General features: G+C 33.2%; 2 pseudogenes; one reads left to right on the top strand and one right to left on the bottom strand.

Moving 5' to 3' along the window:
* Positions 1-17,266: 17,266 nt before the first annotated feature.
* Positions 17,267-58,431, top strand: LOC143385935 (ephrin type-A receptor 6-like; annotated as a pseudogene).
* Positions 58,432-68,232: 9,801 nt separating this feature from the next.
* LOC143385972 (protein ARK2N pseudogene) lies at positions 68,233-69,329 on the bottom strand (annotated as a pseudogene).
* Positions 69,330-72,089: the final 2,760 nt, after the last annotated feature.

Genomic DNA, 72,089 nt, shown 5'->3' with positions numbered 1-72,089 from the left:
TTGAATTCTTTGAATTTTATTGAATCTAACAGTGAAATAAGTCTGAAAACATTAACGATAAATGTTGAGAACTAATGGAAAAACTAATGGAAACTACAGTAAATTATAGGAGGTGTTAACTTTTCCGTGCTGTGTCAAAATACCCCATAAGAACAATTTAGAGAACAAAATGTTTAGTTTTGCTCACAGTTCAGAGATTTAGTCCATGGAAGGCTGACTATTGTTCAGGCCCCAAGATGAGGCAAAACATTATGGGAGAAGGATGTGGTGAAGGATCACTGCTCTATTCCTGGTGATCAGAAAGATGAAAGGGCCACAGGGAAGAAGCACCATTCCAGGGCCTACTCCTGGTGATACATCTCCTCTAGCCACATCCCACCTGCCTACAATTACTATTCAGTTAGTCCATTCAAACTGGGATAGACCGATTAGATTACTGGTCTCATAATCCAATTGATTTTCTCTGAATACTCCTGCAGGATACAGGATCTTTGGGTGGACACCTCATATTCAAACCATGACATGCCTAATTAGACATACTTTCAAACTGATCTAAAACACCATAAGTGAAAATAACAAGAAAACTTAAGTCATGGTAAATTTATAATTATAGTCCTGCTAAGAATTCCTTTTGTGTATTTGCACAAAACAAAATTGATAAGATGAAAATTAACTACTAAATAAAATTCATTAAAATGATCCATTTTTATAAAATTTTCTCTTAGTTTTATGTCATTTTGATAGGCTTAAATTTATAATATATTTTATCTAGAAATAAAAGGCATGTGATTTACATTTCTTTTTTGCCATTGGATTTTTTTTTTCAGGGGTTGGGGCGGTGGCATCTGGGATTGAACTCAGGGGCACTCAACCACATCCCCAGCCCGATTTTATATTTTATTTAGAGACAGGATCTCACTGAGTTACTTAGTACCTTGATATTGCTGAATCTAGCTTTGAACACAGGATCTTTCTGTCTTAGCCTACTGAGCTGCTGAGATTACAGGTGTGTACCATCGCACTTGGCCTATACTAAATTCTTGAATTGCACAAAAGAGTTTTTACCCTACTGTCATCAATGCTGATGTAAATTCTGTTCAAATATTCCAACTGTATTTCACATTTTCTGTTATATAACATTAACTAACTGCTACATAATCCTAAATAACAAATGAGAAAAAAGTTCTACATTATTGTAAATTTTTTTTATAAAATATCAAATATTTGTTTTATAACTATGTGTAAATTCATAACCCATTTAGTAAATTGTAAACAATGTATAGTACTTTTCATGTTATGATCACATTCAATACATTATAAACATAAAATGAATGTAAAAGATAATAATGTGAGATGTAGAAATTTCAGTCCATTAAATCAACCAAGTCTACATAGAAAATCAGCCTAAAGACAAAGGAACATACCTAAATTATATTAGGATGATAAGTAGTTATCTGTTAAATTATCTGTAGTAATATCTTAATCTATAATTATTAAATATCAAACAGTGGATTCTTAAAAACCTTAACATTCTTAACATTCAAGAATGTAAACATCATAAAAAGTATCATCACTTTTTCATATTCCTTTTTATTCTGGGTCCAAGTTTACCTGAACTATCAAGAATTTGGGGTTTGTTGTTTTTTTCTTTTGTTTTTTGGTTGTGGATTGAGCCCAGGGTGCTTCACCGCTGAGTTACATCCCCAGCTCTTTGTGTTTTTTTTTAATTTAATTTTATATATATATATATAAAATTTTTTTAGACAAGTTCTCACTAAATTGCTAAATTTCTGAGACTGGTCTTGAACTTGCACTCTTCCTGCTTCAGGCTCTGGAGTCACTGGGATCACATGCATGCACTACTGCACACAGCTTCAAGAGTTTAAAATTCAGGAAATGCTTCAGAAGAAAGTCAAAGATAACTCCCTCCAGGAGACTCCATGGTACCTTATTAGGCAAGCTTTCTCTTTTTCACTGCAGTTTCCTTTCCTTGTTTCTAAAGAAACAAAGCTCACAAATTCAGGAACTTCAAACACAATATTTATGAATTATTTCAAAATGTTTGCAAATTATATATAAAAATAAACTCTGCCACTTTTAATAAAAAATAAAATGATTTTGAATGACTGATACCTTATAAGAATCTCTGCATTACTTCTAATCAACTCTGATCATTTGCTATATGCTCCATTTATCACTGGCTTGATAAACTTATCTTCTATCTCTTCACACTTTTTACCCATTCTGAATTTTACAATATAACAGATGCAAAAATAAAATACTTGCAACATCAGCTGACACAACCTGAAGTTAAGCATAAGGACAATAAAAGTAATCTTTTAAAAAATGAGAAAACAACTTTAATTTGGTACATTCTCTCTTCAAAGTAAATTAATAAAAAACAATTTCCTAAATGTAGAATGTATGTTTTATGGCTTAAGATCAGTGCTATATTCTTTAAGAATTAGGGGGTTCAGACCTCACCTATATGAGGTCTTTATACTTGAGAATCAATTTTACATCATCCTTGTCATGAAGGACAAAGGTGAGACTTCTGCAGTGGAGGGGAGAAATAAAGATGTCCACATACTTTGGCCTTTTTCAATGTTTTAATCACTCAAATCACTCAATACAATTTCACTCTGTAGGTTCTTAATTAATAAAATGACAATCATTTATGCTAGGCACTGCAATAGACATAATATGTCCAAAGCAAATGATTCTAAGTTAATTCTAAGTACTGCAAACCCACTTAGTCATGAAACTTATTACATACATTCCCTCTGCATGCTAGGTTCAAGTGCCAGATGGAGTCTCAAGTCTTAGGCAGGAAGTCCAGCAGATAGATGCACACTCACTCAGACTACTCAGATCAGGAACTGATGGAGATTTCTCCTGGTGTAGAGTTGACAGCCAGTTGAGGAGACTGTCATAATGAGAAGTCTCCATTCTCACCAGGATCAAGAGACTGCTATAGAGTTTGAGAACTATGAGGATAATTCAAAGGATCAGGCAGATGATGAGAAGAGTTGGGATGTCAGTCCAGATTCTCATCAGGTTCTCAAGCATGTGTGCATTAAGTATAGGCTGGTTCTAATGTATGTTCGTTTGCTCCATCATTTATACTAATTTTGGGGGCTTCTACTCACCCTTTAGGTCCCTATCAGCTGTTACCAGGGTTCTTACTGATGTCTTAAATTTTAGAGTCAGAACATATGATTTGTTGATTTCCGCCCTGATCTTACACCTCTGACTCTTACCAGGGCCAAGGCAAATAACATGTGACTTCACACTTACTCATCAGGATTGTGGAAAGTGACTTCATTATCAGGCTATTCCTGATTGATATATTGGAGGAATCTGTAGGCTATGCCTGGTGGGACTGCAGGTTTATTTTAAAGTGTTGCTTAGGTTAAGGCCATCCTTACAGTTAGGCTAAGGCCATCTTTACCATCCCTCAGCTTTAGCATTTAATTTAGATTTAAGTTTAAATGCCTATGTCATATAAGGAACATTTCTAGGCTCAGAAGACACAGTCATAAGCAAAAGAAAAAAAAAACAACATCTCAGACATTTCTATCCCTAAATGAAACTGAAGGAACTTATCAATAGGATATTCAAACCAAGAGGATTATTTCAGGAGATGAGAGAGTGGCTCAACAACACATCTTTTGATAACAGTATAGAGAAATTATTCAGTTGTAGAATTTTTATACATTGAAATGATGATAATAGAATGCATATACCTCAGACCAATAAAGAGGAGGAAATAAACCTATGAAAAACTACATATTGGAAGCCCAGAGGAAAAGGATAAGTTATCTGCAAAATGCAAATTCGACACAATCAGAATATATAAAGAACTCCAATAAATCAACCAGAAAGTCAATCAGACATCACAGTAGAAACAAATATGGAAGTTTTAAGAGATACCTCACAGGAAATGATATTATAATAAGGGTGAATTCATGTATGTAAGTGATATTATTAGTCTTCAAGAAAATGTCAATTAAAATGTAAGTCTAAACACTAGAATATGAAAAATGAAATAATAAGATGAAAAATACTAAATATGAGAACATATTCACAATTCTGAATGCTGTTCTATTCTTCAAGTGTAATGACCATTTTGTATAATGTATGTTGTTATACATTTGTATAAGCATTATTATGGAAAGTTATTTGATGGTATTTCACTTGAAAAAGCATTTCCAAATTGAATATGGACATACAATGGACATATACCAACATTTACAGTGTTGCTGTTGATTACACAGCCAAATTTTTACTTACTCAAATGCCTGTTATATTAATTAAGGTTTTCCAGAGAGTCAGAACCAATAGGGTATTCATATATGTAGAGAGAGATGTATGGGAGGTGGTTTATTAGAGGAATGTCCCATGTGATTGTGGAAGCTGAGTCCTAAATATGCTGAATAGGCTTCCCTGGTGAAACAGAAACTGGTAATGTGGATACAGGGGGATCTCTGATGTGAGTCCCAGAATCTTCTAACATTCAAGTGCGGAAAAAGAAGAGCTTCTGGGTTTTTACATTGCTCAGCCACACTTCTGCCCCAAATTTATTAGATACCAGTAGGCCCCCAGACCTCCAGTTTTGAATACCTAAAATTTCTCCAGACATTACAGAACAACTCCTTGAGTTATACAATTATGCCCAGTTGAGAACCACTGTGCTATACTGAAATGATACAAATTATACTCTAAGCCAGTTATCGATAGACTGAAAGAGAACTATTGTGTAGTGTTAAAATATTTAATTCACATTTGTTCTTCTATAAATATTTATTAAGTACCTATAAATGTCAGACATCAGGGATACAATGGATAATAAACAGACTAAGTTCTTGTTGTCATGGAACTCACACTCTAATGTGGATCAACAAACAATAAAATATAAATAATGCATGGATAACAGCAAAAAAGTAAAGTAAAACATGGCAGGAGAATGGATTATGATGTGGTAAAGTACTATTTTATATAAAATGCTCAGAGAAAAGATTTCTGCAGTAAGTTAATATTTGAAAATGATACTCGAAGAAAATCATGGGTAGTACAAAGTATTCAGAACAAAGGGAAAGTCTATCCTTGCACATGGTACAGAGGGAAAAAGTATGCACCACCCAAGAACAGCAAAGAGGAGAGTGGGACTGGAGTGGAGTCATCGGGATTTTAGTAGAAGATGAAGCAGCATGGCTGGCTTATCAAAGGACTTGGATTGATTCCATACAATGATTCTGAATACACATGTGGCAAAAAAAGAAAGAACAAAAATACATAACACTACAATTATCAGAGTCCCAAATAGAAAATCCATACCAACATTTAGGGAATTTAATGTCCCTCTCTCTGCATTTAAAATTCCATGTGCACAATCTTTCTGGAGTAAAGACATAGAAGAGTCAAACAAAATAAATCATGACTAACTTGATATAAGAGACCTCTAAGTTTACTCTTTACCCCTTTGTGCTTCAAATCTTGGTGAATAGCACAATCTAATTCAGATTGTTGCCAGATGTGGAAAGCTAGCTTTTGCTCTGTCATTCCCCCACTCCACATCTTCCTCAATCGATGCATGGCTGTCTTCTGTCTATCTCCAGAACTGGCTTATGAGGTTTTCCCTCCTGTTCACCTGGTTTGCAAAACCCTATCAAATTCTGACCATCATTTGCCTCCAACATGATTTTTAGAGAACACAAATTGTTCACTTTAGATTTGTGCTTCACACTCCAGAAATAAACTGCTCAAAACATAAGCATAATTGTGCAACTTCCCTACTTAAATCTTTTCCCCCAGAAACAGGAGAAAGTCCAGACTTACAGGGGCTTCCTTTCCTCCTCATGCTTTATTAACTTTAAACATTTTTTTTTCTTATTTGCCCTAAAAAATTTGCAAAAGAATTCTCCAACACACTTTAATTTAAATCAATTTTCTTATTACTTCCTCATCCTACCTTTCTGAATTTCTTTTTTTCCCAAATTTGAGGAATTATTCTCCATTTATAAAATTGATTATTTGATGTTGGTTTTTCATACTACATTGAAAATGACATGCCTTTAGGGGCATTTTCTATTTTGTTTATTCCATGCAATCAGCACAGTATTGAATGACCAACTGAGACTCCAGGATATTTAGTGTTCTATGTCTCTTTTCTCACTGTGCTCACACTAACTGCTCCAAACACCATACCATTCTTATATCCACTAAATTTTCCATGTATTTCACATGCTTGTGTTTTTCTCAGAAGTCTCACTCTGCTTTCCTTTATATGCCCTTACTGCTTATGTGATTACCCTTCCAAACACTAATAAATTTTTCAGGAATCAATTAAAAATTATTTCTTTAATTAAATTATTCTGAATCTCCTGGTGTCTATATTTTTCACATTCACTATGAACTGGTCATACTTGTATCTGCAAATTGTGTCATTCAGAGTTTAGTCTGGGCATAGAATCAATAACAGTTATTTTAGCAAAGATGTTTCAATGTAAAGATTTATTTACTATGTTTTGAAGAAATTAAAAGACAAAGAGATACAAGAAGGTATTTCCTTGAGTAGGCAATAGCAGGATACTGCTAAATTCCTAAGGCTGAAAGAACAAAAGAGTGAAATTTTTAAATCTTAAGAAACTTTGAAAAGGAGTCATTCAAATCAAAATGTCTAAAAGATGCCTCTGCATTGGGTTCTATGGTTCGAGCTTCATGGATGTTGTAGAAACAGCTGCTAATGGAACAGAGTGCGACTCTCAAGATAAACAAGTTTGATAAGGTGATGCTCAGAAGTACAGACAACAACAACAAAAAAGATGGTACATCTCTCTCTTCTTTCTCTTAAAACCATCTAGTCTCTGTGTATTACCTCTCCTGACTCAACAGGAAGCTCTGTAGTGAAGGGGAATGTTATTTGCAAAATCTAAGTGTTAAAAAGACACATACAACAGCTTGGTGCCTGGGACACAGCCCTATGTATTGTAGTGTAGTGAAGTATTTTTGAAAGCTTTTCTTTACTAATTCAACCAGTATTTATGGTTAGCTCACACTATGCCAGGTGAAATGGTAAGTACTACAAAAGAAAGATGAATAGTTATTACAGGATTGTTGACCTCATGGTGCTTATACACTGAGTTTTCTATTTCTCTGAATTCTGTATAATTTTAGAGTTTCCATCTTTAAAATATAGACCATATTGTGTTAAAAATAAATTACTTTAAATATACAGAATATATTACAACAGGGTCCCATGACAGGGGTCCTTGTTAATTTTTAACAGTACTTCACAAAACAGAAAATGATTTTTTCTCCCCTATACAGAGGAGAGTCAGCTTGTGTACCAAGAGCCAGCAAACCACACCCAAATCTTGTCCATCTACTGTTATTCTACATAAAATTTTATGGGAACACAGTAATATGTTTTGCTATGAACTAAGTATTGCTGCTTTCAAGCTCCCTGGCAGAAGTGATTGTGACACAGACAAATTGATCCACAAAGTCTAAAGTATTTATTATTTGACCCTTTACAGAAATAGTTTGGTAATCTCTGAAACATAAAATTAAAATTTAGTACTAGCACTTAGGAGGATATCTTATAGGCAGAATGTTTTCTTTTTTTATGGATGTTTATAAAAGTCTACTATAAAAATTAACCAGATGAAATTGATTAATTTACTTTTCAATTGGAAATGCATTTTTACATAAACACTCAATTTACCCAGAATATTAAAACATTCAATTTCCTAGCTAAATGTAAAATGTTTCCAAGCAGTTTTTCAAGGACACTTAAGGGAGGTATAATTCTAAAACAGACTAATGTAAGTTTGCTTCCTAGAGATTTTTGTTTGTTTTGCTTTCTTTTTTTTTCCCAATTCTCTACACTATTTGGAAAAAATGTATCTTTTTAAGCTCACTAGGTAGGAGATATATGTTTTCCCCAAGGGTAGTAAAACTTAGCAGTATTTGACAGAACATTTTTCACTGGAGACACAACATATAAAATTGTACTTTTATTACCTCTTATGTGCCTTTTACTTCTAAAAGGGCAATTTCTTCTTTGTTTTTTAGCACATTGATAATTAATTCATCATAACATACTGCAGTAAAATTACATAGCAAACATTAAGTAGAATTTCATTCACATAGAACAAAAACTTCTGCATATACCTTCTAATATATATATATATATATGAATTGAAATACATATATTTCATTTGCCATGGTATGTTTTTGGCCTAGGTAAAAGAATTTAAATAGGTTGCAAGATTTACCCAAAATTATAAATAAAAGTGAATTTAAACATAAAATAAAATCACAATCTATGTTTCCTCTTACTGTATACCTACCTGTCTTTTATATATCTGGAGCCAAAATATCACTCACTGAAAAATGTCTCTATCTGTTTTTTTTTTTAATTCTTTTTTTGTTTGTTTGTTTGTTTTAGAGAGAGAGAGGAGAGAGAGAGAGAGAGAGAGAGAGAGAGAGAGAGAGAAATTTTTAATATTTATTTTTTAGTTATCGGCAGACACAACATCTTTGTTTGTATGTGGTGCTGAGAATCGAACCCGGGCCGCACGCATGCCAGGCGAGCGCGCTACCACTTGAGCCACATCCCCAGCCCCCAGCCCCATATCTGGTTTTAATTATTCTTAAAATTCTGAATTATTTTGAAGCTTTGCAACTACTTTTTTATATTAAATGTATTTAAGATACTGCAGAATTATTTTATTTTAAGACTTGTCCTCATAGCCTTCTTTTTACTCATATTATTTCACAAAATCATAATCTATTGATTTTTTCTCTTATTTACTCTTTTTTTTTAGAAACAGTCACATTTTTCTCTGTCCCTGAAAGAAATACATTTTCTCTCACAAGTTGTATGAAATAGAAATACATATCATCTTTGCCCTTTCAAACAAGAAAAGGGCAAAATCCTACAAAGCATTTTTTTTCTAATTGCATGGATTTTTCTTTATTTTCCTCTATCAGAAAAGAGTGCAATAAGCTAACCTCCCATAAAGCTAAATTTCTTTTTTGACATTTACTAAATCAACTCTTTTAGACCTCTTGGTCATTATATAATTTACTTTCACTCACTCAAAAAAAAAAAAAGTGAGCATTTGCAAGCCTTTAGGCACAGTTTAGACTGTTTGGGATCTCTGTAGCTGAAAAGGTGTAATCTTTGCCTTCAAAGCATTTTCAGAGACAGACTGACAACATGACATATAGAATAGACGGAAATATGATTTTATTTTGTAGACAATAAGAAACTAAAAACTAATTTTGAGCAAAACATCAATATAATCTAAGACATTACCAGAGTAAAATATGCAATGATGGCTAAAAATGTACCCATAAAACAGAGAATTGAGAGGTAGTGTCTACCTGTCAAATTTAGAAGACAACATGAGAGATAAAGTGGAAAGAATAAGAATTATTGCCAGACTATAGGTGTGTTCCTATCTTGTTTCTAACAGCAAGAGAGTGATACTATTACTAACTGGTAAATTTTATGGAGCATTAAATATAAGGTGAAGTTTAAGTTAGGATACTCACTACTGATAATTTATGAGAGTCTGTGTTCACACTGGGAGAAGTCACTTTTGTGCATGCAGTTTCCCAGGGATCATTTATGAGAAATGAAGAAGAGTATCTATGATGATATGCTGGAGAACATACAAATTTATGAGATGTCAGAGAAAAAAATGTCCTATAACAGAGAGTTACAAGTAGTCTCTTCTATACAGGAGGGAGTATGAAATACAAGCAGGTGACAGTTTTATTAGGAGAATGACTAATTAAATATAGAGTGATAGAAGGGCCACCTGATGTCTTATAATGATTAAAAATAAACAAATAAGAAACTGATAGTATATACTTTGGAGGAGAATGTGGAGCAACAGGAATTTTTATCAATTGCTGGTGGGAATGAAAATTAACAAAGTCATTTTGGAAAATATGAGTGTTCCTTGTTCTTTATATATTTTTTTAATTAAACTTAGTCAAGTAGTCCAGTAATTAACATTCAGTATTTAGATAAGTGATTTGAAACATATCTATAATATTCTTTAAAATTTCTGTAATGCTATTTTTAATTTTAAAACACCAAATTTCACTTTATTTTATACTTCTCTGAGATAACCATGATACAGATACGGAAATTAAATTAAAACATGTATAAAATGCTCTATTTTTTACTGGAAATACAGTAATCATTTTGGCATAATATACATAAACTTTAACTTTTTTTGTATTTGAAGAAAACATTCATTGTTAAACAAAAAAATCATAAATATGTATTATATTACAGTTTTCAACTGTGTGACAAATGTAATATAATAAATACAAACATAACAAATCAAGAGTAATACAATTTTATTAGCTATTTGAGGGTTATTTGAAACAAACTCATTCTTTTTCCTGAAAACCAATTTTTATTATTTCATGCCTAGATAGATTGTTGCCTTCCTGAATCTCTTCAAAGATTTTTATTATTCTCTCTTTTGTGAAAGTACTTCTTTGTGTGTGTGTGTGTGTGTGTTGTACAGATTTATTTTATTTATTTTTGCATTACAATTCTTAATACACCATTATACCATAATTTATCATATCTCTGATTATATATAAGGCATGTTGACATCAAATTCACATCTTTATACATGTATTTTGTATAATGATGAGGGTCTCCTTTCACCATCCATACTATTCCCCTTCTTCCTCCCTTTCCCTCCCACCCCTATTCCCTATGTAGAGGTAATCTTCCTCCCTTGCTCTCCCTCCCAACCCCATCTTGAGTCACCCCACTTATATCAGAGAAGATATTCGGCATTTGTTTTTTGGGGATTGGCTAACTTCACTTAGCATAACCTTCTCTAATATGCAAGTACTTCTAAAAAACAAAATATTGTCTTTAAAAAAGTACTACAATTCTCAGTCAACATCAATCTGTTACCATTTCTCTATCATATCTAGGTGTTTGCAGTAGTTCAAATTAGCCATAAGTCAAATCCAGTCATGAATCTTATGCAAATATTTTGTAGTGCCTTATGAATGTATTCTCATTAAGTTAAAAATCTCAATCATTTGTGTTAAATTTTTACAATTTAACACTAGAACACATAATTTGAAATTAAATTTTCAGTCATTTTTTGATCTTTCTCCATTTCAAATACTTAATTCTGTTTTCAGATCCTAAACTATAATTGCTAAGTCTCCTCTTATTTGTTTTCTTTAGAAATCAAGTTCAGGAAAGGTGATAGTTCACAAGATTCTGGTAAATCTGAAGAACAATGATAATCTTAAGAGAATTGGGGAATACAGGTAAGTTTACTTTTCACAGATATTAGCATTAATCGGAAAGTTAAATTAATTGTAGGTAGAGATTAAATTGAAAATTGGAGTGACCAAAACTAGTTATTAATTATATTCCTTTTGTCATCCTCATTCTATAATGAGGAAAATTATTTGTTCAGAATTTTGGGGTTTAAGATACATGGTGTTTTTACACAAAGAGTTAAATTCAAGGAAATCATGTAGAAAGAAACGGAGTTTATTCTTCATTAGTTTAATACTAAAATGAGCAAAATCCATCAAACACTTCATCAATTCTTGAATCTACTGTCTCACTTTACCCAGAGAAGAAATTGTCCACATACAACTTCTGTCATAGAAAGTTAGCTTCTGCTATTTTCACAAACTCATAGTCCATCCTCTAAATACTTAATTCTGGATTTTAACCATAGGTTTAAGAATCATATAAATGAAATCACTGAAAATAAAACCTCAAAGGTGTATTTGTGACATTTGTTTCTAAAATAGACAAATTCCTTAGGATTCTGAGACAGAAAATATTATACATCCTTGAATGAATATATCTTTCTCCCCTGACCTCATCCCCTTAATAGATTACAGAATGTAATATCACTGGATTATATGAACCAAAGAGCTCATCCCCACAACTATCATTACATTTTCCGTATGCAGCATGACAAGTTTCACCAGTTCTTTGGAGATAGCCAGTGGAAACATCCCTTATGGAGAGAAGTCTCCTTACAAAACATGCTATGAATAGGTTCAAACAGCTTTAATAATTTGCCTGATGAGTTTGTGCCTACCACTAAGAGACTAGAACATATCATTCTAGACAGTACTGTAGGAATATATATTATTTCTATGGCAGAACCATATGGCCAAGAATAAAGTCAAAACAAGGTAAATACATTTTAAGTCTATTACACTTTAAAGCAGCTGAAATTCTGTACTAACATCTGCTAATTTTCTGCTTTGAAAGTCTTTTAATTTTTAATTTTTTATTAGTACACTATGGTTATATATAGTATTAAGGTTCATTTTTAGATAATGATACATACATGTAATATAATTTGCTCTATTCAATCCCAAGTACTTTTTTCTTTTCATCCATCCTCTTTCCCCCTTTACCCTTTCCTGTGTTCTACTTGTCTTCCTTCTATTTATTTATGGTTTTTTTAAAATTATTGATTTACAGATATATGTAAATGTGAAAGTCCCTGTGGCATCTTCACATGTGTACATAGCAGAGTTTGTTCAAGTTTATTTCACAGTTCTTCTCTTTTCCCATCCTGCCTCAATCCCCCTGTATCCCTTTCCTCTACTCCACTGATCTGCCTTCTGCCTTTTCTTTTCATGAGACCCACATTTACCCCCCATATTTTACGCTAGTTTCTGCATATGAAAGAAAACATTTGAACCTTGACTTTGTGACTCTGGCTTATTTTATTTGGCATGATATTCTGATATTCTCTAATTACATCAATTTACCAAAAATAATCATAATTTCATTCTTCATTATGACTGAGTGCAACTTCATTGTGTATATATGCCACATTTTTTTTTTTATCTACTCAGCTATTGGCAGGCATCCAGGCTGGTTCCACAACTTGGCTATTGTGAATTGAACTGTTATAAACATTGATGTGCCTATTTAACTACAGTATGCTGATTTAGTTCTTTTGGATAAATACTAAGGAGTGGGGTAGGTGGGTCATAAGATGGTTCCATTTCTAGTCTTTTGGGGAATCGCCATATTGTTTTCCCAAGTGCTTGTAATAATTTGCAGTCCCACCAGCAATGTGTGAGTGTATCTGTTTCTCCACAGCCTCACCAGCGTTTATTATTACTTGATTATAGTCATTCTAATTGGAGTGAGATGAAATCTCAAAATAGTTTTGATTTGCATTTCCCTTCTAAATGCAAAAATATCAGGGCTGGGATGTGGCTCAAGCAGTAGTGGGTTCGCCTGGCATGCATGTGGCCAGGGTTTGATCCTTAGCACCACATACAAACAAAGATGTTGTGTCTGCCAAGAACTAAAAAATAAATATTAAAAAATTCTCTCTCTTTTTTTAGGATTTTGAGTTGAAGTATTAGATCATTTATTTGTTGTTTTTTTCTTTTTCTAAGGAATGAACTCCAAGCAATAAATTTTCCCCTTAGAACTGCTTTCAATGTGTCCCATAGATTCCGATATGTTATGTCTGCAAAAGAAGTAGAAGACAAGAAATAATTAAAATCAGAGCTGAAATTAATGAAATCGAAACAAAAGAAACAATTAAAAAAATTGACAAAACTAAAAGTTGGTTCTTTGAAAAAATAAATAAAATCGACAGACCCTTAGCCACGCTAACGAAGAGAAGAAGAGAGAGAACTCAAATTACCAGCATACGGGATGAAAAAGGCAATATCACAACAGACACTTCAGAAATACAGAAGATTATCAGAAACTATTTTGAATCCTTATACTCCAATAAAATAGAAGATAGTGAAGGCATCGATAAATTTCTTAAGTCATATGATTTGCTCAGATTGAGTCAGGAGGATATTGACAACCTAAACAGACCAATATCAATTGAGGAAATAGAAGATACCATCAAAAGACTACCAACTAAGAAAAGCCCAGGACCGGATGGGTATACAGCAGAGTTTTACAAAACCTTTAAAGAGGAACTAATACCAATACTTTTCAAGCTATTTCAGGAAATAGAAAAAGAGGGAGAACTACCAAATTCATTCTATGAGGCCAACATCACCCTGATTCCTAAACCAGACAAAGACACTTCAAAGAAAGAAAACTACAGACCAATATCTCTAATGAACCTAGATGCAAAAACCCTCAATAAACTTCTGGCGAACCGGATACAAAAACATATCAAAAAAATTGTGCACCATGATCAGGTAGGATTTATCCCTGGGATGCAAGGCTGGTTCAATATACGGAAATCAATAAATGTTATTCACCACATCAATAGGCTTAAAAATAAGAACCATATGATCATCTCGATAGATGCGGAAAAAGCATTCGACAAAGTACAGCATCCCTTTATGTTCAAAACTCTAGAAAAAATAGGGATAACAGGAACATACCTCAATATTGTAAAAGCAATCTATGCCAAGCCTCAGGCTAGCATCATTCTGAATGGAGAAAAACTGAAGGCATTCCCTCTAAAATCTGGAACAAGACAGGGATGCCCTCTCTCACCACTTCTGTTCAACATAGTTCTCGAATCACTGGCCAGAGCAATTAGACAGACGAAAGAAATTAAAGGCATAAAAATAGGAAAAGAAGAACTCAAATTATCACTATTTGCAGATGACATGATTCTATACCTAGCAGACCCAAAAGGGTCTACAAAGAAACTATTAGAGCTAATAAATGAATTCAGCAAAGTGGCAGGCTATAAAATCAACACGCATAAATCAAAGGCATTCCTGTATATCAGCGACAAATCCTCTGAAATGGAAATGAGGACAACCACCCCATTCACAATATCCTCAAAAAAAAAAAAATACTTGGGAATCAACCTAACAAAAGAGGTGAAAGACTTATACAATGAAAACTACAGAACCCTAAAGAGAGAAATAGAAGAAGATCTTAGAAGATGGAAAAATATACCCTGTTCATGGATAGGTAGAAGTAACATCATCAAAATGGCGATATTACCAAAAGTTCTCTATAGGTTTAATGCAATGCCAATCAAAATCCCAACGGCATTTCTTGTAGAAATAGAGAAAGCAATCATGAAATTCATATGGAAAAATAAAAGACCCAGAATAGCAAAAACAATGCTAAGCAGGAAGTGTGAATCAGGCGGTATAGCTATACCAGACTTCAAACTATACTACAGAGCAATAGTAACAAAAACAGCATGGTACTGGTACCAAAACAGGCGGGTGGACCAATGGTACAGAATAGAGGACACAGAAACCAATCCACAAAACTACAACTATCTTATATTTGATAAAGGGGCTAAAAGCATGCAATGGAAGAAGGATAGCATCTTCAACAAATGGTGTTGGGAAAACTGGAAATCCATTTGCAACAAAATGAAACTGAATCCCTTTCTCTCGCCATGCACAAAAGTTAACTCAAAGTGGATCAAGGAACTTGATATCAAATCAGAGACATGGCGTCTGATAGAAGAAAAAGTTGGCTATGATCTACATACTGTGGGGTCGGGCTCCAAATTCCTCAATAGGACACCCATAGCACAACAGTTAATAACTAGAATCAACAAATGGGACTTACTCAAACTAAAAAAGTTTTTTCTCAGCAAAAGAAACAATAAGAGAGGTAAATAGGGAGCCTACGTCCTGGGAACAAATCTTTACTCCTCACACTTCAGACAGAGCCCTAATATCCAGAATATACAAAGAACTAAAAAAATTAGACAATGAGATAATGAATAACCCAATCAACAAATGGGCCAAGGACCTGAACAGAAATTTCTCAGAGGAGGACATACAATCAATCAACAAGTATATGAAAAAATGCTCACCATCTCTAGCAGTCAGAGAAATGCAAATCAAAACCACCCTAAGATACCATCTCACTCCAGTAAGATTGGCAGCCATTAGGAAGTCAAACAGCAACAAGTGCTGGCGAGGATGTGGGGAAAAGGGTACTCTTGTACATTGCTGGTGGGACTGCAAATTGGTGCGGCCAATTTGGAAAGCAGTATGGAGATTTCTTGGAAAGCTCGGAATGAAACCACCATTTGATCCAGCTATTCCCCTACTCTGTCTATTCCCTAAAGACCTAAAAAGAGCACACTATAGGGACACTGCTACATCCATGTTCATAGCAGCACAATTCACAATAGCAAGACTGTGGAACCAACCTAGATGCCCTTCAATAGACGAATGGATAAAAAAAATGTGGCATTTATACACAATGGAGTATTACTCTGCATTAAGAAATGACAAAATCATAGAATTTGGAGGGAAATGGATGGCATTAGAGCAGATTATGCTAAGTGAAGCTAGCCAATCCCTTAAAAACAAATGCCAAATGTCTTCTTTGATATAAGGAGAGTAGCTAAGAACAGAGTAGGGACAAAGAGCATGAGAAGAAGATTAACATTAAACAGGGATGAGAGGTTGAGGGAAAGGGAGAGAGAAGGGAAATTGCATGTAAATGGAAGGATACCCTCAGGGGTATACAAAATTACATACAAGAGGAAGTGAGGGGAAAGGAGGAAAAATATAAGGGGGAGAAATGAATTACAGTAGAGGGGGTAGAGAGAGAAGAGGGGAGGGGAGGGGGGAGGGGGGATAGTAGAGGATAGGAAAGGCAGCAGAATACAACAGACACCAGAATGGCAATATGTAAATCAATTGTTGTGCAAATGATGTGATTCTGCAATCTGTATATGGGGTAAAAATGGGAGCGCATATCCCACTTGAATCAAAGTGTGAAATATGATATATCAAGAACTATGTAATGTTTTGAACAACCTACAATAAAAATTAATTAAAAAAAATTCTCTCTCTCTCAAAAAAAAAATTAAAATAAAATAAATAAATAAATGCAAAAATATCTTTAAGTTCGCCCTTTTTTTGGTGTTACAATTTTCTTTATTGATTCTGAATGTTAAAAACAAAATTTTTTACATGCCTTAATCACAAATTAAATTCTTACATTTTTGCTTACTCCCATCACTCAGTTAATAAGTTGATTATTATTGTATTCAAATTATGGAAAATATTCTCTAAATGAGGATATCTCATTTATAGGTTAAACTTTTCCTTTCAAATTTGCCTTCCTACCTCAATTTCAAGTAATACTTTTGTCTGAAATTTCATGTCCCCTCGCCAGCAAGGAAGACACGACACAGGATTCTTCTTTCAGCAGTTTATTCAGGACCCTTGAAGCATGGCATAAAAACTCTCTCTCCCAGTCTGCACTACCTTAAATCCCTCGCCCAGCCAACGCACTTGTGCCATGTGGGAAAAACTGATTGGTACACGAAAGCGGAAACAAGTCAGAGCTCAGCTCTACAGCCTTACAAGGAGTTGTTTACTTCAACAACTCCAACTGCCAAGAAAGCGGAAGAAGGAGACTGACACCATTTTTAGGGTGTGGTCGCTGGCTCCCTACATGAAATATTCAGTTCTTGGTATAAAGTTAGTGTTGGTGATAGTAATGATGATGATGATGGTGATGATGGTGATGATCATGATGATGGTACAGCCAATGATGGAGGCAATGGTAATAATACTGTGGATGAGTATGTGTTTTACAGAGATTCACAAACAATCCCAGATATTTGGAATTATAATTCCTCATTTGTTCAACTCCCATAATGTTACTACTCTGATTCCTTATGTTTCTATGTTCTAACTTCCATATTTTAAACTTTCTTACTTCTCATTTTTACTTAACTCTTCCAACTTTACTTAGCATCTTTTAATATATTTTCAAGTATAAAATATGAAAAAATGTGATCTAAAAACTTTGTTTTTTATTTTTGTTTTGGTACCAGGGATGGGGATTGAACTCAGGGGCAGTCAACCTATTTTGTATTTTATTTAGAGACAGGGTCTCACTGAGTTGCTTTGTACCTTGCTTTTGCTGAAGCTGGCTTTGAACTCATGATCCTTCTCTAAGTCTCCTGAGCTGCTGGGATTACAGGTACAATCACAAAAACATGAAAAAAAAATTAACCCAAAATATCATAAAAAGTGTTTATCTTGAAAAGACATATTTGTTCATCTAAAAATGTTAACAGATTCCTATTTTTCTGATTCTTTATCAATTTGGAATGATGAATTAAAGAACATATTTTTAAAATGTATTTTTTAAATAATGCCAAATTTACCCAATATATAATTACATAATTATATAATATAATATTATATAATTATATAATAATTATATAATTACTATTCAGATACCAAATATGCTTATAATTAATGTATCTCTTTAAGTGAACTCTCATAGTCATTAAAATAAGATGTGATAAAATATGAGTGAATAAAGGAAGGTCTAATCAAGATAATGTGGTTTATTCCTGATTCTGATGCTAACCGCATTATAGCAACAGCTTTTCTCTATTTCTCCTCTATGGACATGTATACATAACAATTAACAGATGTTTAGGGAAATATTTAAACAGTTCATATTGGCAAGAACACTAGGTTACAACAAAAAAGCATTGTTCTTATTCTAGAAATAACATAGCTGTTCAATATTTTCCAATCCTGTGGAGAACATTTTTAAACCTTGTAGTTGATGTCAGGCTCCTGTGTGCCTTCCTTGTTAACTCTAGACCTATCCATTTAATATGAGAAAGAACAAGTCATTGTCAGTTTACAAAAAGGCTCTGTGTTAGATCTGTGATTGGAAATTTGACACTCAAACAAATACAAAGTTTTATTTTGTTCTAAAAAATTTCCCCTGAAATTATATTAGATGTTCACTAAGTATAATACTGTGATATTAAAATTATGTCTTACAAGTGGGTCAATGTTTAAGAAAATGATTCTTATAAATAGAATATATAATATATTAATAGAAGCATATTTCAGATTAGAGAACATAGGTAGAAACCACCTCAGTTCCACTAAGGAGCCAGACACCTGGCTGAGTAAAAGACATGAGGATTGATTTTGTGGGACGTTAGAGGAAAAAATCAGGTGCAGATTCTGCAGCCTAGTTCTTACAATAAATCAGGCTTGATAATTTAGACTTAGAATAAAAGAAAATGTACACTACAGATAATTGTCCCAGGTAACAGTATAAATACTCATTCTAAAACTGGAATAATAATAAGAGCTCTGACCTAATCTTTCTTTTTTTATACTAAATTATTTATTTATTCTAATTTTTTATATATGATGGCAGAATGTAATTCATTTCATATTGCACATAGACCAAAATTTTTCAAGTCACTGGTTGTACACTAAGTATTTTCACACCATTCCTGTCTACAAACATGTACTTAGGGTAATGATGTCCATCTCAGTCCACTGTCTTTCCTACCTCCATTCCCCCTCTGTTTCCCTCCTTCCCCTTTTTCCTATCTAAGTTTCTCTATTCCTTCCATGCTCCCCCTGCAAATCCCACTATAAATCAGCATGCACATATAAAATAAAACATTTGGCCTTTGGTTTTCTGGGATTGGCTTACTTCACTTAGCACTATTTTCTCTAACTCCATCCATTTACCTGCAAATGCCATGATTTTATTCTCTTTTAATGTTGAGTAATATTCCATTATGTATATACCAAAGTTTCCCTATCCATTCATCTACTGAAGTGCATCTAGGTTGGCTGCACAATTTAGCTTTTGTGAATTGTGCTGCTATAAACATAGAGGTGGCTGTGTCCCTGTAGTATGCTTTTTTAAGTCCTCTGTGTATAAACTGAGGAGTAGGATAACTGGGTCAAAATGTGGTTTCATCCCAAGTTTTCCAAGGATTCTCTATACTGCTTTCCAGATTGGCTGCACCAATTTGCAGTCTCACCAGTGTGTCTTTTTCCCCACATCCTCACCAACACTTGCATTGTTGGTTACATTCTTCATAGCTGCCGTTCTGCCTGGAGTGAGATGATAATCTGGAGTGAGATGATGATTTGCATTTCTTTAATAAATATGAAGCCAGAATTAGACAGGCAGTCAGTAAACATAAGTAAATCTCTCGAGTCAAGTTGGGTCAAGGAGGCCAATCTTGAGTGAGTCTGAGAAGTTGGAGACTGTCCCCTGAGGGATCTTATCAAGAACCTACCCCTGCTCCAACCTGTTGCCATGGTAACATGTTCCAGAAATTTTCCCTCCCTACAGGGAGCTATAAGGTTGTTAATGTGTTCTTGTCTACTCCACCCTGCCTTCCCCCTTCAGCACACCTATTACCCACCTTTTGGCCCTCCCATCAAGTATTCCTCAGCCTAGTCAGGTCTGCAGGAAGGAGAAAGATAAGCGGGGGAAAGCAGTAGAACAAAGGAAGCCTAGGATATATAAAAAGGGCAGAACACCTAGCCTCTTGGGATACCAGAATACCAGCTATGGCCCCCTTCTTCCTCACTGGAGAAGTCTCTGTTACCCATTTTTAAATGAACCCTACTTCATACGCTTTCCTTGGCGGGCTTCTCTAATGTTCAAACTTCAACATGTGGGGAAGCAGGACTCATCACTGATAACTGATAACTGGAGGAATCAGCTAGAGATGTTGAACATTTTTTCATATATTTGTTGATTGATTGCATATCCTGTTCTAAGAAGGGTCTATCTAGTTTCTTGGCCCATTTATTGATAGGGTTATTTGGTTTTTTTTGGTGTTAAGGTTTTTGATTGCTTTATATATCCTAGAGATTAGTGCTCTGTTTGATGTGCTTGTGGTAAAGATTTGCTCCCATTCTGTAGGTTCTATATTCACTTCAATGATTGTTTCTTTTGCTAAGAAGAAACTTTTTAGTTGAATCCATCCCATTTATTGATTCTTGGTTTTAATTCTAGCACTATAGGAGTCTTATTAAGGAAGTTGGGGACTAATCAGACATGATGGAAATTGGGGCCTACTTCTTCTTCTAATAGACACAGTGTCTCTGTTTTAATTCCTAGGTCCTTGATCCACTTTGAGTTGAGTTTTGTACATGGTGAGAGATAGGGGTTTAATTTAATTTTGTTATATATGGATTTTCAGTTTTCCCAATACCATTTATTGAAGAGGCTATCTTTTCTTAAACTATGTTTTTGGTGCCTTTGTATAATATAATATAGCTGTAATTATGTGGGTTAGTCTCTGTGTCCTCTATTCTGTACCATTAGTCTACAAGTCTATTTTGGTGCCAATACCAAGTTGTTTTTGTTACTATTGATCTGTAGTATAGTTTAAGGTCTGGAATAGTAATCCCACCATCTTCTCTCTTCTTGTTAAGGATTGCTTTGGCTATTATGGATCTCTTATTTTTTCCAGGTGAATTTCATGTTTGCTTTTTCTTTTTCTATGAGAAATGTCATTGGGATTTTGATTGGCATTGCATTGAATCTGTATAGTGCTTCTGGTAGTATAGTCATTTTGACAACATTGATTCTGCCTATCTAAGAACAAGGTAGATCTTTCCAACTTCAAAGGTCTTCTTTAATTTCTTTCTTTAGAGTTCTGTAGTTTTTATTGTAGAGGTCTTTCACTTCTTTAATTAAGTTGATTCTCAAGTATTTTATTTATTTTATTTTATTGAGGCTATTGTAAATAAGGTGGTTTTCCAAGTTTCTATTTCTGAGGATTTGTCATTGATGTACATAAATGCATTTGATTTATGGATATTGATTTTATATTCTGCTACTTTGCTGAATTCATTTATTAGTTCTAGAAGATTTCTGGTGGAAATTTTTGGGTCTTCTAGGTATAGAATTATATCATCAGAAAATAGTGATAATTTGAATTCTTCTTTCCCTATCTGTATCCCTTTAATTTTTTTCATCTGTCTGATTGTGCTAGCTAGAGTTTGAAGAACTATGTAAATAGAAATGGTGAAAGAGGGCATGCCTGTCTTGTTCCAGTTTTTAGAGGGAATGCTTTCAATTTTTCTCCATATAGAATAATGTTTTGAACATGAAGGGGTGCTGTATTTTGTCAAATGCTTTCTCTACATCTATTCCAAACACATTCTATGAGGCCAATATTACCCTGATTCCAAAACCAGACAAAGACACATCAAAGAAAGAAAACTTCAGACCAATATTTCTAATGAATATAGATGCAAGAATTCTCAATAAAATTCTGGCAAATCAAATACAAAATTATGTCAAAAAGATAGTCAACATGACCAAGAAGTGTTCATCCCAGGGATGCAAAGTTGGTTCAACATATGGAAATCAATAAATAATGTAATCTTATTGTAGTATTAACCTGCACTGGCCTAATGATTAGTGATCCTGAACTTTTTTTCACAAATAAATTCAACATTTGTATGACTTCTTTTGAGATATTTCTGTTCAGATTCTATGTTCATTTTTTAAATTGAGGTATTAGCTATCTTTTTACTCAGTTGAGTCCCTTATGTATTGTGTATATTAACTCTAAAGGACCTAATATCATCATGGATGGCATGCAAGTATTTTCTCCCACTCTGTGGGTTGGTTGACTTTCCATCTTTTAATTTTTGTTCCAGCAGAAACTTTTAGTTTTATATATTCTCATTTCTCTATTTTTGGTTTTGTTGTCTGTGCTTTGGAGGTCCTACGTGATATATTATTTCTCAGGTCAAAATTTTAGAGAATTTTCCTGTTTTCTTTTAGTAGTTTTTCAATTTCTGATAAGAATGACAAATATCAAAAGAGTTAATTTGTTAACTAACATTGTGGAGGATGCAGACAAAAGGGAATCCTGTACACTATAGGTGGGAAGATAAATTAATATACCTTCTGTATAAAACATTATGGGGGTGCCTCAAAAAGCTAAAAATAGAGCTGAATGATTCAATAAATACACAATAGGCAAGATAGGGCGTCAGTCTAAGAGACCAACAACAGATAAATTCATAAAGAAATGTTGTGTAAATACATGTTGTAATACTATTCAGCCTTTAAAAAGAAAGAATTATTTTGTATGTGACAACACAAATGAACCTGGAGGACTTTATGTGACATAAAATAAGTCAGGCACACACACACACACACAAAAAAAAAAAACACTACATAATCTCACTTATATATAAAATTTTTTTTTAAATGTTGAATTTGCCAGGCATAGCTGTACATGCCTGTAATGCCAGTGACTCAGGAAGCTGAGGTAGGAGGATGGTGAGTTCAAAGCCAGGCTTAGCAAAAGCAAGGCACTAAGCAATTCAGTGAGACCCCTTCTTTAAGTAAAATACAAAATAGGGTTAGGGATGTGACTCAGTTGTTGAGTGCCCCTGGGTTCAATCACTAATACTAAAAATTTTTTTAAAAATGTTTAATTCATACAAATATAGAGATACAAAGTAGAATTGTTCTTACCATATCTGAAGAAAAAGGAATCAATGGAATGGAATAGTTGTTAGTCAAGGGATAGGACGTTTCAGTTAGGTGGAATAAGATTTTTTGATCTATTGGTGATTACTTTCAATGAGAGTCTAAATATATTTCAAAACACCTAAGAACAAATTTCAAATATCTCACTATCAAAAAAATAAATAAAATAAAATAACCAGAAATAGTGGTGCACACCTATAATTCCAGTAACTTTGGAGGATGAGGCAGAGGATCCTTGGTTCAAAGTCAACTTGGACAACTTAGTGAGACTCATCTCAGAAATTAAAAACAAGAAATAAAAAGGACTGAGAATGTAGTTTTCTTAGTTGATGTAAGGCTCTGGAGCCAAAACCCAGCATTGTAAAAATTAAAGAATAAAATAAGTAAATTAAATGATGGATTAGTTGATTAGCTTGATTTAATCATTCTACATTTCTGCATATGTCAAAAGATAGAATCACCCCTCATAAATATATACAATTATGTTATATCATGTGAAAATTACATTAATTGGAAGATCTGTGAAAGAGTTCTTACAATTTGCCATTTTTTTTGTTCCATTAACTTTATATATATATTGTATTATTTAACTTTCACTAAACACTTAGTTTGAGAAGGATGAGTTGTAAGAACAACTTCTGATATTTTGTGATTTAGACTACAACAATTAATTTGTTTTCATATAACACTGCAGATCAATCAGGCTGAAATGCACAGAGTTATTCAAGAAATCAGTCTCTATCATCTTTAACTGATGGTTTCTGAAATCATTGTTATCATTTTCATTCCACTTAGTCAAAAAGGAAAGGAATATGGTCCAGGACTTGAAGTGGCATATAGCATTTCCATTATACCCCATTGAGTTTTATCCCAATTCAGTTACCAAAGAGATGGAAAGAACAGGAAGACAGGATCATGGTGTGCATTAAGGTACTGGGTGGTTCAAGAAGAGCCTAGAGACAATAATTGTTGAGAGACACAGCCGAAGGGGCCCCAGCAAACTTCCAGCTACCAGCTGATGATTGGCTCACAGCAGCCCCAGCAAACTTCTAGCTGCCAACTGATTGGCTCCTCTGTGGTGATGCTCATTGGGCTGTTTCCTCACCCTTTCAGACCATGGAGCTGCTCATTGGGGGACTTTTTTTGGCTCCGCCCATGTGACCCAGCCAATCAGCCTCAAGAGGAGGAGGAGTGTGGGAGGTTGAGAGGCTTGTGGGAAGCCACAGGTGGCAGTTGGGCTCTGAAGGTTTTTCCTGAGGAGCTGTTTGTTTGGCGTGTGTGGTTCTAAAAATTAAGTTCATTTCTTTTGACAAGTGGCTCCTGAATTGTGCTCAGCCAGACTGTGGCATTTGGTGGGCTGCATGGGAACAACTGAGGGTAAGTGATAAGGTAAACTGCTTGCCCCTGAGGGCAGGGCGAGAGGATGGGTAGCCATTTTAAGATTAATCTTTTGCTTTGCTTCACTTTTGTTTTAAGTTGCATGTCCCTGGAGATGTGTAAGATAGAAGAAAAACCGCTCACATCTGAGGAACAGATGGGGAGAAAGGACAGATGGACATTTTAGGAGGCTATTATAATGATTTTTTGTTGTTCCAATTTTGTTTCACTCTGTTTCAGTTTTGTTAGGCGTAATCTTGTTGGGTTGTATTATAGTAGAAATATGGGATCAGAAATTAGTAAAAAACAAACTGAAAGAGTGTTAAGTAAATTGTTGGAGGAAGGAGGCATCCCAGTAAAATCAATAGCAGTCAGGGCATACGTTGATACAATACAAAAATGTAGCCCACGGCTTTTAAAGGAGGAGTTGTTAAATATATCACAATGGAACCATCATGGTGAAGATTTAAAAAGAATAGAAAAGAAAAGCCCAGGACCTCCGCCTGTTGGCACATTGACATTGTGGGCATTGGTGTCTTGTTTGCTTAGTCCAAAGCCTTCAGTTCAGACAAAGGTAGAGGAGGAGAAGACATATTGATTCAAGTAAAAGAGAAGGTCTCTCAAGTTAGTCAGAAAGAGGAAAAGATTCAAGTAAAAGAGAAGGTCTTTCGAGCTAGTCAGATAGAGGAAGAAAGCTTAGAGCAGAAAAAGCCATCAGGGGAAAAGTTACAACAGGAGACTGCTACTAATACCTTTCTATCACCAGAGGGCATAAGTGTCCAACCAACAGCACCACCTCCATATGCTGGGAGGCTCCCAACCCCCACAGTTGATAGTTGGAATCCTGAGACAGGATCTCAAATATTAACATGCCCTGTATTTGAGGCAGGAGGACAGCGAATTCACCATGCTTTAAATTTCAAAACAGTGAAGCAGCTAAAAGAGGCTGTAACAATCTATGGTCCTCAAGCATCCTTCACTGTAAGCATGGTCAAATCCATTAACAACTTGAACATGATGCCAGCAGATTGGGGTAATATGTGTAAAGCTGTGCTAAATGGAGGACAATACCTGTTATGGAAGGTTGCCAATGAGGAATTTTGCAAGGAGACAGCTAGGCGAAATGTAGCAGCTGGTTATCCTCAGAGAAATCTAGATATGTTGTTAGGAAAGGGACCTAATGAGGATAAGCAGCAACAAATTGCATATGATCCTAGTGTATATGCACAAATTGCTGCAGATGCAGTTAAGGCATGGAAGACTTTACAAGGACATGGAGGTTTACAAGGTCAATTATCTAAGGTAATACAAGGAGCTAATGAACCTTATGCTGAATTTGTAGATAGGCTTATTTAAACAGCTACCAGAATTTTGGGGAATACAGAACAAGCAATGCCATTACTAAAACAACTGGCTTATGAGCAAACGAATCATTGGTGCAGAGAAGTCATTAGACCATGGAAACATGAAGATTTAAACACATATATTAAATTATGTAGAGACATTAATGAACAAGAGCAAGTTGTGGCAACTGCAGTAAAACAGGCTTTAGATGCCAGGCCAAGAACATGCTACAATTGTGAACAAACAGGACATTTTAAAAGGAATTGCCCTATAGGAGGAGGGTTTAACAAAACTAGGTATCAAAGGAATAGAATACCGGGTATTTGCCCACAATGCCGTATAGGGAGACATTGGGCTAATGAACGCCGTTCTCAAACCACCATAGAGGGTACTTCCATTATCAAAAAATGAACAAGGACCAGGTGTTTATCCATGATATCATGGAGAAAGGCATCGGGCTCCCTGACCAAAAAATGGACAGGGGGGGCCCAATACTCTGGGGCCCCAAACCACAAATATATGGAGCACTGGAGGAACCCAGCAACCCCATCAGGGTAGTGCCCAGGACACATTGTCCATCAGATTCCTCATCAGACAAACCAGAGGGAGCGCAGGGATGGACATTTGCGCCTCCGCCAGAGCAGTACTAACTCCAGAGATGGGAGTTCAAATCATTCCCACAGGGGTAAAATGACCTCTTCGCCAAGGAACAGTAGGCTTATTATTGGGACGCAGCTCTTCTACTCTAAAAGGACTTATGATAAGTCCTGTGGTAATTGATCCTGATTATGAAGGTGAAATAAAATTTATAGCCAGTTCTCCAAAGGGTATATCAGTAATTTCACCAGGAGAGAGAATAGCACAGTTACTAATAATACCCAGCCTACATGATAAATTTTCCAGTCGTACTGTAGAAAGAGGTTCCAGGGGATTAGGCTTCACAGGTGTAGATTGGGCTATGCTTTCTTTAAATTTAGATTCTCGCCCCATGCTAAAACTAAATATTCAAGGACATGAATTTAATGGGCTACTGGATACAGGTGCAGACCTTAGCATCATCTCTCGTCAAGAATGGCCAAAACATTGGCCATTACAACAAGCCACTCAAACGCTTCGAGGCCTAGGGGTGGCGACTAATCCCCATAGAAGTGCAATGGTATTAGATTGGAAGGATTCTGAAGGATGTGAAGGAACTATACAGCCATATGTATTGGATCATCTTCCCGTAAATTTATGGGGATGAGATGTCCTAGATCAATTAGGTTTTACATTAACAAATAACATCAACCATAATGCACCCACTATTATGACTAGACAAGGTTTTAGGAAAGGAAAAAGATTAGAAAAACAAGAACAAGGTATAACAGCACCAATACAAATAGATCAAGGAACGGACAGACAAGGGTTGGATTTTCAGAAAGGTCCACTGAGACAATAAAAATTACTTGGAAATCAGAAAGACCAGTATGGGTTTCTCAGTGGCCCCTGACTAAAGAAAAGATACAAGCAGCCCATGACCTGGTCCAAATCAATTAGTGGAAGGACATATACAACCTACTGTATCTCCCCATAATACTCCCATTTTTGTCATCAAAAAGAAATCTGGTAAATGGAGATTATTGCAAGATTTAAGAGCTATTAATAATGAGATGGTTATTATAGGACCTGCTCAATAGGGGATTCCTCAATTGTCTGCTTTTCCAAAAACTTGGTATGTTTTAGTTATAGATATTAAAGATTGTTTTTTTTTTTTCAATTCTAATTCATCCTAAGGATAGTCCACGTTTTGCATTTACTATCCCTTCACTGAATCATGAAGGTCCTGATCAGCGATATGAATGGAAAGTACTCCCTCAAGGGATGGCTAACAGCCCAACTATGTGTCAAATTTATGTTAACAAAACAATCCAGCCACTTAGAAATCAAAATCCTGAACTACAAATATTTCACTATATGGATGATGTATTATTAGCACACAAAGATAAAAACACATTGCTAGAATGTTATGCCACACTTACAAACTTATTAAAAAAATATAATCTAGAGATAGCAACACATAAAGTACAATTAAATTTTCCAATTAATTATTTAGGAGTTCTATTATCCTCAACCGTGGTTCATCCACCAAAAATTCAAATACGAGTAGATCAACTCAAATCACTTAATGACTTTCAAAAGTTATTAGGAGACACAAATTGGATAAGGCCTTATCTAGGTATACCAACAGGAGAGCTAGGACCTTTATTTGATATTCTAAAAGGTCCATCAGATCCAAATTCACCCCGCATGTTAACACCTGAAACAAGAAAGGCATTAAAAATCATTGAAACATATATGGAAAATATGCATTTAGATAGAATTGATATAAGTTTGCCTTTATTATTTATTTTCTACCAAGAAAAAATATTCCTACAGGAGTATTTTGGCAAGAAGTTCCATTATTATGGATACATTTATCTTATTCTCCTAACACTATTCTTATTAGGTATCCTGAGGCTGTAGAACAATTAATACTCAAAGGAATAAAAGCAGCAAAGGGAGTGTTTGGAATTTCTCCCAATAAAATTATTACTACATATACTATGAATCAAATTGATGAGTTAGCTAATGAGTTAAATACTTGGGCAATAATCATGTGCAAATCTAATGTTTCATTTGATAACTACTTACCATCTAAATCTTTATTGTCTTTTTGGTCATTGCATCCTGTAATTTTTCCAAAAATGACAAGAAAGACACCTATTATGGATGCTCCAAATATATTCACTGATGGGTCAAATAATGGTACAGCAGCAATAGTTACATCTGATCAAACTTTTACATTTTTAGTACCCAAACAATCAGCTCAATAGGTAGAGCTTAATGCAGTATTACAAGCTTTTGTGATGTCTAAAGATTCTGTATTTAATTTATTTTCTGATAGTCAGTATATAGTTAATGCTATAATATCCCTTGAAGATGCTGGTAGGATTTCCCCTTCCTCTACTGTTTTCTCTTTGCTTTCTACTATACAAAGTCTAATTTGGGACAGAAAAGATCCATTCTTTATAGGACATATCAGGGCACATACAGGATTGCCTGGAGCCCTTACTTTGGGCAATGATTTAGCAGATAAAACTACACATGACATACATATTTTCTGTACACTAAAAGAAGCTACAAATTTTCATAAAAAGTTCCATGTCAATGCTAATACTTTACAAAAGCATTTTAAAATAACTAAGGAGCAAGCTAGACAAATAATAAAACAATGTCAAAATTGTATGACCTTTTGACCACAAGTTAATTTTATTGTCAATCCTAGAGGACTGATACCTAACCATATTTGGCAGATGGACGTCACACACTTGCCAGAATTTGGAAAATTAAAATATTTGCATGTTACAGTTGATACTTCTTCTGGATTTTTGATGGGCTCCCTTCATGCTGGAGGAAAAACTAAAGAATTATAGCTCATTGCTTACAAAATTTTGTCACTGTGGGCGTTCCAAAACAGTGAAAAACAGATAATGCCCCTGGTTATACTTGTACCTCTTTTAAACAATTTGGCTCATCATTTGGCATTACTCATATAACAGGAATCCCATACAATCCACAGGGACAAGGCATAGTTGAAAGAGCTCATCAAACTATTAAAATGTACTTATTAAAGCAAAAAGAGGGAATTGGGAAGGGGTATATATTCCCCAAAGATAAACTTAAAATAACCCTTTTTACTCTAAACTTTTTAAATTTGGATTAATCAGCACTTAGTGCTACGGAAAGGCATATGTGTCCAAAAATGTCCATAAGTCTAAGGTACTTTGGAAGAATATTCTAATAGGACAATGGAAAGGTCCTGCCCAATGATTGTCTGGGGTCAGGGGTCTGTTTGTGTGTTTCCACAGGGAGAACAGCAGCCAATTTGGATTCCAGAGAGATTAACTAAAGCGATTTCTACAGACCAAAAATAAGATGATTTGGCTCAAATCCATAACAGCTGATATCCAGAACTCCAGTTTGGCTACCCTTACATCTACGACAGAACCAGGATGCTTTTTTCAATATCTATTTTATTATTGCCCTTTCCCACATCATGAAGTTCTATTTTGTTTTTTGAGCTCATACAGACCTAGGTTAATGTTTTGCTGATCAGTTCTATTTTTTGACTATAGAGTTTTTAAACATTGCTATGGAGATTTCACCTGTAAAAAGTTATAAGGCCTTTACTATTATGTTATGTGTTGTATGTATTATACTATGTGTACACACTTGTGTTTTGTGTTATATGTTTGAATGTACGTATGTCCATATATCATATATAATGAGCGCTCATGAAAAAATGGATCCAAATTTTTTTTCACGTGATTTAAATGGTTTAATTTAAATTGGGTAAACAGCTGCTGAGGATTGTTTTAATATATGAACAAAAAAGGAGGTTAACAGATCTGTTTGTTTACTTTCACCTTTCCTTTTCATTATATTTAATAATTCTGTTGAAGATAAGGTACATTGTTAAGAAAATTGTTTTCTAAAAAAAAATTGTTTTCTTTTAGTGCCTTCTGGAATGTTATATAATTTTTTCTTTAGCCATTATTGCCAGAATTCCTATCTTCATCCCAGTGCTGGTGAAGACAAAGATAAAACCAATCTACAGCTTCTGCAATAGCCATCACTGAATTGCTTGCAGAACTTGCCTGGACTATGTATCACTTGTATGCATTGTGAACTCACTTGTATGCATTGTGAACTATCTGTTGGTGCAGCGACTTGTGGTAGTGTTGGGGTGTTTATGCTGATGGTGATGCTCATTGGGCTGTTTCCCCGCCCTTTGAGACCATGGAGCTGCTCATTGGGGGACTTTTTTTGGCTCCGCCCATGTGACCCAGCCAATCAGCCTCAAGAGGAGGAGGAGTGTGGGAGGTTGAGAGGCTTGTGGGAAGCCAGTGGTGGCAGTTGGGCTCTGAAGGTTTTTCCTGAGGAGCTGTTTGTTTGGCATGTGTGGTTCTAAAAATAAAGTTTGTTTCTTTTGACAAGTGGCTCCTGAATTGTGCCCAGCCAGACTGTGAAAAATAATGAAGACTAGATCATTCAGGGTGTTACTAAGCATGTTAGGAGATCTTACCAATCAAATTAATGGATTTTTAATTTTAAGAACAATGAACAATGGAATTTTAATAAAAGATGATATCCAAATTTTTACATTTTTAAATATTGCTCCAACTTTCTTTAAAACAAATGTTTTCTTTTAGAACAATTTTAAATTTATAGAAAAATTAAACATAAAATAGAGGTTCTGTATATCCCAAACCCAGTTTTCCCTATTATGAACTTGTAACATTAAGATAGTATGTTGATAAAAATTAATGAAGTCCAAATTATCAAATTTTTCATGTTTGTACTTGCTCAATCCATAAATCATATATACATAGATTTTTGTCCTATGTTATCTTCTAGATATAATCTTGAAGAATAAAATCAGATATTTCAGTTAAAATAGAGTAATGTCTTATAATAGTTTTGTGATTTTGAAAAGAGAAAAGTGAACATATTTGATATATGTCCATCTGCTGACAAACTATTATTGTGTATCTGTTCATTACCCAAGATAATTAAGCACTAATATAAGCAGGCACTTAATTACTTGTAATCATAGAGTAACATGACAGAAGATGAATACATGAAATTTATCAGAGTTTCCAAAATTACTATGTTAATTTTGCTTTTCACTGAATAAAATGTAGGTGCCTGGAGGCCTAAAGGACAGCAACCTTTTCTTGGAAAGCTTCGATTCATGATTCCAGAACAGATTGGAAAATGTAGCTGATCCTTCTCAATAACTTAGAGAGAATTTGTGATTTTTATTGATGAACTTTTGGAATTGTGGTTATTATTTACTATTCTTTTCTAGAATTGCTTCCCTAGAACTATTTTTACTATTGACAAATACATTAATTTTGTGACTTCCATATTATAAAGGTTTTGAGACAAGAGCCAAACAAGATAAGAAAGAAGAGGAAAAGTACTAACTGTGAGAAAATGTATTATTGCTAACATGGGTCTCTCATTTACTAGTAAATTTAATACATTATAGGAAAACTGTTGGAGGCTTTCAAATTTGACATTTTTATGTCTAATGAACAAATACTTACCATTATTTTAATTAGTATTCATCAGACATGTGATGTTCATTATTTTGAAAAATTTATGCTCAGAGATAACATTAAACATTTAATTATAAACAATGAAGAGAAAATAAGCAGGAATATAATGAGATCAAAATAACTTAGGAGAAAATTAATATGGAAGATTAGTAAAAAGAACATTAAAGCAGGGAGATGGTTCAGCATCAGCTTAAATAATATAGAGAAACATCCTCCAATGTTATACATAGCAGGAGATGTTCAGGAAATTCATCCAATTTTGTTACCTATTTTTTTAAGCCTCTAAGACACACATACACACACGCACACACACAAATATATATATATATATAAAACACAACAGTAATCTGAAAGGTAAATTGACATAATTATCCAAATAATTATTGATTAAAATTTATGCTTCTCATAGCACCAGTTGATCATGGGGTTTTTTTCAACATTTCTTTTCTTTTTTCTTCCTTGGGTTAATTTTACACATCCCCCTTCCCCAACACTGATTAGCATTATTTATGTTTTCACAATAAATGCACAGTACTAACTATTATCTATTATGTATGAAAAATAAAGAAAAATAATTAAAATAAGAAAAATATATGCTTCTTTCATTCCACTCACATTGTGTAGTGTCAAATTTCAAAAATTTTCAGTTCAATAGGAAAATAATTTTCTCAGTTAACTTTCATTCAAATATGTTTATTAAAAAAGATTTGACTTTTAAACTTACTAGCAAAATGTCTATATGTTTTATTTTTTATTTTTGAAAAGTGGCAAATTAATGAGAAAATGACTTTAGGAGTGTATAACTCTAATCAATCATATAATAATTATTTGTCTTATTATGGCAACTTGAAAAAGAGTTTTGTTTTTGTCAAACATCCTAATATGTTCATTAATAGCTTTCCAAGATTCAAACACAGGAGTAAAAAGAGGGAAAATCATGTGTATATATATATATATATATATATATATATATATATATATATATATATATATATATATATAAAACTTGATTCTTTGGGATTGAAGTTGTGTTTCAGTTGTAAAGCACTTGCCTAGCACATATGAGACAATAGTTTGGATCGTCAGAACTACATAAAAAATTAATAAATAAAATAAAGGTAATTTTGTCCATTTACAACTAAAAAAAATTCAAACTCAATTCTAAGAAATAATTTTAAAAGTAAAGCACAGGATTAGAGATCAATGGTGAAGAGACACTTTCTATACTAATTTTAGAGAGATTTACTGGAAATTAATCTGTTTTCACAAAAAAAAAAAACTTCAAAATAAAGTACCAATGTTAAACAGTTTTAAACAGATTATTTGCTACCACAATCACAAAACCTGAAAAAAAAATGTTAACATGGAAAATTTTATTTAGGGGTTCACCATTTTAGAAGTTGTAGTTCATAAATGGAAGCTGGTTCCATTTATCTGAGCTTAAGATGAGGCAGAATATATTCAATTTTTTATATTGTTCAATCTCTGTCCTGGGTAGCACTATTGCCATCCATTTTTATGTTCTTGTTCTACAATTGCCTTCCGTATTCTCTGGATATTTTCCTTGATTCTGTCCCCTGATGCTCGTCATTCACACACTCATTCATTGGTGAGTTCCTACTATATGTTATACATTGTTCTGTATGCTAGTGAGGGCAGATACAGGCCTGGGGCACTAGACTAGAAGGGTCACAGGGAAAGGAAGAATTCTCAAAGCCTCTTGTGTGGATTTGTCTCTGTCTTCTATTCTGTACCATTGGTCTTCTTGTCTATTCTGATGTCAATATCATGCTGTTTTTATTACTAGAGCTCTGTCACATAATTTAAGGTCTTGTATTGTGATGTCTCCTGCTTCATTTTTTTCTCAATAAAGATTGCTTTAGCTATTCTGGGCTTCTTATTGTTTCAAGTGAATTTAATGACAATTTTTTTTTCCATTTCTATGAAGAACATCATTGAAATTAGACAAAGGTGCCAAAAACACACACTGAAGAAAAGATAACATCTTCAACAACAGGTGATGGGAAACTGAAGTTAACCCTTATCTCTCACCCTGCACTAAAATCAACTCTATGTGGATCAAAGACATAGGAATTTGATCAGAAGCCCTGAACATTCTAGAAGAAATTGTAGGCCGTACACTTCAACATATTGGCTTAGAGACTGATTTCCTCAGAAAGGCTTGCAAAGCATACAAAAATAAATAAATAAATAAATAAATAAATAAATAAATAAATAATCAATCAATAAATGGGATGGCATCAAACTAAAAATTTTCTTCACAGCAAAGGAAACAATTAAGGTTATGAGGAGAGAGCCTACAGATTCAGAGAAAATCTTTACCAACTGCACCGCATATAGGCCATTAATTTCTAGAATATACAAAGAACTCAAAAAGCTTAACACTGAAAAGACAAATAACACAATCAATAAATGGGCAAAGGAACTGAGCAGACCCTTCTCAACAAATGGTCAACTAATATATAAAAAATAAAAATGACCAACAAATATATTTTAAAAAGTTAAACATCTATATATCAATTAGAGAAATGCAAATTTAAACTACACTGAGATTTTTATCTCCAGTCAGAATGACCACAATCAAGAACACAAATAACAAAAAATGTTGGCAAGCATATGGGGAAAAGATAATGATCATATATTGTTGGTGGGGCTACAAAATAGTGCAACCACTCTGGAAAGCAGAGTGAATATTCCTCAAAAAACTTGAAATTGAACCACCATTTATCCCAGTTATCCCACTCCTCAGCATATATCCAAAGGGCTTGCACTCAGAATAATACAGTGACTTAGTTACATCAATGTTTACAGCAGCACAATCCAAACTTACTAACCTATGGAACCAGCCTTGATGCCCATCAACAAATAAATGGGTAAAGAAGTCGTGGTATATATTCACAATGGAGTAGTAGTACTCAACCAGAATGACTCAGAAGAATGACTTCATGACTTTTGACAATAAATGTATTGAACAGGAAACTATCATGTTAAGCGAAATATGGCAATCCCCCAAAATCAAATGTTTTCACTGATATGTAGAAGCTAAACTGCAATGAAGCCCAGGAGGGGAAAAGGAGAAGTTCAGAAAATGAGACAAAGGGGAACAAAAATGAGAGAGAGGGAATAGGAAAAAGAAACATAGTAGAATACATCTGACATAATTTTCCTATGTATTCACCCTCAAGAATGGGGTCCTCGTCAGAATAAGATATATTCCATGCTTGTATCAATTTTATCAAAACGTATTCTACTATCATGTATAACTAAGAAGAACCAATTAAAGAAAAAAACAAACTCCTAGTGTGTTCTCTGGATGGATAAAGTCTCAGTTTCCATACCTTCATTTGCTTTTCCAGCATATTCCTTAATAATTATTAAATCTTTCTACTTGGATATTTTTGTAAATACCATGACATCAACATGCTTAAAAAAAAAACAAAACATGTAGACATGTAGAATAAATAACCATGTGTTTAAAATTAACTAAATACTCCTTTGGCCAGGCTGGCACTGCCTCAAATAAAAACATCATTACTGACCTTGTCAAAGAATATGATACCTGAGGAATTAATGTATACTCTATTTTGGCTCAATCTCATCTTTAAATTAATAGTTGTGTTAATTGTTAAAACAATATCTTTTTTTTTTTTTTTTGCTTTTTTGTAGTCATCATTATGACCCAATTTAGTCTCCTGTTGCTTCCTACCTGAACTACCAAATACTATTTTGGCTGAAAACTGTGAACCTCATCTCTCTCCAATCCTCTCCATTCTCTGTGTAAAGCCAAACAAATTTCTAGAACACAAATTTATTAAAGTTATCATATTCAGTAAAAATTTTAAAAGTTTCAAGTACTATCTCTGATAGATACTTGAAATTCATATATGATAACTTTGAATTTCCTTTTGCTTATATGAAAGTATTTCTTAAAGTGTGGTCCATAGAAACTGGGAACCTCAAAGACACTTTCAAGAGGGTCTCTAAGGTAAAAAATGTGTTCATAATAATATTAGAAGGTATCTTCTTTTTCCACTCTGCTAACATTTACACTGATAGTGGAAAACCAATGATGGATTGAACTGCATGCTCCTTGGCACAATTAAAGCCAATGCCACCAAGGTGTTTTAAGAATCATTATAGTGTTACACCCTTAGTTATTTTGAAAAAGTGGCAGCTTCATTGACTCACTTAAGAACATCCTTGATAAAGGAAAAAAATTCTCATTTTATTAAATCTTGACCCTTTGAAGATCATTTATTCTGCATGAAAAAAAATGGAATTAAACATAAAGAAATGCTTCTGCATTCCAAGTGACAATTGTCTGGAGAAAAACACAGGTGATTACTTGCAGTTTGAGCTGAACTCACTACTTTTTCGCTGGGCACATTTTTTATTTGAAAAAGTGACAGAGAACTAAACTATTCAGACCTGGGATATTTGGCAGGCTTTTTCTCATAAACAAACAGACACTCCAAGGAAAACAAAAGACAGTAACAATTACTAATATTAAAATATGTACATTTAATTGAAAATTCAAATTTTGGAAAATTTGCATCTTTCACACCTTTTCAATAATTAAAAACTATAGAGCAAAAGTTAGTGATTTTATTAGTGATGATAATTTTTTATTTTACATTAAAATATATGAATACATAGAAAATATGCCTATTTCAGTCAAATATCATTAAATAAAAGTTTTAACAGTTTATCAGTTTTAAATTCTACTATGAAAACTATCCACCTAAATTATGCAACTAAACTAATTCTCTTCAGGATCATGAGTCTTTTTGAAAGTTTAAGGAGTTGGTGAGATAAAAATGCTTTTATCTATAGGATCAAGTCCAGGTTCTTATAATAGTATTGCTATTGCTTCTTTCCCTGTACATTTCAAGAGTGCCTCCCATACAGTAAATACACTCATCTCTACCAAAATGACTCATCCCTTGGTGCCTCCTTGTCTTCTTTCACCTTCCTCCTCCTGCACATGAATTCCCCTAGTTGCTTCACCAGAGGCTTCTTCATCTTCTAGCTATACTACAAGAAATCCAAACGCATGTCTTTAAGTGTTACCTTGTTCCTGTTGTATCCTGCACCGTATTCAACTATGGAATAAGTACTTTTTCATACATTCCCTCTATACCCAGTTTCCAATGGCTTTTATTCATTTTTCTTTTGTCTGTATCTATTAGTGAAATGTGAGCCATTGAAAATGAAGTTTGTCACATTTTACTCAGTTTTTTGGTTTTTTGTTTGCTTGTTTTTAACCACTGCTTGGGTATTTGTCACATAACTGTTGAAAGGAAACTACTGAGATTTATTGGTAAATCCTTTCCAGAGCTGAGACAGTGCATCAACATTTCTTTAAAAAATAAAAAGAATAATATTACATGGAAGATGGAGGCACCATTCCAAGGCTAAAGTAGCTATAACTTTATTTTGTGATTGGTGATATGTGATTTCTTGATATTTATGCTTGTGAGTGTTCATGTGCAATATGTTGAAGTTTCTTATCTATGGCACTATTAATTCTAGAGTTGTGTTGTTTGTTCCTTATTTCTAAATGCTATTGAAATCAATAAATTACACAAATCTTCATTATGTGCACCCTATTTTCTACTTATTAATTCTCTCATAGAGAGAATTCTCGCTTTTGATTGAAGTTACACACAATACTATCTTTTATAAGATGCAATTGTACCTCACACTGAACTGGAGATCTACTTATGTAGAGACCTACATTACCTATAAAAGAACTTTAATATGTATGTATGAGTCAGATAATTTTGCAGCTTTGAGTAAAGGATCTGACCAGAACAACTGTATAAGTTTATTTGAGGGCTCATGGTTTCAGAGCTCTTTGTCTACAGAAGGTTAGCTTCATTATTCACGGCTTGAGGTGAGGCAGAACATCATGGTGGAAGAATATGGCAGAGGGATGCAGTTCACATGAAATCAGGAAACAGAGAGAGAATACACTCTCCAGATAAAAAATATATACTCCATATCCACACCCCCAGTGAACCAATTCCTCTAGACACAACCCATTTGTCTCCAGTGACCATCCAGTTAATCCCATCAGGGATTAATTCACTGACTGGGTTAAGCCTATAACCCAATCATTTCTTCTATGAACTTCTTGCATTGTCTCTCATGTGAGCTTTTGGGGGACACCACATCTAAACTATAACAACTCATGTGTACAAGATCATTTATCAATGATCTAGAAAATTCATAATTTTAAGTATCTGGTGGCTGATGTAGTGGAGTACATGATAGAACTTTCCAGCTGCAAAGATTATAACTTTTGTTATTAGAAAATGTATCATGGCTTTTTTTTTTTTAGTTTTTCTAACATTCATGTACCACACTCCTATGGAAGTCCTCTTGATTTTTCTCTGGTGATTGTTCGTTCCTCACTCTTAGTTTTTGAGGTGCTGTTGGAGTTGGCTTACATCCAAATTACTAGACCCCATGACACAGACCTGGTTCAAGAGAGCACCACATGGTCTACAGCAGTAATTCAGGGTTAGTCAAGAAGAACCCTCAAGATTTCAAGCCAAGTAAAGAAGAACATTACAAAAACTATTTCTTGAAATATTAGGATAAACTTGCACTCAAGTTGTAAAAATAATAGGATAAATTCCTGAAGTTGTTGATGGCTATTTAAATAAGAGTGCCTGGGTGAAAATTATGCCAAAGAGGTAAGCCAAGCCATGAGATGAAGACAAATTTATTCCTAATGAATTATCTCAACCTCTACATACAATTGTTTAAGCCAAAATAATCCTAAAACTTCCTGTTTGCATGAGTAAGTTAATCATGCTATTTCTTAAAGGTAGTTTAATTGGGTTTTTATTCTTTACTGTATATTTAACAGATACAGTAAAATTAACTATTCTTTAAGGTTAATATTGACAAAAATATATCATAAAACTGACAGATGAATTTATAATATATATCATGACCTCATTAAGAATACCAGTGATTACATTGTAGACAAACACCATAACTGGAGCAATACAATTTAATTTCCAAAACAGACATGCTAAATTTATTAACCTATTTTCTCCCCCAGTAACTTCATGTGCAATTCAGAAACCAATATAATGTCAGTTAATTGAAATACAAATTACAATTAAATTATAATGTAATTCCTAATTATTTTTAGTGTGTTCTTTTTATATTGAGAAGAGAAAGCAATTTTAGCACAGTGTATCATTAGCTGCTAAATTTTCTAAATAATGAATAAAAAGACTCTTGTAAAAATAATATAATAATGATAATGTATATCTTTGTTAGTCTCTAGTTTGCTGATCTCTAAGTACAAGTAGCAAATGCAGTATTTTCTAGAATTTTGTTATAAATTATACTAAAAAGATGTAATATAGAAACCTAAATCTATATTTGTTCCTATAATTCTCTTTCATTTTATCATATATAAAACCTTAAGTTTTTATTTTAATCACTAACTGCACAAATTTTGCATAAAATATATGTCACACAAAATATATAGAACCACCCTGTGCCAAATTTGGCAAGAAAAAGAATGGAGTTTTTCTTATATCATAAATACTGCTTGTTGGGCTGGGTTGTGGCTCAGAAGTAGAGCACTCGCCTAGCAAGTGTGAGGTACTGAGTTCGATGCTCAGCACCACATAAAGTAAAATAAAGACATTGTGTCTGCCTATAACTAAAAAATAAATATAAATAAATAAATAATGCTTGCTACTTTAAGATTTTATTTATACGCCATAACCAGATTTGTGAATGTTTTTTTTCCCTTCTTGTTAGGTTAATAAAATATAGTTATTAAGCAAAAAATAATATGTAGCTATGTATATATTTTTTTCTCAATTAGAGCAAAATACCAGATACCTCATTGTGGAAAAATACATATCTAAATTATATGAATGGTAGAATATAAAGTCTACATACCTTGTTTGGAACACATAATAAACTCTTGGAAATGTAAGCAGGCTTTAAAGTTCTATTTTATTTTGACAAGAGATGAAAATTCTACGAAATATTTCAAATTTAAGTAAACTTCACGAACATTAAGTCAACCATTTTAAGGTATGCAGTTCATTGGTACTAGATGCAATCACAATGTTCACAATCAGCAACTCTCTAATTTCAAAGTTGTTCATTGAATGATTAAAAAAAATGACACACCCTTTTTGAAAATCATCCTCATCCCTTGCCCACCCCTAGTAAAAGGGATCACACACTGTGCTACCTGTAACATCTGACTTTTTTCACATAGCACAATGTTTTCAAAGTTCATCCAAGTTGTATCACATGTCAGAACTGTTTATCTCAGTGACAATTAACATTCTATCGGATTTAAACTCCATAAATTATTTATCCATTCATCATTGTTGATGGGCATTTAGTTTGCTTCAATCTTTTGGCTATTATTAAAAAAATATTTGTGTTTGAATTTCTATGTAGACATAATGCTTTCTTTCTCTTGGGTACAAAAAATAGCAATGGAATTTCTGGGACATATGGTAATCCCATGCTTAACTTTTTGAGAAACAGTAGATTGTTTTCCACAGTGGTTAAACCATTTTACATTTCTACCAATGTATTTCTTTTTCCTCTGTACCTTTGTCAATACTAATTTTCCAGTTTCTTGGTTAAAGTCATCATAGTGGTATGAAGCAGTATCATTTTGTAATTTCAATTTAAATATCATTAATAACCAAGGATGTCAGGGTTTTTTTCATGTGCTTTTTGCCATTTGTATACCTTCTTTGAAGAAATGTCCATTCCATCCTTTTGTTCATTTTTTATTGGGTTTGTCTTTGTCATTGAATTGAAAATATTATTTATGTATCCTGGCTATTAAGCACTTCTTCATATGATATGTAATTTGGAGTTTTATCCGTCATTCTTTCACAAACTTGATGATATTATTTGATGTACATATATCTGAATTTGCAGTACCATTTTGTAATGGTTTCAGTGTCAAACATAAATAAGCATTCATTGCCAAATTTGAGGTCATGAATATCTACCTCATATTCTCTTCTAAGAACATTCATAATCATATCATCTATAAGTACAGTTTTACTTCATCCTTTTCAATTTGGATACCTTTATTTTTGTACCTAATCATAAAGTCACCAAGCTGGGAACAAGGACCCATCTGTAACAAGGACCCATCTAGGGAGACTGAGGCAGAAGGATTGTACATTCAAAGCCAGCCTGGGTGATTTAAGAAAACTCCATTTCAAAATAAAATTAAAAGGGACAAAGATATAGACCAGGAATAGAGAGCTCTTCTAGTGGGCTAGAAGCCCTGGATACTGCCAAAGGAAAAAGAAAAAAAAAAGTAACCTGTGTGATTTTCATATATGTCCCTTATCATAATGAAAAAAAAAATGATTTCTAATCCTAGTTTGTATAGTGTTTTAATCATCAAAGGGTGTTGTCAAATGATTTTTCAGCCTCTAATGATGTGATCATGTGATTTTCCCTCCCTTTATTTTCTGAATATAGTATAATACTTTGGTATATTTTATTTTCTTGAAATAATCTTACATTACTCTGAAGATCTATTTGGTTGTGGTATATAAATCTTTTAATGGGCAGCTGGATTCAGTTAGCTACTTTTCTTGTTGCTGAGGATTTTTTAGTTATGAGGAGAATTGGTTCTTCGTTTTCTTCTGATTTTTTTTTCCTGTTTTTTATTTTTTTATTTTCTTTTTTTGTCTGAGTAATGCTAGCTTGATAAAATGTGTTACAAATTGTTCCCTTCTCTGTTATTTTTTTGAAAGAGTTTGACTATGATGTTCATTATTCTTTGAATATTTGGTACAATTCAGCAGTGAAGGCACTTAGTCCTAACTTCTTTTCTTTAGAAGTTTTTGACTACTGATTTATTCTCTTTATTTTTATAGGACTTTTAATAACTTTTATTTCCTTTCATTTTTAGTTTATTTTAATATCTTTTACTTCCTTTTATTTTTTGTTCATTTAATTGTGCCTATTATTGGGGTGCAGTCAACCTTTTAACATGAGCATACAGTATGATATGTTGATGAAATCAGGTCAATTAGTTCCTCCTCCTTATCATTTCTATATGTTTGGTGCTTTCAGGATCCTCTCTTCCAGATTATCGTAAAATATGTAATAGGATATGACTATCATCTCACTACACTGCAGAACACAACAACCATTTCTCCTTTCTGACTGGGTTTTAGTTCTCATTACCCAACCTCTCTTTATCAACCCTACCACATACTTTTCCCAGTCTCCAGTACTTACTATTCTTTACTACTCTACATTTGGACCACTATTTTTTAGCTTTCACGTGTCATAAAGAACATACTATATTTGTCTTTGTGTGTCATAACACAATGATTTTACAAATGCATCCATTTTGCTGCAAATAACAGGATTTTATTTTTTATGGCTGGATAATTCTATACACACACACACACATACACACACACACACACACACACACACACACACACACACTACATTTTCCTTATTCATCCATTAATGGCAGCCAGGTTGATTCTTTATCATATATATTGTGAATACTCCCACTCCCAAGGTGTTACAATTTGGATCTGGAATGTCTTTCAGATTCACGTGCCATTATAATGGCTAGAACTCACAAAGCCTTATCCTAGAAGTTTAAGGCTGTTTTGAGATTTATATGCCAATCCATGGATGCTATATTAGTTGAATAAATTACAAATTATACCTTCATCTTAACAGATGCAGTAAAATAATTTTAAAAGATATGACTGATTTGTATTAAAAATATCTCTTGGAAAATGTGGAAATTTCTTCAATAAGAAAACTCAAAACAAAATAAAATAATAGATATCAAGCCTATTTAAAGATTGTGATATTTAATTTTTATGTCAATTTGACTAGTCTATGGTATCTGGTTATTTTGTCAAAAAAAGAGTCTACATATTATTGTGAAGGTATCTATCACATGTGATTAGCATTTCAATTAGTAGACTTGAAATTAATTAAATTTTCTCCATCATAGGGCTAGATCTCATCCAATGAGTTGAGCTCCTTAATAGTGAAGGCTTAAGCTTCCTAAAGAGTGAAATCATCCTTAAAACTTCAGTACCAATTTTATATACCATGTTTAATGCCTGTATTAGTTTTCCACTGCTGTGACCAAAGACCTGAAATTTGGGCTATATGATCATATGAGCCAATTGCCTAATCTGTCTCCATCTGACTGTTTTTGTCTCTGTCTTTTTCTTTCTGTATATATATATATATATATATATATATATATATATATATATATACACACACATATATACAGATACACACACACACATATATATATATACACATACATATATACACACATATGTACAGATACACACACATATATGTGTGTGTGTGTGTGTATGTTATTGTGTATGTGTGTGTGCGTGTGTGTGTGCGTGAGAGAGAGAGTTTGTTTCTCTGTAATAACCTGAATAATATAATGGTGAAATTCAAATAGCTATTTTTGTAAGTTAAGGAAGAAAGAAAATGTTTTTTGTCTCATCATTTCTATTGGTTCTTAGAAGGAAATAATAATTTAAGTAGAAAAAAATTGAAAGAAATGATAAAACTTTCCTCATTCAAAGACTGCATGATTACCTATTAGAGCAAAGTTATCCAATAGAAGAATAATGAGAACCACAATAAATTTTCAGGAACAATATCAAAAACTAAAAAAAAAAAGAAAAGAAAAAAGAAACAGGTGAAATTAACTGGATAATATACTTTATTTACTATAAACATATACAACATATATCTTATATACAATGTGTTATCTTAAAATAATAAATATTGGCATAGTTATAATCTTATCACACAGTCTTCAAATGTAGTGTGCATTTGACTTCACTGGGCATCTCAGTTTGGACCAGCCCCTTTCCAGTTGCTCAATAGCTATGTGTGGCTGAATAGCTAAAATCCATGGCAGCACAGTATTTGAAAATTCTAATGAATTCAAAAAGCAACATGTAGCAAGTTCACTGCATGAAAGACAATCAAAATATTTTAATAAAAATTAAGCCAGCTTTCTTTTTAATTCTTAGGATTATAAATTGAGAAAATATCAGCATCATTAATTATATAATTTTTCAAAATCTTTCTCTTTCTTTCTAAAAAAATCTTTCATTGCGGCTAAGAAGATTAGGGCTTTACTAGTCTCCTCTGACTATATCACATATTGTTGACTAACAGATGAACACAAAAACACTGAAACAATAGTATTGTTAATGTAATTCTGTCTTATCTCAGTTCCCTTCACTAATTATCCCCCAAACTTGCATGCCATTTAGAAACCTTTAAAGCTATCCAATAAAACCTTCTCTAAGAGATAATTTAGATAATACACCTAAACAGTAGTAACATTTCAGGTTTTAAGAAGACAGCTATACATGCAGTATAATCATTAGTGTGTTTGGGTTCTACATCTATTGTAGCAAAAAGCAAACAGAAGCTTTAAAAGTGCTCAGGTTCATAGTTTACTGCCTGAATACTGCATAATTGTTACATTTTTATTTACAGCATATTTTATGTTTGTTTAGTTTATTCACATTACACTCGATAGAACCCATTTTTTTCTTTTTTAAATGACATAAAAATGTATTGCTTATAATATCAAACAAAAAGAAATTCAGAAATGATGAATTTAACTCAAATTAGAAGAAAGTGAAATCATCTCAAAAAGCATTTCCAAATCAATTTTCTTAGAAGCACTAAATCCATAATTATTAAATCATGTTCCAAAATGAGTGTTTCCAAAATCAAATTACCCAACATAGAGAGAAAACACACGTCTCTCTTTCAAAAGTATTTCTTAGCTTTCAAATTTCTACTTTACTTTCTAAATTCCTAAGAAGGGATGCGTGTGAACAATATTTTTTAGCTGAACTCCTATGAAACTCCATGGGAACATTTATTATCTGAACAAATATTTGAAAAAATGACCAGAATTTTATCTTTTATTCCTTTTTAAAATATTTTTTTATTTGCTGAAGGGACTTCTCTTTTTATTTATTTGTAAATAAATAAAAAATATTTATTTGCTGAGAATCGAACCCAGTGCCTCACACATGCTAGGCAAGCACTCCACCACTTAGTCACAACCCAGTTACTTATCTTTTATTCTTTAAAGAATATTTTTATTTTTCTCACAATGTGATATGGGCATACAGATATAAGTATATAAAAATTTTTAAACTATTTTAATTTTTTCTTATTATTTTAAATGTTTAGACCAAATGTGCCAAAAATATTGGCAGTTTATATGCACTATTTACAAATGATAGTAAAATAAACAAAAAAGTGAGGAGAAAATGGGCTAGCCATATATAAAATAAAAGTTTCAACATTTACATTATTTTTACAAACAGATCTTTTAACATATACCTCCTTAGTATTTCCATCTAATGTTCCTTTCTTCTGTTTATGTTGTATTTAGATTTTTTTCCATCTGGGAAGTTCAAAGGCCATTTTCATCAAGTTTTCAATGAATAATCAGTGTGATGTTCAACAAAGATTTCATATAATGAAAATGAATATGTGCATTTTTACAGGTCACCAGATAAGTGATTTAAGTCATGAGAAAAAAAAAATATCTAGACATAAAAATTTTAATTGCTTAATAACATTCAAATATTCAGGTATCTTCAGGAATGTCACCATGTTTTAATAACTAGACAGAATTAAGAAAAGCATTTTTTGACATACTTGGAATTTTTTCCTCCATAGAACTAACCAAAATAGCACATGTAATTATAGTGATCTTTTCAGAACAGAAAAAAACATTCACATTCTCAGAAAATGGTTTCAAACACATGGGGTTCCATCTGCTACCTGCTCCACTTTTAAAGTGCAAAGCCCATACTATAGTGGAGACAGTAAGCTGTATTCAGAATACGCGTGAAGGCCTGTCTAGTTGTTCTGCAACCTGTAGGTAGATTCCTGCATATATGGGTAATGGTCTGCCCTGACCATGTTCCTTTCCTCCATTACAATAAACCTGCTTTAATAGCTTGCACAATTAATTTGTGTGTGTGTGTGTGTGTGTGTGTGTGTGTGTATGTGTGTTGCTTTGTGATAAAGCATCAATATTCCAGAGGGCCCCATAAAAACAAGTACAACTTGAAACATTTATTATTAAACAACCTACTTGCCACTGCTCAGTATGTCATGCTAGCATAGTGATTGTGAATTTCTGGTCTTAGGAGAACTTTAAGTTAAAGGGATGGGGCCTTCTAAGAAACTTAGGAAGCACAAAGGCCCACCTCAAATCTTTATTCTTGCCATCAAGTCAGAAAGATTTTAGACATGTCACTCAAGTAAAAGGCATGAGTTTATTAGAAGGGATAAGAATGGGGAAAGGGGAACACTCTTGAGGTAGAAAGTGGGTCTTCTCTAAGAGAGTAGGGACAACTGGCCTCTCCTGCTCTCTAATATTATTGGTGGTCCTAAAGAAGTTTCCAGAGAGCCTCCCTCAGGTCCACCTCTTGACTTTTGACTGACAGCAGAATGACATAGTACTTTCAAGTCCCCACTGCCCTGACAACTGTAAGTCATTTTGGCCCATGCTGTCCAGTTCTAATTGTAAATTGTTCAGGCAGATTTTATGGTTAGGAGGAATTATCCTTATCTCCCGGAATTTTGGGATCTGGTCTGTGTAAGTGTCACCAAAGCCCCCCTCCCTGGCCTATCCCAACAACCCTTCAGGATAACTTGTGTTCTTATTTGCATTTTGCATTTTGGGTCTTTGTTCCTCCTGAAGATAACATCCTGAGGATGTAACACGTCCTGTGGACTTAAGCCAGGCAGAGCTACAGGTAAATTGCTAATTAAAGTGAAAGCATGTCCGGATCAGTACAGTGGACCCAATTTATATAATTATTCCCTTAACTTCATGCTCGCACCTCTCATTTCTGTCTCTCCCCTATCATTTAGACTCTCAAAATTTATTAAGGATCCCAATGAGTTTGACTTATGCAGGACATAGCCATTTATATTTACTATTAGAGATTCAAACTGATATATTTGAATATGTGAATTTATTAACTAACTTAAGAATAACAATAAACTAGTAGATTAATACCAAATATCATATTGTAATAAAAGTAATAGATTTTTGAAAACATAAAAAGTTGATAGATATCATTATTGCTTCCAACTCTTTAATGATTAAAAAGACAACTATATTGTCATATGAGGTCTGAATTCAAACTATTTTAATAATATTGCATCATCTGGAAAACTTCACCAAACAATTGCAAATGTGTTTTTGAATGAATATATAATCTGCAAGTAATATTGGAGACACCTGGCAAACACTAGACCTTTTCAAAGTACATACCAAGTTGAATTTTCTGGTCAAATAGATGGGTTAAAAGTCTCCCAGTTAAGTAGACTACATGTGCAAATATTGAAAGAATGGGAGCTGGACATAAGGTCCTGAAGATATCAGGGGACACTGGGAAGATGCATTGAGAAGAATGGAGTTCAGAGGAAGTTCCAAAGTCAAACTTGACTAATATTTTCAAATATTCTTTGAGATAGTCCTATCAAATCTATTGATAAGTTGAGATAGAATGTTTTCCTTGATTTTTATTTTAATTTAGTTTCATTTCTTATATTGAAATTGAAACACTACAAAGGAATTTAGAGTATATTTTATAGATCTTTTTCTACACTATAACCACATCAGCCCAAGAAAACAATACTGACTGCAGTTTCACCACGTCTATGGGCATGAACTTATTTCCCTCCCAGTAAACTATATCTCCTTTCAGAACATGGCAAACAAGCTGGTGCCACAAAAGTATTGAGCCCAATTATAAATAATTATTTTCCTCTTTGAAAAAAATCTATTTTAGGAGATAGGGTTGTAGCTCAGGGGGAAATCTCTTGCCTAGTATGTGCAATGCCCAGGGTTTGATCCCCAGCACCACACACACATATCAGTCTAAACTTTAGATGTTATAAAAGCTGAAGAAAGATAATAACTCAGTTACTGAGGTTCAGAAACCACACACTTCAATTTTTTTTCAGTTTTCTTAATATTTGATTTATTTACCAGTTTTTATATGAATATAAAATATAAATATATTCTTTGTCAGGAATTCTTAAAGGTATATTTTAGAAAAAATATCTGAAATCTGTATTAAGTAAGTATTATATTTTTGTGTACACAACTTATTTTGGTCCTATCAGAAGAGATTATTATAGAAAGAACTCGTTTTTGAAACAAAAAGTCTTAAAAGTTGAAATTTTTATTATAAATAAAAATACAGTAATTACTCAATTACACAAATGTAAACCAAATTCTCTAATACATCATAGCCTTTAGAAGGATACATATGTAATATTGTGGAACAACTTCAAATTTTACCTTATACACAAACTGCCATTCTTCCATCAGTAAAGAATATTTTTAATTGTGGTCACAGTGAAAGAACAGGGGAAGAAAGGAAGAGTGTTTGAGATTTCATTGTAAGTTAGAAATTGATGTGCAACTTATATTATTATATTGACATCTACATTTTAAATTAAAGAAAAAGCATGATTTTCACGTAAAATGCTAAGAACACACTATATATTAAAACATAAAATCAGGAAAGATGTTTCTATAGGATAATTGGCTATTAAGCACAGAATTTCTTGAATAAATGTAAGCTGAGCAGTTGAAAAGAGAATGTTGTAGAATGTTACAATGGAAACAGGACTCAGGAGAGCGCTTAGAGTTTGTTCCTGTATTTTCAGAGATGATCAAGTCAAACATTGGTGCATAAGATTTTGGGTTGCCCTTTCAATATAAACTCAACTAGTACATCGCCAGAAGGGTAATTTCTCTAACATTCATCCTAATGTTCTAACCTCAAACTCAAGAGAACATTAAGGACCACACAAAAAGACCTTACATTCATCTTTTGTACTTCTATTGTATAGCTGTGGGAAAAGAAAAATGTCTGCCTTTGTAACAGAAAATACAGTCTTGGAGATCTCTCTACCATACATGTGGGCAATTGCAAAGCACATTCCTACAGGAGCTAAGAGCTGCTACTGATTAACTATCAGTCCATCTGTTCTGTGGGTTTACCAAACACTGAATAGCAGACCAGGTGCAGGTTGTTACCTGCACTTTACTATGAGGTAAGGAAATATTTGAGAAGGACATCTACATTTGTGTTTCGGTGCAAAGTATGATGAAGTCAGTTTTTTGGTTAAAAACCTACTTTGACCTTACTAAAAGTTACACATCAAAACTGAATGTGAAATAATAATTCCCAAATGACCTTTTTATAAGAAATTACCAAACTTATTTAAGAAATAGACCCATGGGGCTGGAGTTGTTGCTCAGGGGTAGAGTGCTTGCCTAGCATTCGTGAGGCACAACAATAAGTAAATAAAATAAAGGTATTATGTCTGTTTACAACTAAAAAATAAATAAATATTTTAAAAAGATAAATAAATGGACTCAATTGATGACTGACATTAAATTTGGGGGGTTTAGGTGTAAGTTTAGCTCAGAAGTATTATTCTTATTGTCCTTACATATGTTAACACTATAATTTGGGGACAAATGATGCTTTGGTGTATATAATCAAACTTGAATATCATTCTTATCTCTCCTAGGCTTGGAAACTGAGAAGAAACTACAGAAATAATATCACCCATTTTATTACTCCCATTTGTTCACCCGCCTTTTATTCCTTCCCATATATTTCACATATGGTGTTTCAAATTTTAGCAGCAACAGTGCAGGTAACATATACTTACAACAGGTGTTCATGAATAAAATCAAATAAAAAGGTAACAGCTCTTAGATTTGGCAGTAAAATAGAGTTCCCACTGTTGAGTTTTCCAAGCAACTATGGAGTTTGCTCCCCACAGCTATGGCACAGCCCAAACACATGGAATCTGAATAACAATAGAAAACATTGCAGCCTATCAGCCTTTGAAAATGACAATCACATCTTTGCATTCTCAGCCTTGTACTCATTTGTGTACACTTGACTGCAACGCATGTTATTTAATCCTCATATTTACACTGGTTAGTTATTATCCCTATTTCCATACAAACTGAAGCTGCTAAAAAGTTAAAGAAAAAATGGTAATAAAATAGAGTTTACATATAAACTCAGATCATTTTCCTGGCAATTTTAAAAATGTTTATTCACCTACTTTCTTCACTAAATTTGTGTTAACAGGTAAAGAATTCAACATACACTCACTGTGAATACAAAGATCATACCCATAAAAATGTACTAGTTTTCAAAACAGTGGTAAATAATCATTATTCCTAAATTGCCTTTTGCAAAATATCTGCTATGGTAATATGATTGTTTTCACAGATTTTTAAAATCAATATATTATTGGTAGCACATGAATACACTTCATATTTCTTTTTAAAATATTTTTAGTTGTAGATGGACACAATACCTTTATTTAATTTATTTTTTTAATGTGGTGTTAAGGATTGTACCCAGTGTTCATAAGTGTGATTCAAGCTCTCTACCACTGATACACAACCCCAGCCCTACAATTCATATTTCCTGTTGTTTTGCAACTTATTAATTGTGTGAGCCATGCAACTCCAATCAAGTTTTAATGTTCTAGAGGGTGTATTTTTAAAATTTTATTCCAAAAGTCCTTAGCTTGTTACATATGGAACAGTGCCTCAAACAAACACATTTAATAAAAAAAGTCAAAATCTAAAGCATGATCTAAAAACTATCTTTCTCACAGTAATTATAAAAAAAAACATTTAACTAATTCATCACTAGAGGAAGATTAATAAGAAAGAGCATTTGGTTAAACTCCTTCATATATATTTATAAGAAAAAAAGTATTTGGCTTGTTGCTCTTTGTTTTAAAAAATAACTAATACCAATATAGTTTAAATTTAACCTTGAATAGAAATTTTAAGAAAGCACTGCTTTATTTGTACATTAAAATAGCCAGCAAATTTTCATTAAATATAAGATTCAACAAGCACAAATGAAACTTATTATGTGAATATGTGACCAAAGAGAAATCCTAATAAGAAAATTTTAACACCATAAACTATACTAATTGAAGATCTGCATTCTATGCATTTCAGTACTATATGTTAAAGTGACTTAACTAAATAATTACAAATATTTTCAGCTAGAAATAATGTCCTAAAGAACTTATGAGAGCAAAATATACACCATATTTCTTTATTTTCCTTTTTAACTCACAATATGTAGAATTCTTTAGTCATTTTTCTGCACCTGAATCTGTTTCCATGTTGTGCTGATTCAAAGTCATGATCTCTCCTCCTTTGTCAGATTTCCCATTGCATATCTTAAGATTTCATTTACATGGTTAACACTCTCCTACACGTGTGTGAGTGTGTGTGTGTGTGTGTGTGTGTGTGTGTGTGTGTGTGTGTGTTTGGTTTTACAACTGTTTGAAAATCAGCAGGTTGATGAACAGTTCGGTAATCTTACTACCCCATTCATAGTTCATGTGTATATTTTGAGAGAGGTCAATGTTCACTGATAACCAGTACATTGAACTTGGTGAATCTCCTCATTATGTTTTCCAAATAAGCACACATGGATTCCACAGGAAATGCTCCTTATTTCTTTGTTCCATCTTCATTGATCTGATGTTTACTTTTCTCCATGTAAACATCACCCCAAAGAACCATGTAAATATTTTACTGAATACTGTAAAAAACATCATGATGTGATGTGGGGCAAATTGGATATTAGGACAGATGGGGAAAACAGAGAGCATATATCGTGGGTCTCATTGTTTTCTTTTCTTTTTTTTTAATCAGATAATGAATGCTTCTTTATGTTCCTTTAGTGCTACAGGAAATAATTAAACTGCTCTTTATGTATTTAAGTAGTATATACTTTATAACAGTCCTATAAAATGGGTAATATTAAGTTTAATTTTACACTTAAGGAAATTAGAGTCATTAAATAAAGTTGCTGTAGGTCATACAGTTAATATGTAAGAAGGCAAGATTCATACAGGGATGGTCAATTGCAGAAACCATCCTTTCAACCAGAGGCTCATGATTAAAATGCTGTTGCATTATTGCTTTGAACAGCTTCATTTGTATCCTTTCAATTCACTTTTTGTTAAAACATTTGGAAGTTTCCGTTTCACCATTATCATTTTATACTTACTTAATTTTTTTCTTTTCACAGTGGGATGCCATCACTGAAATGGATGAACACAATAGGCCTATTCATACTTACCAGGTCTTCAATGTAATGGAGCCAAACCAAAACAACTGGCTTCGAACAAACTGGATCTCACGTGATGCAGCTCAGAAAATTTATGTGGAAATGAAGTTCACACTAAGGGATTGTAACAGCATCCCTTGGGTCTTGGGGACTTGCAAAGAAACCTTTAATCTGTATTATATGGAATCAGATGAGTCCCATGCAATTAAATTCAAGCCAAGCCAGTATATAAAGATTGACACAATTGCTGCTGATGAGAGTTTTACCCAGATGGATTTAGGTGATCGCATCCTCAAACTCAACACCGAAATTCGTGAAGTGGGGCCTATAGAAAGAAAGGGATTTTATCTGTCATTTCAAGACATTGGGGCATGCATTGCCCTGGTCTCTGTTCGTGTTTTCTACAAAAAGTGTCCCTTCACTGTTCGAAACTTGGCCATATTTTCTGATATCATCCCAAGAGTCGACTCTTCCTCTTTGGTCGAAGTACGGGGTTCTTGTGTGAAGAGTGCTGAAGAGCGTGATACTCCTAAACTATATTGTGGAGCAGATGGAGATTTACTGGTTCCTCTTGGAAGTGTATCTGCAGTACAGGATATGAAGAAATTGAGGGTTCTTGCCATGGTAAGGAACATTTAAATAATTTATTTTGCATTTAATTATTTTTTAAAAGTAAACATGTTCTACAATAATTTGAAAATAGTAAACATTTTGATACTGCTCCTAATAGCTAATTACAGAAAAAATCGACTCCTATTATCTATTTGAAAAATGTATAATCTGTTTTTTCTTCCTGGGAAAATGTATCATTTTTATTTTGATAAAGGAGTTAAACACTATGTATTGTGGTTTTCACCTACTTTTATAAAGAATACTAAAATCAACCACAGTAATAAAAACCAATGGGGATTCAAAATAGGATTTGCCTGATGTCCCGGTGTTGGTGGTTTAGAGACACTGTCATGTTGAAACACCATTAAAAAATGATTGCATTTTTCATGTTGAATTATAATAAAAGAATAGTATTTAAGTGTACTTAAAGGGGTAATTCATATGTTTTATTTTTAAAAAAAATAAGCTAGTTTATACAGGTGTTATGTGTTTGAAGGTTGAAGGTTGAGTATTGACCTTTTCAGAAATTAATTTATCCCTTGTTATTATTAAGTACACTTTCCAGCCACATGACACATTAATTATTTATTAAAATAGCAGTATTTGTATAAGTTCCAAGTATTAGGATATATTAATACTGCATAATGCTAGTTAAGTTTAGCATTACACAGGGTTAGATAATGAAAGACCTGTAATTTTAAAAGAGAGACATTTTTCCTTTTTTATATGAAATATCTTATGAGGGTTTATTAATTAATGAATCTATATAAAGATTTTATATACCCTTGATAAAGATCATCTATTCAATTATGTTTGTATGTAGTACTCAAAAACAAAACACATATATAGAAAAAAAGTTATTTTCTTGGTAAACTGTAGCATACTAGAGTTATTTCCTTCTCAGAGATAAATTATATACAGATGTTTGCTGGCAATGCCATATTAAAGTTTTTGACATCTTGGTTGATGCTATATTCACATTCATTAAAAAATTCAGAGAAAATAAATAAGGAAAAAAATACTTGTTTTTATATAAGGGTCATGGGTAATATATAGGAACTTTCAAAGGATTTATTTACTCATAAAATGTTTGGGTTCTTGATTCTTGAAAAGTTTGCTAGAGGCTCCAGTGATCCTCATGTTTTATAGTTGGAGAACATTAATATTAGCATGAAAAGTCAGTAGTGTGTATTTTATAAAGCATGAACTAGTCTTCTTCCACTATTTAATCACTCAAATATATTTCATTCAGATTTATTGATATAGATTGAACCTAAAATTTTTACTCACCTAAAACAAATATTTATAATGGAGCAAAAATAAATCATAAATGATCCTGGATAGATTTATAAAATACTTTACACTTTTTGCTATATTTTTAATACAATAAATATTTTATACATATGAAAAATTATTCAGTGAATGGGAGGGCAATTAGAACTTGGAATAAAATATACCTAAGGAACCATACTGTTTTGCCACATTTTAAAGTACATAGAAGTTACAGGCTTTGATTGATAAAAATAATCAAATTTTAAAAATATTTTAAAAATTGTTCAATAATCCAAGGATTTATGTGATTAGCTTTTACTATATTTGTATTTTTATGGCATAGACCACAGGATTAAAGTAACCAACCATGATGACTAGATATCTTTTTACTTGACATGCTTGTTGTGTGAAATTTTATTCTTTGTATATGCCCTAATATTTCTTTATTGTCTGGCAAAGGTGATTTTGGACAAATGATAAACATACTCAGATTGTCCAGTGCTTCTGCATGTCTATTTTCATGTCTTGTTATCTTTATTCTAATTTACCTGGTTTCAGAAATATGAGGGAGTTGGGATAGTATAAATGTTCATCATCTTCTTGTACTATATGCCAGAAACTATAAGGATTGAACTTGAATTTTATGTCCATGGCTTACTAAGTTTGAAATAAGTTTTTGTATCTATTTGTTATTTTGTAAGACTGAAAATAACCACATATGGTTTTAATTAAATATAAGGACATGCTGTTAGCAAAGAAAAGGGAATTTGAGTGGATGCAGAGACTAATTTTTTTATTTGTTCTAATTACTTTCTCATGACGTTAGAATGCATAAATGGAGTGTAATTTCTCATTCTTCTGGTTGTACATGTTGTAGAATCATGCCGGTCATGTAATTATATGTGTACATATAGTAATGATGTCTTATTCATTCTACTATACTTACTACATCTATACCCCGCCTTCTCCCTTCACTCCCTCTCTACATAATCCAAAGTACCTCTATTTTGCCCTAACCACATCATTCCCCTTATTGTGAATTAGCATCCACATATCAGAGAAAACATTTGGCCTTTGGTATTTTGGGATTGGCTTACTTCACTTAGCATGATATTTTCCAGCTCCATCCATTTACCAACAAATGCCATAATTTCATTCTTAAGGCTTTGTAATATTCTATTGTGTATATATACCATATTTTCTTTATCCATTCATCTGTTGAACGTCATATAGGTTGGTTCTATAGTTTAGCTATTGTGAATTGAGCTGCTAAAAACATGGATGTGGCTGCATCAGTATAGTATGCTGATTTTAAGTCTTTTGGGTATAAACCAAGGAGTGGGATAATTGAGTCAAATGGAGGTTCCATTTCAAGTTTTCTGAGGAATCTCCTTCTGCTTTCTTTATGGTTGCAACTATTTGCAGTCCCATGAGCAATGTATGAGTTTACCTTTTCCCCCACATCCTAGCCAACATTTATTGTTGCTCATGTTCTTGATAATTGCCATTCTGACTTGAGTGAGATGAAATCTTAGTTTTGATATGCATTTCTCTAATTCCTGGAGATGTTAAACTTTTTTTCATATAGTTGTTGATCTATTGTATTTCTTCTGTGAAATGTCTGTTCAGTTCCTTAGCACATTTATTGATTAGGTTATTTATTTTCTGGTGTTGAATTTTTTTTATATATCCTGGAGATTAACATAGAGACCCATTTTTAAACTTTTTATTTGTGACAGCATCCTATTTTCTGTACAAATTATTTGCTTACAATTCTGTAGTCAGGATATCTGGACTAGGTTCATGGGGTGGTTCTTATTTGGTCTTAAATACAACTAAAGTTATTTGAAGATTTATCAGAGCTGGATGTCTAAGAATGGCTTCATACACTTATAATTCTATATCTAGGATCTTTAAAGTTCTAAGGTTGCTTACTGTCTACATCCTAATTATACTCTTTTAGAGTGTTTTATTTCAGATACTTATTCTAGTATTTTTCTTTATTGGTATGTATATTAAAAGTGATTATTCCCAATAGTATTCAAGTGACTTCACAATTGGGCCCTGTTCTGTTCTTTTCCTAGCCTTGGATAATTCTGTGTGCTATTCTATTTTTATTATTTTTGAAACTTTTCTGTGCTTTTCCTGTCCCTTTTTTTCATATTTTATTTAGCTGCTCAGTGCCCTTTTCTTCCTTTTTCTGCAATGGCATTTTATTGATCCTCCGAAGTGTAGCAGAAATGTCCTATGTCTGGGTTTTCAGTGAGTTAACAGCTCTCTCCTCTATGTTAATAGTTTTTACTAATTGTTTATTTGCCTGTTTAACCTGGCTGTCAGATAAAAGAAGTGTATTTCAACCTTGCCTGTGTAATAAAGGGTAGGAAACTGGTTGATGGGAATGTTTCTGTGGCACTGAGTGTGGACTCTCCTGAGTAAAGGTTTAGCTTCTGGTGGAGCTGCTCCCTGCACTGTTTATCCTCATCTATGAAACAAGAAAGCTCCTTTCAGGGAGGGTTTCAGTATTATAGATCTGGAAGGCCTTAGAAAGTACTGTCATCTGTCATTTTATGACTGGGCACTAAATTACTAAAAAACAGAGCTCCCTTTTCTGGGGCCTACAGTAGTGACCAACCCTAGACTGAGAATTGAAGCTCAGATGTTTCTCCTATGAGCTGTTGTGAGTTTTTCCTTTCTTTTTTCCTCTATTCTCCCCTTCCTTCCTCTCTACCTTTCTTCCTCTCTCTTCCAATCAGTGGTGCTCTTACTTTGTATTAATATTTCCTGTCTGCCAAGCCCAAAATAATGGAGTTCTGTTACACATTATTTAAGACCCCTTTCAAGCTGTTGTTTATTTTCTGTAGTCCAATATACTTATTGTTAGGACAGAATTGACACATCCATTCTGAAATTTAGGCTACCAAGAATAATGGAAAAAATACAGATTTATGTGGAACTTTGCAGATAAAGATCACAAATAAAAAAATTTACAGTGAAGCTTTGTATACTTTCATAATTTGCTTGAATTAATTTGAGAGCTCTATGCAGTAGACACAATAAGGTGGTTTAAAGTTGAATAAATTCATATATATCTATATTATCTGTATCTACTGAATGATATATAAGTACCATGTTTATATAATTCATTATTGTATTGTATCCTAAAGAATTATATCACTGAATGTTTGAATTAGTGATGCCTTTCTCCAATATTAAGGCACATCTAGATCCAAATTCTAGAAGCACAAAATGAGAGGTATTCTTATCCTTGTAGTATCAATCAAGTTTAAATAGAAACTTTATTATGGCAAATATGATAAATTTAAAACAAAATGCAAGGATATAGGTTACTGTATTGTACCTAACAAGCATTATTATAATTTTGGCTTACAAATCAATTTATTTTTGATAAATATTTTAATTCTATTTCATAAGTTCCTAAGTGAAACTGTCACACTGGGCATATTGATATTAGACATATAATTTGTAACTTATTTATTTTACTTAATGTCAATTCTTGTTAAGGATTTGAATTAAAAATGAAGTTGATTGGACTAGCATTGGAAATGCTAATTTACATCAAATAGTCTTTCACTTTAGATATCTAAGATTATTTTAAGACTATATAAGAAATGACTGGATATGACATGCAAAGTTGAATGCAATTTTTGTTCACTTTTCTGAGTCCTAAAGTGACATGAATCCCTAATAATCTCCTCTGGAACATTAATTTAAGATAATCTCATTAAGGTTGTAGCATTTCTACTTTGAGTTAAATAAAAATTGACAATTATCTGCATCACCTAAAAAAATTTTTTTAAATAAGAAATGTCAGTTTAAATTTAGAGTTTTATATCTGTTGGGCATACATACATACTACAAGTATAGTTTCTTTAAGTATAACATGATATGATTAAATAATATTTAGCTATGGAAATTATAGTTCTAAGACATTGAGAATTTTTCAAAACCTTTGCTTTTTTGAAGAACATGCTTTTATTTGTTTATTTTCTTTCTAGTGCTGCTTTACAATTCAGGAGGAAAGGATGGTGGCATTTCTCAGACCATTGCACTATTGTGCATAGAGGTGAATGGGACATACAAGGCCTTTAGTGACTTAGCTATTGATTTGATCTTCTGAAGAGTGTTGTTATTAAGGCTTAATGGCACAGTCCTCTGCTGCAGTTCAGAAACATTTATACTCTGAGTTTATGATCTTCTGTCTAATCATGTTATCAAAGATGACTGTGGAAGCAGAAAGCATAAAGACGTTTGAGAGGCGAGGATTTGCTGGCATTAAATAAGGGGGTTTGAGGATATGATGAAAAGCTGGAAGGTGAGATTGGGATCAGAAAAAAAAGGGCAGACTTACTGGCCCAAATAGTATTTTTGTTTTCGAAAGGCTTTCACATAGTAAATATAAACTCTTGCAATATGAACTTCGATTCCAAACAAAGCTGATTTGTCATGAAGCAATTCCAGGCTTTTGGCTGACTTGAGAAGAATATGAAATCAAGAAGTTTAAAGGAATCTAAAAATAGAAGGAATTATTGCTAAGTGAGACACAGTAAAGGTGAATAATTACATTATTCTTTGTTCTTTATCACAATTTTAAAAATAGGTCAAAATATAAACTGTCTTGAAATGAAAATATTTATGAACTTATTTAAATAATATTTAACATTAATTTTACTCCCTATATTGTTTTTCTGGCTTGAAAACTATAAATTATGTTTTATAGGGGTTATGCTTAAATTTTAAAATATTTTGAGCACATATATTTCTGGAAAGGGATAAATTGATCTAATATCTGTTCTTTTTCCAAGCATGAACTACCTTGCAACACACTGGAATTGTGACTTTCCTTGTGAATATTGCCTAGAATTTTATTTTATCTTTAAAACACACACACACACACACACACACACACACACACACACACACACACATTATTAGCTGTGTGGAGTCAATACTTAGTTACACAAAGACATACTAACACTTTTTAAACTCATCACCTTTATGAATGTCTCCTTTTCTTTTCACTTAAGTATATTCTTTGGTAGTTCTTTTGGCAGGATTCTATGAGTGGATATGCTCTTTAATGGATATCTAAAAATATCTTTAGGGCTGTGAGTGTAGCTCAGAGGTGGAGCACCTGTTAGGCCCTGGATCCAATCTGCACCTCCTAAAACACATGCACAAAAAGCCCTTTGTTTTCCTTCCCTGCTCAGTGATTGCTTATTTGGTCATAGAATACTAGGTTAGAATTGTTTTTTCTTGAGTACTCTGAAAAAAGTACTCCTTTTCTATGACAATGTGCTGCTTAATGATGTGCTGCTGTCCTGACAGTTATTACTCCTGAGATCTTCTGTAGGATCTGTATTTGCTATTCTTCATTTTCAGGATGATGTATCAAGATGTGTGTTTACTTTTCCTCCTGCTTATTGTGGGTTTTTTTTTTTTTTTGTGTGTGTGTGTGTGTGTGTGTGAGGGGTATTGCTTTCTTCTGTTTTTTCTAGAATTCTTATTAAGATTTTTTGAACACTTTCACTCTATCCTCTTTGAAATTCTATTTTGAATATTTCAGTCCCAGTACCAATTTTCATGAATTTTCACTTTTGACACCACCTAGATAAGAGTTTATTGTATCTATTGAGGCATTTTTACCTTCATTGGTTTTAATTTTTTTGATTCTCTTATTGTTTCTGCTCTGCATACTCTGTTTTGTAATTCCTTTCTCTCTTTTATGGATTTATATTATTTCTGATAGATTTTCAAATCATATTGAAATAGATTTTGAGTCAAAATTAATCTCCTCATTTTTATTGAGGATATTGACCATATTTCTAAGCATTTTTGTCTATAATGTCCTTTGGATTTCTAACATAGGCTAATTTGTCTGGGAATTTCACATTCTGTTTTCTTTACTTTTTTTTTCCTTTTCCTTTGTTGATTTATTAGTTGCATCAGCCCAGTCCTTAAATACAGAAAAAACTTAAGAGGCATAAGAAATTTACCAAAGAATTTGTATTAGTATCCTGGTTGACAGGTGGGTAGTACCCCTTCATGCAGTGACTTGGGGACCAGACTTCTTGCATTTCTTAAAGCAGCTATCCCTGAGAGCTTGGAAGTGGTCTGTGTCCAGCTCAGAGACTGTAGGAAGCACACGTTCCTTTTAATCAATTCGTATTTGAAGAGATACAGATTTCTTTCTATAACAAACCAACAGTAAGAATTAATACATGACCAAACCTGGCTGTAAATAGGGAGTAGGATATTCTTAAATGATGTCCCTGCTCAGTTATCACTTTTCAACAATAGTTTCCAACCATGGATGAGAAAGTCTAAATTTTTCTATAAAATTGTTCATCTTTGAAACAGTCTGCCTACTCTCTTACAAAATGGACACACTCATCTTCATATGTCTGATAATGCAGTGTTTTATCTATCTGGTTTAAATATGTCTTCTTGTCATCTGCGGATGCACAAATAAATGACAAGCCATCTATTACTAACATAAAATATATGATAGTGTAAAAAAAATAAAATATTCCCAGGAAGAAAGGGGAATAATGCTGGAGGATGTGTTAAGTGACTAAATGAGATACAGGAAGGTAAACGCACAATGTTCTCTCTCCTATATGGATATTTAAAAACAAAATACTTGGAATATATAATAGTGATTACTAGAAGCAGGGAAGAATGGGGGGAAGAAGAATAAAGCAAACTTTGGTAACAGGTACCTAAACACAATTAGAAAGAAGTTCTAATCTTCTACAGCACAGTGGGGTGTCTGCAATTCATAGTAAACTTACATATTTTATGTGTAACTACTAGAGTGGATCTCAATATCTTCAAACACAAAGTAATGACAAGGAGATGGAAATCTTGATTACATTGATTTGATCAGTACATACTAAATGTATTGAAATAATCACATTTTGCTACACAAGTATATCCAAATTATGTTAATTTTTTAAAAAAATGTTAATAGAGATGGAAATATTAATTTTCCTAATTTTATTATTTTATAATATATACATGTATTAAACTATTAAACTGTACCTCATAAATGTGTAGAATTAAAAATAAGTCAAATGAGGAAAAGGGGAACACACAGATGTGACTGCACCTTAGCAATGGTGGACCCTATGGGGCAGGCACTATGAGGTTCTGAATGCTGATTCAGTGGTACACTATTATCCATTGTCCTCAGTGTCTCCTGGCTCCACTTTGTGAGCTTTTTTCTTTTTTAATCATCATAACCATTTCTGATATATTGAAGGGCGAGCAGCTTTTATCGTAATGCTCATCCATTTCTGTAATGCACGAATTGTTTTACTCTGTAGCCTCTTTTAGTCTAGACTCATGATTTGTTGGCAGTAAGATTTCCTAAAATTCATAGCATTCTTTTGATATATTTGTCAATTCTATGTGCCAGAATCCACATACCAAGTCCATAGCTGTTAGATGTGCTCCATTTATTAACTTACCCATTTGCTGCTTTACTCAAACTCCTCCTTTAACTTAATGCAGCTAAGTTCGGGTCATCTTAAACACTATTTTTCTTATTTTTTTCTGTTTGATATTGAAAAAAAATCATCCTTTATCATCCTGAATCAACTCATGTTCAATTCTTTCCAGTTTTCCTTTTTTTGTTTTTGTTTTTGCTCTTCTTTCCACTAGCAGCATAGCTAATTATTGCCTGGGCTCCTCTCTTCCTGAAAGTATCTTCTTAAACATATATCAAGTAACATTCTACACACACACACACACACACACACACACACAGAGACACACACACAAATACACACACAAACACACACACACACACACACACACACACACCATACTCTTAGCCTGCTTTCCAGCTCAAGATTTTTCCAAAAATATTATTATTACATAATAGAGGTTTGCATTTATTTAGCCTCCTCTTAAGTTTACTATATCGCTAGCCCCCTGATTACTGAGCTTAATGTCATAGTTCAAGTTTTTTTTTTAACATGTCAGTTGAAGGTCATAGCCATATGTATTTTCAATACTTGAGTTAGGGTACTACTTAAGAGCTCAGGTAACAAAATCAAATTCTAAATCCTAGAATCTTAATATACAGAAGTTTGTTTTTCATTCACATAAGAGTTCCACGTGTGCCTGGTTTCCAAAGCATACATTTTTCATCTCCATTATCATCTATGGCCTTCCAATGAATGTAAAACTAACCACATAGAAGACACAACTGTTTCTTAAAAGTCTTGGCATACATGTGTTATATAAGCTTGACAAAGTCATGATAGCACACTTGTAAAAGTTATATAATTAACAAGGTAAAGGTTCTGAGTGCAAGTAGCAATATTAAGCTCCATCCAGTGCAGGTAATAGAGAATTATCTTTTTTGATCATCCAACAAGCAGTTAACACATGTATAAATGTTCCGTGAAAACACAAACTGAATTGAATATACATTCCTAATTAAACATTAAAAGTCATTTTTATAAATTTAACCTCTTTTCCATAGCAATAAGTAGGATTCAAGTCTTTTGAAGAAAGTGTGATTATTTCCATGTACAACCCACAAATAGCACCAGGGAACAGTTGGAGTAAATTGCTCACTAATATATTTTGTTGTGCATTGAAGGTTTAATGTCAAACCTTTACCAAAGAAAACTGTCTTAATTTTATAAAAATGCAGTATAATATAATTGTAAAATATTGTACTTAATAAATATGTGCATATTAAAGAGTAAATGATAATCATCATACTAATAAAATTAATAATGTATTCCTGTATAACTAATAAAATTATGATAATTATAAAACTTAGGGGATGATTTGAAGTTATACGTTCTTTTTTCTCTTAATATTTTATTTAATATAAAAAGTTTTTTAAATTTTTTAATTTATATATGACAGTGGGATGCATTACCATTCTTATTACACATATCTCTGGTTGTAAACAAAGTATATTTACACCAATTCATGTATTCATACATGTACTTTGGATAATAATGTCCATCACATCCACCATCATTTCTAACCCCATACCTCCTCCCATACCCTCCCACCCTCTTCCCTATCTAGAGTTTGTCTATTCCTCCCATGCTTCCTCTCCCTACCCCACTATGAATCAGCCTCTTTTTATCAGAGAAACCATTCAGCATTTGTTTTTTGGGGGATTGGCTAATTCACTTAGATTTATTTTCTCTAACTCCATCCATTTACCTGCAAATGCCATAATTTTATTCTCTTTTATTGCTGAGTTATATTCCATTGTGTATATATGCCACTTTTTTTTATCCATTCATCCACTGAAGGGCATCTAGGTTGGTTCCACAGTTTAGCTATTGTGAATTGTGCTGCTATAAACATTAGTGTGGTTGTGTCCCTGTAGTATGCTGTTTTTAAGTCCTTTGGGTACAGATCAAGGAGAGGGATAGCTCGGTCAAATGTTGGTTCCATTCTCAATTTTCCAAGAAGTCTCCATACTGCTTTCCATGTTGACTGCACCAATTTGCTCCCACCTGCAGTGTACGAGTGTACCTTTCCCCCACCCCACATTCTCGCCAACACTTATTGTTGTTTGTCATCATAATAGCTGCCATTCTGACTGGAGTGAAATGAAATCTTAAGAGTGGTTTTGATTTGATTTGCATTTCTCTAGTGATGATGAACATTTTTTTCATATATTTGTTGACTAATTGTATATCATCTTCTTGTAAGTGTCTGTTCAGGTCCTTGACCCATTTATTCAGTTATTATTATTATTATTATTATTATTATTATTATTATTATTATGTTTAGTTTTTTGAGTTCTTGATATACCCTAGAGATTAGTGCTCTATCTTATGTGAGAGGGGTAAATATTTGCTCCCAATATGTAGGTTCTCAATTCACCCCACAGATTGTTTTTTTTTGTTGAGAAGAAACTTTTTCTCGTGAGTCCATCCCATTTATTGATTCTTGTTTTTAATTTTTGAGCCAAAGAAGTCTTATTAAGGAAATTGGGGCCTAATCCCACATACATAACTAAAAAAATATGATAATTATAAAATATAGGAGCTGATTTGAAGTTATATGTTTTTTCTCTATATTCAGAGCTAGCATTGAAACTACAGTGGTATGATGGATTGCATATATTCTTTTTTTTCATTGTTTAAATACACTCTATTTTATTTTCTCTTAAATAGTTTAACCTTTATGCTACAGACTTATTTCAAAAAACAGAAAATCTTATCTTGCACCAAAAAATATATATATAACACTGTTTTATTATTTTTTCTCCAAAGACCATTAAATACTAAATGGAAACAAAAACTAAATAATGAATGTAACGAACCAAATTTCATTTTAAAAACTAGAGTTGCACATTTGAAAACATTACTTCTACACAATGATTTGTCATCACTGCATCAAGTCCACGCTCACACCCCAGCAACAGCAGATCTGTTAATTGCCACGTGCATTGGTTCCTAGCCATACAATGGCTGACATTTCGAGTTCACTGTAAGGGGAGTAAAAGGTTCGATGACCTTGTACTCTTTTTAAAACAAAACAACAACAAAAATATTTCCTAGTTATCCAGTGATTTTTTTAAGATCTCTACCCTTTAAAATTTGTTAAAATAATAAGAAGTAGTGTTTTAAATAAAATGAAAAATTACAACAGCATTGGACTAAAATACGTGATTATTTTAAACAAACAGTGCACAATATGAGGAAGTTTGGTTAGGGTGCAATCATTTTTATATATACACATACTGGAGAACAGGGATTAGGGGCTCTGTTCTTTGCCTTTATGAAAACAAAAAGATTAAAAGACAAAACTGTGTCCCAAGCTTTTTCAAAAACCTTGTACGTGGTATAAAAAAAGCAGGCAACACGATTATTTTAAGTTATATATGGTGTTAATCTGCAAAAGTAAAGATGAACAAATGGCTAAATTATCAAATTATATGGTTTGTGTTCACAACTGGTAACAACAAAAACAGTTTATGGGATGCTCAATTGTAAATACTGAAGTCCACTCAGTCTGGCCCCACCATCAAAATGAAAAGACAATTACTGGTAAGCAGCAATTTAAAATTACAGGGCAGTCATGATGATGCAATAGCTAGATTGCTGGTCTATTTTTTCAAATTGGAGGGGCAGAGAATTTAACCAAGTTGGTGGGATCAGCCAATCTATGACCCAGCTGTACGACTGTAACAGAGATATTACTTTGAACAAAGAACTACTTACATTACCAAATGCAAAAGTTTGGTTAAGAAAACGATTCCTTTAAAAGAAATTTCAAATGTAATGTGAGTTGGGTATCAAAGAATTTTATCACTAATACCTTGCCTGAAACCACATCTCCACTCTTCTAGAAATAGCAATGAATGAAGAGCCGAAACATCCTCTAGTTGTTAGGTGGAAAAGTCCCAACCTAATAGGTAGGGGGAAAAGCTCACTGCCTCTAACATCCCTTCCCTTTCCCTTTTTGCATCTTAATGCTTAAATCTCTGCTCTGGTAGATCAGGAGAGGTAATGAAGAAGCTGGAAACAGAACAAGTGAGAAAAAAACTGCAACCTAATGTAAAAGCAAAAGGTCAGAAAAGGGCTTGGTTGCAGTTCAACTTCTTCCCCAATCCACAGTGCACAAAGCACACCAGAAAGTATTCTTCTTAGAGGATGACTATTAGGGGTTAAAGAAAATGTGTCATGGGAAATAACTGGACAAAACATACTATTAACATTAAAATAGATAATACGAGAAACATTCTTTAAAATGGGGCTGTGACCTGATACTGGGGGGGAAAATAAGCTGCAAGAACTTCAAGTTATATACTCCACTCTACTCTTTTCCCAATGATTTTCCTGGAAAACACAGACCAGAAATTGTACATTTCTGCTTTGTCTAGTATTTTAATTCAAGTAAAAAAAATGTGTAACAGTAAAATTCAATAAATTAATCCTAAAGTAAGATGTGAAGGTCCAAGGATACACCAGTAGTAAATCTTCAGAAGGTCCTGTTTCGCTCTGGCCTCTGGGTCTTTGGTTTTTGTCTAGGATTACAGCCATGTGAAAGAATGATACATGAGGTGCTAGAATTGGAGGTTCGTGATCTTAAAGGCCTGACCAATTAAAAGTAGGTTGGAAAAAAATCAAAAGTTGGAGAAGAACAGAGGCCAGATCAAATGAGAGGCTAATAGAAAAATCAAAGAACACATGCTGAAGTACATTTCTGTAGAAAAAGGGGCATACAGAAGAACTCAAGTAACAGGAAGTAGCGTAAAGGAATAAAGTTGTCTTTATATTTAAAAAAAGGAAGAAAAGGCCAGGCAGGTAGAGCCAGGCAGACTATGATGCATGCACATGTAAGCCGTGCCTTCATTCATCTCAGGGCTTCCATGCACCCACCCTGCACAGTGCTTGGTGCAGAGCAGGCACTTGGTAAATGTGTGTTCACTGAATGGAAACTGAAAACGGCAGATCTCATGGTCTTATGATCAGTAAGAGCTACCAAGGTATTTGGGGAAAAAAGCAAAGGGCATAGGAACTTCATATCATAACAATGGAAACAAAAAACAATTTAGGAAGCAAACAAAAACACTGAAAAACAAAAGGTGAAGTCTTCTGAGCCAATATTACTTCACACCTCCCTGTGCACAATACATAGTGTTCTAACTCTAGGTATTGCTTTTAAAATAATTCACTAGTATCTACATGTTATAGGAAAAAAGGTAGTAACTAATGCCACAAAACTCCAATGCTGGCATTTCCTGAATTCCCTGAAGTTTCAACTACCCTTTGCTATTATTACTTTTTGATACTGTGAGACTTACAGTGCCATTAATATGGTTTGCACTGACTTCTTATGTCTTGTTTTTTCTTATGAGATATATATATATATATATATATATATATATATATATATATTAGAAGGTAGAGAAAAAAAAACCCAAATATGATATCAGGTCCAGTTCAGCATAGGTACTGAAACAGTTGTCATACATGCCTTATGGAGAGATCAGCTGTGAAAGAAGGTACTTTTCTCTCAAGACTTGCAAGCGCCTGAAGACTCAGAAGCCACACAGTTTTTCATAGACTTTCTAGGTAATAGTTTTCTAAGTTCTCCCATTATTTTAATAAATCAGGGGAAAAAGTTAAAGAAAAAAGACTTTCCCACTGATCTCTCAATACTCTCTCAACATGCCCAGAAAACCTCTTGATGGTTACCAATCCACAATGCCTCTCCTCCAAAGGAGACATTCTTTAAAACATTATGAATTATTGCAGCAAGGAGACTAAATAAGTCACCTTAACAGTATTTAGAAATACAAAGGGGCATGTCAATTATTTGTATTGTGAGGAAGTCAACCAGGAGTAAAGTCAGGAAAGAAGGCAGAAGACTTAAGCTGAAAGAACAAAACACTTGTAATACTTCTGTCTTCTATTTTTAAGGACAGATTTTAAAATACATATGCCCTATCAGGTGCCAATAAGGACCTGAGTGATACGTGTGCGAATGCCCTAACGTGGGAGTGACAATGAAGTGGGCAGATAGTGGTCAAGTCTAGATATTAATTTCATTATACAGAAAAATAAATACAAGATTCAGAAACTGAAACACTTTACTTGGCATTTAAACTATTATTCTAAAAGGAAAGCAACTTTCCTAAGATTAAAAGTCACCAAGTAAAATGAAGTTATCTAATGAAATTCATCATTTTCATATTCCTACAGAGGGAAAGAAGAAATTATTTTCTCTGTGATTAGTTATTTTCCTAAGTGATATCTTTTAATTAAAAAAAAAGGTGTGGAGAGGTTTCCATGAGTTTCAATTCTACAAATGTCACAAACAGCTTCTGAAGCTGAAGCTATGACAATGAACTTCTGTGTCACAAAGAAGAGGAGGAAGTGGAAAGTAGAAGGAAACAGTGCAGAGGAAACACAGTGACATTGTATTACAGTAGGCATTTATGCCTGCTATCCTCATCCAAGGTAAGATCAACAACTTCTGCTGGTGAAGCCCAAGTCTGCTGGGGGTGTCACAGTAGTCCATGACTGTTTTTGCCGGGTGATAACATACTGTGTGCCAGAGCCATGTTTCCATGAAGAAACACTCTGAATCACACCCCCTCCAGGATGAACACACCTCGCATGTTCCTGAACACCCACAATCTCTACTTCACTATCTGAAGAGGCAATATTAATTTCTTCATTAAGTGGTGCATTGCCAGCAGATGTTTTGTCACTTGCTAGGAATCCTGGATCCAAGTGACCTGGTATCTCTGCAGTGATTGTCTTGCTGCTCCCTGAAACCTCTTCATCATCATCTTGTACTTGAGTCACAAGTCAGGTCACTGTCACTGCTACTACTGTCCTGCAGCAAGTTGCACTTCTTTCTCGCAGCAGCCTCCCATTTCTGCCTCAGTAGTCTGATCCGCTCCTTATGCTTTTGGCTCCAATGACCTTTAACCTTGGCAACTCCGCCACTCTGTTTATCACTGGATTGCCGGTTTTTCTTGGCAGCCATAGTAGATGTTTCACTTTCAGAACGGGATCGCCTAGACTTATGCCCAACTGTGGCACCAGACACTCCAGAAGGGTCTCCTTCCACTGCTGTTTCTGCCTGGGAGGGTTCATTTTCTTCTGCAGAAGACAATGTATCAATGTATCTGAATCAGCCAGGTGACCACTAGGGGAAGGGGAAAGCATGCAATGATTAGAGGAGTCACTCTCATAAACTCGACCAGTTGTTGGCTTGTCACTCTCTGTGGATGCTAATTGAGACTCAGAAGAGTCTCTTCTCAGTTTCATCAACAAGCAAGGCATTGAAGAAAGAACTGCAGAATCTGCTACACCATCTTTCTGAACTTGAGATTCTAGTTCTACAGATCCATCTTCCTCCTTGGCTGTCTCTTGTTCAGATGTTTTCAGTGGGACTTCAGACTCAATGAGTTCTTCAACTTTTCCCACTGCCTCTTCCATCTTCATTTCAGAATTTCAAGTTAAATCATGGAGCAGAGTCTAGGAAACGATATCAAAGATGCAACAGGAAAGCAACCCCCTCCCGAAGGTTTCTCGATGCTAGCGAAATCTGAATCCTTGAATCACTCCAGCAGGAAGCCGGCTCCCTTCTCTACCCACTTTTCCTCGGAAGTCATCACATTGGCTTGGGGAGACCAGGCTGTGCTCCTCTGGTGCCGTGGCACCAACATCCTGTTCAAGTTTCTGCTCGGGAACCTTGCGAGCCTTCGCATATTTCTATATGAACATTGAATAAGTTATTTTAGGATATTCTCACATCTAAGCTCTATAGAAGTATACTTAGAAGAACTACAGAGTTTAAATTTCCAGTAATAGAGTATATAAAAACCAATGTAAAAATTGATAGAGAAAAAGGGATAGGTGGTTCAGGGTTTAAGAATAAGGTATATGATATAAATACACTTTAAATGTTTATTTAAGATAAATTGTATCTTTTATGCAAAAAGAGCATTTTGATTTTGGTTATAGCTACAATTACTACTATTTTCTGGAAGAGTATTCTGAAGGTAAATATATGTGTGTGTGTGTATATATATATATATATATATATATATATATGTCATATAAAATATATAAATATGTATTGTATATAAAATAAGAGTATATATTATGGTGATGGGGAGAGATTCTTATTTTAGAGTTCTTTGAGACAGTGACATAATACAATTTTAAAAAATTTCTTGTGTTCTCAGTTATGCCTGTGGCCTTTTAAAGAAGAAATTTTTGTACTTGATTTTTCTTCTATTTTGGTGTGTAGTACTTTACAAGGAAAATTTTTACTATTATTTATAATTTTCCATCATGATTTTGTGTGAAAAATAAATTTTGATAACTGATTACTATTTTCAATCTGAATTTAGTAGAAACCATCTGTTTTGAGAATGAGTCTCAATAAATATGGAATTACTACAAATGTTAGTCTATAACTAGAAAAGGTAATCTCAGTTTTAAAAGCATGAAAAACCATGGTACAGTGATAAGTTTAGAGGAATTGAGATTTCCAGTTTCTTGTTGTTCTACAAAGACTATCACCACATAAAGAAGGATGGAATAGCAACAACTGATGGCAACTTGGGGAGCATAAAATCTGTTTCATCTTCAGCAGTTGACAAGGAAAAAGCATGATTAATTCCCATTATTTGATAATATTAAAAATAACTACAGTAAAAAATCATGAAGATCTCTTGAAAGATGTTAATCTTTTGTGTTGGACAGAGATAATTACCCATTGTCTTGGACAGAATTCTATAATAGAATCATAGTACTTTTGGTCATTTTCTTAAAATGATTAATATCCCTTCATTTCTTTGTCTTACTTCTAATATTCCTCTGAAGTTAGCTGCTATACAGGATTGGCTATTTTGTATCCAAATGAACCAAAGAAGCCTATGTTCTTTGTATCAATGTTGACTAATTATTTTAATTCAATTAAGTATAAAAAGATTAGTTAATTTGTTAAACTTTGAAATTGCAATAAATGGATTATGTAATAGCTTATTCTCAATTAATTTAATAATTGCATTATGACCAAGAGCCTACTCTTTTTAAAGTCTAATTGAATGTAGGTGTATTCCATGTAATTATAGATTGTTAATGTGAACCAATTTGCCATGCATATGAAATTCTATATTTAATTATGTAATTTTCAAAATTATCCTATAAAATAAATAGCAAATAACACACACTACTGAGGCAAATTATTGATAGTTTTCATATTTGATCATAAGTTCCTTTATTTTTATTTAGATGACCATTAAATTTCCCTACTTACCTATTCATGAATATGTCATATATTAATGTATTCTCTTAATTGACCCATATTTGATTCATAGAATAACTTGGTCTTGATGAAATATTGCTTTAATGTTAAATTATATATATTCTTTATAGAAAATCTGGATGAACATATTCAAACTAATGCAGTGAATCACAAAATTGTTATTAGTGATGTAAAAAAGAGTAAAATAATTAGGTTATTGAGTTCTTGGATGAGAAATTTAGATATTTGGAAGATACAAATGTTAATTGAGAATTATGAACAAATCACATTCAATTGGTACTGTTATGGTATTTGCCATTTGAATCTTTGTTCTTCAAACAGAATTCCTTCGTTTCTTTCTTCCAATATTCCACATATCCTAGGATACATATGCAAAATCTTAATAGATATGGAGTAGATTATTTGATTTATCCCTCCTTCCATTGAGGGTTTCTTTCTTTCTTTTTTTTTTTTTTTTTGGTGTGTGTGTGTGTGTGTGTGTGTGTGTGTATGTTAATGATGGATATCTGGCTTCCATTGGAAGGCAGTATGATTTTTGAAACAGATGCTAAACACAATTAAATGATCTGCTTATCATTTAATAATTATCATACCAACAATGAAATGCTAAAGAGAGTTCAACCTTTGGAATGTCTTTTTAAATGAATATTACTTCAAAGGGCTAATGACCAAAATATGTAAGAATTGTAAAAGGAGAATGTGGTACTACTTTGAGAGAATTCTCCTTAATGTAATAGCAATGAATGTGTTTGTGTACTTACTGTCTAGTGGCGATGGAATTGTAGTATTTCATGAAAAATATCTTAATTTTTTTGTGGCAGCTTGACTGTTTTCCCAGATGGTCAACATTTCAGAATTTGCCTTTTATATATATTCATAAACAAGATGAAAGATTTAATTCTAATTAATACAATATCATTAGTAGATCTCATGAACTCTTCAAGGATAAATAATTAAACTGAAGTTTATTGAGAAAAATTTTGTTATTAG

This window comes from Callospermophilus lateralis, assembly GCF_048772815.1.
Source record: "Callospermophilus lateralis isolate mCalLat2 chromosome 11 unlocalized genomic scaffold, mCalLat2.hap1 SUPER_11_unloc_1, whole genome shotgun sequence".
Taxonomy (NCBI): Eukaryota; Metazoa; Chordata; class Mammalia; order Rodentia; family Sciuridae; genus Callospermophilus; species Callospermophilus lateralis.
The sequence above is the reverse complement of the archived record's forward strand: the minus strand, read 5'-3'. Positions and strand labels throughout refer to the sequence as shown.